This window comes from Silene latifolia, chromosome X, assembly GCF_048544455.1.
Source record: "Silene latifolia isolate original U9 population chromosome X, ASM4854445v1, whole genome shotgun sequence".
NCBI lineage: Eukaryota > Viridiplantae > Streptophyta > Magnoliopsida > Caryophyllales > Caryophyllaceae > Silene > Silene latifolia.
In genome coordinates, this window is record NC_133537.1 from 188,058,705 (window position 1) to 188,130,793 (window position 72,089).

Sequence of the window (72,089 nt, forward strand, 5' to 3'; positions counted from 1 at the left end):
ATAACTACGAACATCTCTTAAAGTTAAGCGTAAGTACATCATGACTTCCCAAAATAGGGTCTAAGCAAGTTTGTAACATAAAGGACCCATGCGAGATAGGTTAAAGCCAGAAAACCGACCAATTCCGTCTAGACTCTTAGCATAGGTAGTTATTGACCAAAAATAAAGAAATCAAAGATAGTCGATACAAAACAAATAATGTAAGGTAGTATTTTTACAAATAGCCCTAAATATAAGGTAGTTTCAAACAAAAAATCCAAAAAAATATATGAAATATTTGACGGGATAAAAATGTGTACTACAAAAATGACAAAACCCTCATTTTTAGGGGTGACTTATATTAGAGAGACAGTAAAGAGTAAAGACGACGTTTTTCCGTGGCGCCATTCCTTCACTTGGAGAATTAACAAAGCTGTAGATTGCCATCACCAACATTACTTCAATTCTCAGGTTTCCCCTCTTTCTCTCAACAATTTAACATTTTTCTGTCACTTTTCTTGTTTTTTTTTTTTTTTTTTTTTGTTAGTTTAGTTTTGTGAAACACAAGTTCCTTCCTTTACTTGGGTTTCTCTGTCACCATCATATACCTGTGTAATTTATTTGAATTTTAATTTCTGCTGCTTGTTTTTCCAGTATGGATATGGATAAAGAATTCCTCTCGGCACCTATAAAATCACCTGTTGACAAATACCAACTCATTCCCGAATTTTTGAAGGTAATTTTTTTTTTCGCTATTATACCATAATTCTAGTATTCTACCTTCCATGAATTCTCTCAAAATCCCAACACCACGACGACATTGCCCAATTCAGTGTCGGACCGACTCCTGAAATAGCATAGTTAAAGGTTACGATGTGTGTTTATCCGAAGACCCATGAGGAAAATTGCATCCAAAAGAAACGCACTTTTGTACTGACCCGTTTTACTGTATTTTATGATTTTTATGGTAATCTACTACTAAAGAGTTGTACAGTCTTCGGCTCCGTTAAATCGTACTAATATATTTGGAGTATTATTGTGGATTTTCCTTAAATTTTCATCTCTCTGTTTATTTTATTTTGGTGTTGCAGGGCTTGAACTAGTGATTTTAGCTGATTATTGAATTAAAATGTACTCAGTATAAGTTGTGGTTCTGTTATTAATTTTTGTATTTGTAGGTGGGAGGGTTAGTGAAAGAACACTTGGATTCTTACAATTATTTCGTAACTACCGGCATCAACAAGATTGTACAAGTTAACAATGAAATTCGATCATCTCAGTATCCTGATCTTTACCTCAAGTATTGTTTTTTCTCCTTCTACCGTTGTTGAAACCTACATTTTCCCTACATGTCACCACTTGGGTTTTAATGTTTCTGTCTTCTCATTTTCAAAACATGCTTGGAGAATTTTGAAAAATGGGAAGACAATAAAAAAATGGAGGGAGTATTAAATTCGTAGACGACATCGATTAGAAGTACTAGGCATGTTTGGCTGTTCCCCGCTTTATGTGTCGGAACTCAAAACACCCTACTTTATTCACTTTGATTTGGCAATTTTTGTTGTAGGTAGAAGCAATTGAGTAATAGAGACTTGGATACCTCTTATTTTCAGAATACATTTAAAATCGAGCAACAGTTCATGTACATGAATATATTATATTTTCCTTGAGATGATGATGCAAAAAATTCAGTGGCACTTAGGGGGTTTAGTGAGAAAAAAGTGCACGGGTACTACCATGTGAATACAAAAAAACAGGGAGGGGTTCCCATGTTGAACTTGCAAAAACTAAGGTGTTGTCGTTCGTATAATATTTGAACCATCTATTTTATATTGGAATTGGAAGCTGTATTTTGAATGCTTCATTTGCCCCTTGTGCGTGACTTAGATAATGCTCCTAGGTTTCTGGATTGATTTTTAACTTTTACAGGTTTAAAGATGTCAAGGTCGGTGCTCCATCAATTATGTCTGGTGGTACAGAGAAGTCCATTACCCCTCAGTTCTGCAGGCTCTCAGACTTTACGTTAGTTCTCTAAACACTTTCTTGTTAATCCTTGAGCTGTTATAATGTGTAATTGTTACCATTCTTGGTACATATAAGGCTAATGGCCTGGAACTCTGCTGATTATTATATTGGAATTCCTTGTGTAAGTTTTGTGTTTGCCTTCGTCACCTCGCAACATCTGCATGTTTATTCATATGCACACCCTACTTGCTAATTGTACAATGATTGGCAAGCTTGCAGATTTTTTTTTTGGACAATAACTAACAAGTTATAACCAGTGTCTTAATGGGGGTTTCCATAGTATAGATATATAGTTAGAGGGACTTTGAAGACTAGTCCTGTCAATTCATGTGTTAATTTTGTAAGTGTCTGATTCTTTTTTTTTTTTTTGGTCAAATATGGGGTTATAAGCTTAGCTAGGTTGAAACTTGATATTCGATGTGATTACGGTGGGTAGAAAAATGTTGCGAAGTGTCTTTGAAGCGTTTTTATATGTTTGCGTGTAAAGAGATATGCTGTGTCAGGTGTGCAATTCATGGGCGTCACATAGATATGGTAGTGGTAGGGGGATTTATTTTTGCAAATATTACTTCTTGATTGATTATAAAAGGTGCAAAATACAAAAAAAATGTAGTTATTGTGGACTGTAGGCCGGGTAGTAGTTGTCACGGGGATAAGTGCATAACTGGGTATTTTATTAAAAGATCTGAATGAAAGTGGTTTTATTTTCTGAAGGTTCTGCTATGTGTTCTGTTCTGAAAGTAAGGCTGATGTATGAGCTTGTTTATTTATTTATTTTATTTTACCTTTTTTTTTGTCCTTATGGATAAGTAGATATAAAGCTTATTATAGCCCACTTTCTAGTTTAGAGTTTGGGGATCCATTTTCCCGGAGTGTGCCTCCTTCCCTCCGTATATATTTCTATTGCCTTTGGAATATGATGGAAAGAAGCAAAATGGTTCACTAAATTGCTTGTGATTCTTGATTGTGTGAAGTAGCGCTCAGTCAATGTAATCTGCGATACAATTTTCATTATGGGCCATCCAAATACAACCTTATTTAGTGAATATACACAGGAAAGGCTGCGTAGTGCGTACCATTGATTCACCTTATCTCTCTATAAGAAGGAGCCTTTGAGGCAATGGAAAATGTCGTCATTGTATTTGTCGGTTTCTCCCTAGTGGCGCTTTTGCTTGGGTGGGCTTGGTGGGTCCGCTTCATATGCCACATAGGTGATGCTGTTATTGTCAAATACGACTTATAAAATACGCTCAAGCTGTTTAAGTTCAAAAGCAATTTAATATGATGAATGGAGACGAAATCTTGCTTCATTTGCTTAATAACCAAAGTACTATGTTCCTTGACCTATTCACTACTATAAACCCCGTTTTGTTGCCACCAGAGGGGAGGGGCATCATGTGTCTCATGATTGTTTACATCTGTACAAAGAGATTCTCTATCATGCAACTAATTTTTACAATATTTGTGCTGCTGTTGCTGCTCTTTTTTTAACTCTCCCCATTTCAGCAAGAGCTTGTGGCCATGATTGTGTTAATGTAGGAAAATCATTCTAGTTTAGTAGGAGTATTAGTTTATTACGTTCGTAGAAGCTTTTTTTTTTTTTTGTGAACCTTGTTGTTTCCATTTCACTCCGATTTTAAAAGAAATCCGGACTTCGATTTTAAAACCTTAAGTTTACCTTCTTTTGTATTATGTTTCACTCCCCTTTTGTTTTTCACTTTTTCTTTTCTATATTTTCGCATTTTGAGGTGTGCGTTCACCCATGCACGATTCTAAAGGATGATTCATGTCAGCCGACCCCAAATCATTTTGGGATTAAGGCTTTGATGTTGTTGTTGTTGTTGCTTGTTTTTTCCATTTCCAATGACGCAAAAGACTCGTTATTCGTTGGTTATGGATTCATGAAATAAAGCAAAATGGCTCACTATACTGGTTGCGTTTCTTTTTATAGTGAAGTAGCAGTCATTCAATGTACTTGTAGACAATTTTCATATTGGGTCATTTGGAAACAACCTCTTTATGTTTCTAACACAAGGGTAATGCTGCCTCCTTACCTCGCAATTCGCGGGAGCCATTGAGGCCATGGGGTAATGTTGTTGTATCAATAACCCTGTCCTTAGATTTTTCACACAACTAAAGTTGTCTGTAAACCATTTGTGAACATCAAAAAGAAGGATAGGGTGCTCCACCTTAATTTTCTTATCACTATATTCTATGAAAGCTTAAACTCCCATAGTCCCATTCACTTGAATCTATTGTAAACTTCTGGAGTCTTCCCATTTCTGTATTACACTTTGAAATAAGGTTTTGGACTTTTGGCCTTCTTTTGGTGTACAATATGGTGTTTTGTTTTCTCATGCACATGCAACAAGGTTTATATATCATTTTTGCCACAACACCACTATATAACAAATATGTAATAGACTTCTGTGATTATTAATCAAGAAGCTTGTGACAGTAACACTATTCCTGAAGTTAACTTTATTTGATTTTTTATGTGATAGGTGACTGTCATGCACGATCACAATGCTACTCCATTTTCACTTCCTGTCTTACATATGAGATCTTACGTTTCGCTTATATGATGGTTATATATGGTATCACGTTCCATTTATTAAGAAGGGATGTAGTTTTTTGGATGATCAATCAATTAACAATACTACGTTTTTTTTTTTTTTTTTTTTTTTTTTTTTTTTTTTTTGCGTTATCAGATATGCAGCACCCATAATAGCTCATATTGAGTATGCATGTCGAAGTCAGAAGCTAAATAAAATTTGTGAAGTAAGTGTGTATTATTATATTTATGTCGTGGGATACTAGTGACTACAACAATCATATGATTTACGGATTTACCATTGTCCATGTGTGGCAGAAACATGTAGTCATAGGAAGAATGCCTGTGATGCTGCGAAGCTGTTGCTGCATTCTTTACAGGAAGGATGAAACTGAGCTAACCAAACTTGGTTGAGATCTTTTCTTGATTTTGCATTATTTTTCACATGTCTAATAATTTTGTCGTGATTCTAATATAAAATTTATAATAATCTTATGAATATAGGCGAATGTCCACTTGATCCAGGAGGGTACTTTGTCGTAAAAGGGAAAGAAAAGGTATGCGTCCGTCATGTTGCTACTTAAAGTTCATTGTATATATGGAGCTAATTGTTCCTTTTTCTTTTACTGTAAAGTTTTGATGGAGGTGATTGGTAACTTTTTGCCTTGTACTTTTGTTTTAGTAAATATTTCACTCCTGGATAAAAAAGTGTGGAACATTGTGTATATTCTGCTCACTGACTACTACTATCTATGATGTACATATGTGTGTTACTGTGGATGAACCTTACATAGCCGGAACAACTTTAAAAACTAGTCAAATTCGTGGTTTCAGTTGCTTTTCTAAGTTTTTTATCAGAGAGTTGCCACTTTCCCTGTTGGGAAATAGGTGTACTTGTTTAGATACAACAACAACATCATCAGAGCCTTAATCCCAAAATGATTTGGGGTCGGCTGACATGAATCATCCTTTCGAACCGTCCATGGGTGAACGCACGCCTCAAAATGCGAATAAAAAAAGGGAAGATGAAAAACAAAAAGGAAGAACGAAAATGTAATTGAAAGTCAAGGTAAACTTAGGGGTTTTAAAATCGAATTCCGTCTTTCTTTTATAAAAACTTAAAATTTAAATCGAGAGAAAAGATTAAAACGATTTTTAAAAACCGAAATAGAGTTAAGGATCCGGAATGAACCAGGTAAAATCTATAAGAAAGTGGTTGGTAAAAAAATGTAATAAAGGAGAGAAGAATAAATAATTTAATTTCTTTAAATTAAATAAAAAAACACTAAATCTATCAAAAAACATCAAATACTAAAAATCCACATGTATCCTTTCCCTCCATTGCGCCCTCTCCGTCACCATACTCTCCTCAAGCCCCAGAACTCTCATATCGTGCTCTATCACTCTCAACCATGTCTGTCTCGGTCTTCCTCAGCCTCTAGGGACCTTTTCTATCCATAGGTCTCCTTCTCACATGGCCAAACCATCTTAGTCGGTTTTTCATCATCTTGTCCTCTATTGGCGCCACTTTTACCTTTTCCCTAATCACCTCATTCCTTAACCGATCTTTCCTTGTATGTCCGCACATCCACCTCAACATGCGCATCTCCGCCACACTCATCTTTTGAATGTGACAATGCTTCACAGCCCAACACTCGGAGCCGTAAAGTAGGGCAGGCCTAATTGTCGTGCGATAAAATTTTCCCTTTAATCTTTGGGGCATATCTTTATCGCATAGAAACCCTGAAGCACTCTTCCATTTCAACCATCCCGCTTTAATTCTGTGAGCCACATCTCCGTCTAACTACCCATCTTTTTGAATAAAAGATCTTAGATATCTGAAGAAATCCGAACCCTCAACAACATTCCCATCGAAAATAATACTCCCCGCCTCTGTCGATCTTAACCCCGCCACCTTAGTGAACTGACACCTCAAATACTCAGTCTTACTCCTGCTCAGCCTCAACCCACGAGTCTCTAAAGTCTGCCTCCACAATTCCAACTCTCTCCACCCCCTCTTTTGCCTCATCAATCAACACAATATCATCAGCAAACATCATCCACCAAGGGATGTCGTCCTGAATATCCCTTGTCAACTCATCCATAACTATAGCAAAGAGAAAAGGACTAAGTGCGGAACCTTGATGCACCCCGATGGTAATAGGAAATTCTTCCGTTCTCCCAACATTAGTGCGAACACTTGCACTAGCCCCCTCATACATGTCCTTTATGAGGTCAATATATTTTCGCGACACACCCTTTCTCGCCAAAGCCCACCAAAGTACTTCTCTTGGTACCCTATCATATGCCTTTTCCAAGTCAATAAAAACCATATGTAATTCCTTCTTCTTGTCCCGATGGTATTCCATCAACTGTCTCATGATAAAAATCGCATCTATAGTCGATCTCCCGGGCATAAATCCGAATTGGTTTTCCGAGATGTCTACACATCTCCTAAGCCTTTGCTCGATTACCCGCTCCCATAACTTCATCGTATGACTCATAAGTTTAATTCCCCGATAATTGGAACACTCTTGAACATCACCTTTGTTCTTGTACAAAGGGACAAGAGTGCTTCTCCTCTAAACCGATGGCATCTTGTTGCTCCTCCAAATCTTGTTGAAAAGCATGGTTACCCATTCGATCCCTTTCTCCCCGAAGCACCTCCAAACTTCTATGGGTATACCATCTGGTCCCTCTGCTTTCTTTGACCCCATCTTCCTTAACGCCTTTCTAACTTCACTCTTTTGTATTCTACGCACAAATTCCCGATTAACCATGCTTGGTGTTACATCTACATCCCCAAAACCTTGTTCCTGATGTCCATTGAATAAATTATCAAAGTAAGAACTCCATCTAGCCTTTATTTCGTTATCCTGAACCAGAACCTTGTCGTCCATATCTTTCACACACCTAACTCTCCCAATATCTCTCGTCTTTCGGTCTCTTATGCGAGTCAGTTTATAGATATCCTTCTCTCCTTCTCTCGTGTCCAACCTGGCATACACTTCTTGGTTAACTTTTGCCCTCGCATCCCGTATGGCCTTTTTAGCGGCTCGTCTAGCCTCCTTGTACTTTTGAAAGTTCTCATCACTCATGCATTTCCCCAGAACCTTATAGCATTCACGTTTAGTCTTTATCGATTGTTTCACCACATCGTTCCACCAAGATGTGTCCTTACTTGATGATCTATTCCCTTTAGATTCCCCTAACACCTCCCTCGCCAAATCCTTTACAACATGCTCCAATTTATCCCACGTTGCATCGATATCTTTCTCCTCGCAATCCGACCAAATATCGCTACTTCTAACCTTATCCAAAAACGCTTGTTGGTTTCCCCCTTGTAGCTTCCACCACTTGATCCGTGCCTCACCGATTATCTTTCTCTTCCTCAAGTCTCTCTTACCCCAAAAATCAAGAACCACTAGTCTATGTTGTGTTGCGGCACTTTCCCCGGGTATGACCTTACAATTGGTGTACTCTTTCCTCCACACATTCCTTACCAAAAGGAAGTCAATTTGACTAGCATTACCTCCACTTCTATAAGTCACCAAATGAGAATGTCTTTTCTCGAACCAAGTGTTCATTACACCCAGTCATATGCCAAAGCAAAATCTAATATGTTACTTCCTGCTTCATTTCTCTCCCCGAATCCAAAACCCCCATGAATGTTCTCAAAGCCAACTCGACTAGTACCCACATGCCCATTGAGGTCACCACCAATGATCAATTTCTCTCCAATAGGGACTCGTTCTACAACCTCTTCCAAATCTTCCCAGAAGGCTCGTCGAAAAGAAGCATCCAAACCTACTTGAGGTGCGTAAGCACTTATAACCGTCACCACCTCATCCCCGACTACAAGCTTAATGTTCATAATCCTATCACTCTTTCTCGATACTTCTACCACATCATCAATGTAATCTTTATCAATGACAATACCCACTTGTCCCACTCCATTACGACTTTTGTCTTTACCCGTGTACCAAAGCTTATAACCCCAAGGCGCTATCACCCTTGCTTTATCTCCGACCCACTTTGTCTCCTGTAGACACATTATATGCACTCTCCTCCTTTTCATAACCTCCCTTACCTCAGCTAATCTCCCTGTCAAAGAGCCAACATTCCAAGTACCAAAACGTATCCTACTACCCTTCCTAAAGTCATGTCCTGATTTCTTTACCCGCTCTTGACCATGCTTCCTAGATCCAAACCTACTTGTTTAGATATTGTTTGTTTTACTATATGCTGAATGATGGTTACAAATTACAAAAGTACAACCTAGACGTGTCTTTTCTTGTAAGCATTCACACATATTGAAGAATATATTTAGAAGCTCATGTTTCTGTCGTCGTACATTTGTTCAGCTTAATTTCAAACTGTTATTATATGTTTAGTGATAATGAAATTAAACTCTTGCTTATTGTCCATGTGTGCATCTCCTTTATTTCTGGGTTGTCTGTTCCTCTTTCTATTTTTTATTTTTTTTAAAGTTCTATTACTTTTGTTAGGCCCATTTAGAAGAGTCTTTGCAAGTTTATACTTTTAAGAAATGATCAAGTTAGGATGCCTTTTGACAGCTACTACTAAAAGATACTCCCTCCTTTCCAAAGTGTTCTTCCCACATTGATTTGGAACACTTTTCAGAAAAGCCGTGTAATGTTCAAGAAAAAGCACAATGGGTTGAGGAGGGGAGAAGCTAAAAAACAAAAGCAGTTTACTTAACTACTAACCCCACGTTAAAACTCAGCCCTCCATGAGCCAACACCTCCAGAACCACCACTGCCACAACGTTACTAATACTATAATCGCTGGTAGCATTACAGATTAACAAAAAGTCCACCTGACTAGAAATTTGACCAGAACTACATTAATGAGGTATATTTTTACTTCTTTGTAGTGCTGGAAGTTTTCAAAATATGGTTGGTTAATCAGCCTGACTAGAAATTTGACAAGAACTACATCAATTAGGTTTATATCATCACCTTTTCTACTGTAACAGGAAAATACGAACAACAATGATGCACTAGTCTGAGATGCACCTTGTACATAAGGCACAACTAGCAAGACATGCAATTTCCTGAACATTCTTTGATATATATAGATAGATCCATCATCCTTCACTTTTACTTCTTTACATGACACCCCTCTTTAAAATAAAAATGAATGCCGTTGCTCAAAAGATATATTTTGAAATATACCAGCTTATTGCAAAATCAGTGTGCCTCATGTATATGAGACGCACACCGTTGCCTCCCACCTTAAACCTCATCGCAATAGGCCTTGTTGCCTCATGCTTTTTAAAAATAAAAAGTTAACTGTACGCACTTGTATTCGTTTATGCAACTAGCACATCTTTTGCTCCATGATTCACAGCTTTTTCCATGAGGTCACGGTTCAAATATTGTCTGGGAGTGAAGACTGGATCTGATGTTTTCTTTAATGAAATTTTTTGTTTGCAAACTTGATCATATGTTAATAAGAAATGTTTATTTTTCATAAAGGTATTTTTAGTAGGTGAATCTTTGTGGATTATTGGGCATCCAAATGTACAAGTTTTGACTTGTGATATGTTTCAAGCAGAGGTGATGTAAAAGGGTTTGGAGTCTGGTTATTCTTGTTAATTGAGTTCTTAGCGGCTTTTGTTTGAACATGTTTTGATCAAAATAATTTTCTGTAGTAACTTATGTTAGCTGTTGCAGTAGCTTCTTTTGATTGGAAGGGCGTAGCTATCTTCTATTAAAAAATCTTGATCTAGTGGTTTCCTTTGCATCATTCCGGTGTTTGTAAGTGGTTATGTTATTAGTTGTTAGATCACGTGTGTTGCAGTGTGCTTTATATATCTCATCCCAATTTTATTTTGCAGGTAATTTTGATTCAGGAGCAACTTTCAAATAACAGAATAATCATTGATATTAATAAAAAAGGAAAGTAAGTGTTATATTTTACGTTGTTGGTTTTCATACGTAGTTGGACTTTTAACCTCTAGGTTCAGCTTCATGCTTATGCATTCCAGCTCTCAAAATGTTCGACATGCAATTCTGGTTTTTTTTAGATGGAAAAAAAATGAAATAAGTGAATTGATATAACAGCTAGATTGAGGAGGCCCGAGGCGCACCAAGGCAAGGACGCCAAGTGCAGTTTTTTTGTTTAGGTTTTAATATTAGTTCAACCTCTATGTTATAGTGTTATACTTGCAAAACGTAAACGCACATTATAAATATTAAATGGAAGAAAATATCAATTTTCAAAGCGAAGATGCCACAATGCATTCTTTTGTATAAGTTTAATGCTAATGCGACCTCTATGTTGTACTTAAACAGCATAAACTCACATCATAAATATTAAATGGAAGTAAATATGAATGTTCATAAAGTATATTGTCCACAAAACCCACCATTGAATATGATAGGATAAAAAATTACGAAGAAAAAAAGGGAGAAGAAAGAGGAAAATAAAAAGGGCAGAAATGAGAAGTCTTCTAAGAAAAGAAGATAATATAGAAATTTAATAACAAAAATGAGAAGAAGACTAATGAGGAAAGACGAGCAAAGGAAAGGAGAGGAAATAAACTTTCTAGTTGAAAACAATAGAGGCAGGTGGAAGGAGAGGAGAAGCTGTAGAGTAACAAGGTACTAGAAGGCGCGATAGTGGCAAATAGGTGAGTTGTGTTTTTCCCCCCTCTTAAATCATGTTTAAGTAGTGGTGGATAGAGTCTTGTGTGTTGAACATAAGTTAATTACTTGGGTAATGAGTTCCTTGAAGATAGGTTTGGCATATAGGAGATGTTTTACTCCCTTAATCATTACCCATGGGGGAGGGTGGTTAATGTATTACCCCTTCATGAGGGTAATAGATTCGGGAGGTGAATAATTACTCTCATACCAAACATGGAAAACGCACCTTACATATCACTCCTGGAGCGTATACGTAGCGGAAGACTTTATTGTGGATTCAAGTGAGGCGAAAGATCCGAATGCACTAGGTGCAACCCGACCAGTTCGTGTCACTTGGTGTGATATGGGCGAAGCGGAAGTCTTTTTGTTTTGTTTTGTGTTTTTGTTGTGCAGGAATAAAAGGATATTTGCTTCGATTTCTTGTGAAGAGATCGAACCAATGGGATATTTGCTATCACTAGACCTATAGCGATAACAATGGGGAATTACTCGAAAACGCGTCAAGTAATAAAACTTAAACCGCGGAGCGCGTCCTTAGTTCAAGCAAGGTGCGAAATACTCGTTTCGACCTCTTAAGCCAAACTACTCGTGTAACAACACAAGAAGACAAGACAAGTTTTAGAGAATACTCTCAAGTTTTTACTTCCAAATTGGGTCATTACAAATGAGGGAGGCTAGGTCCTTATATAGGACAAAAAGCCTTGGCCTCCAAGTAAACATTAAATGCTAGTTTGCAAGTTCTAGGATGATTAGGTGCATAGAACTTACAACTTAGACTCTTTTGTCAACTATTTATTCAACCTAGTTTGAAAATACTAAAAACTAAGTAGGAATTCCTCCCCCTTTCTTGATGCCGCCATTCTCCCCATTCCCACACGGTTCTCACGGTTCCCACGGGTCTCGGGTTTCGATTCTTGCAGATTTCCATTTCTTTACTTGAGCCCATCCAATTTTCGTGCATAAATAATGTATTACTTGGGCTTGGTCTTGCTTGGTCTTCTAAGTTGAGCACAACCTCTTCTATTGGGTCTATATCCGCATCATCTTTGGGGCTTATTTGGACTGAATTTATTCGGGATTCCCGCTGAAATTTATTATAATTTTTACCCCCCCTCTATACGCATCAACTCTCCCTTTCTTCAAAAAGAATCGCCCTGATTCTTGTACCTTTAAGTGTCGAGGAGAGATGCTGCCTTGTGTTCATCCTTTGCTACCCAATGCCTGGTTTGAACACCTTCGATGATTGTTGAGAATCGAAATCAACACTCCCCATCTTCCAGAAGAATCGATCCGATTCTTGGAAATACTTGATGCCACCGGGGTCAAAAACAAATCTTGAAGTTAGATTCAACTTGATTATGAACATGGAGCTATTTGCACACACCGTTGATCTCTTCTTCAACTCATCATCTTCAATATAGTCTTCATGTTGATCTATCTCCAGTGAATTGAATTTGTAATGCATATTGTAAATTAAAACCATTTTGTGCCATCTTTGCTTGTGATTTCCTCCCCTCCATCCTCCGTGCACAATTCTACTAAAATCCAAATAATCGTTGCTCGAAACAACAAGATCATCATGAGCTTCCATAAAAATTGACTGCAATAAGAAGTTAGAGTTCCCACCATATAGCTTCTCATCAATGTATTTATCAATTGGTGATTGATACGGTTCTTTAGCTTGAGAATCTGATTTAATGTGATTGCCCAGAAACTCCTCATCCAAGATTGGCATAAGATTAAGTTTATTTTGATTTGCATCGTCATAACTTGTATGATCACTTTCTTCCACGTGAGCTTCATCATAAACTCCTTCAAATTCTTCATCAAAAACAATTGGTAGATTGGGATCAAATAAAGAAGTACCTTTTGTATGAGATTCATCCTCAAAAGAAAATATGTCATCTTCAATCACATCTTTAATTTGATCATCATCACTTAAGGGTTCTGTTCTGATAATCTCATCCTCTTCTTTTCGTTCATCATCCTGAAACTGACAATCGCCTATCTGACAGTCTACTGCATCGTTTGTTTCAACTAGATCAGGCATTCCCACAATCGACGATCGATCTGTTCGTGGCGTCTCTCCATGCTTTTCTTGAATTCGTAATCGTTTCAAGCATCGATATTGTTCAAAGGATATGTACTCCTCATTAGGGCAAGAAATATATGAATATCCAAATCCATGACACATAGTACAACGTGCCAAATCTTCTCTTCCAATCCTTAGACACTCAATTTCTCGTGACCGTCTCAAGATGAACAAAATTTCATCTTTGTATTGTTCCATCTTTTGCCCCCTTTTTTTTTTCGTTTTTTTTTTCTTTTTTTTTTCGCGGATGAACAAGATCGTGAACAGTGATCGCGTGCGTGATTTTTTTTTTGATTTTTTTTTTTTTTTGTTCAATCCGTGCCTTTAAGATCCAATCGATTAAACCTCAACTACCTCGTTGAGTCTAACCTTTGAATACCAATCGCGTTGGATATTCAACCACTAACTGATTGGGACCTCCTTAGGACCGTCTTGATTTTTTTGGGGTGATCAAGAGCCGAAGCTCTGATACCATTTGGAGCGTATACGTAGCGGAAGACTTTATTGTGGATTCAAGTGAGGCGAAAGATCCGAATGCACTAGGTGCAACCCGACCAGTTCGTGTCACTTGGTGTGATATGGGCGAAGCGGAAGTCTTTTTGTTTTGTTTTGTGTTTTTGTTGTGCAGGAATAAAAGGATATTTGCTTCGATTTCTTGTGAAGAGATCGAACCAATGGGATATTTGCTATCACTAGACCTATTGCGATAACAATGGGGAATTACTCGAAAACGCGTCAAGTAATTCAACTTAAACCGCGGAGCGCGTCCTTAGTTCAAGCAAGGTGCGAAATACTCGTTTCGACCTCTTAAGCCAAACTACTCGTGTAACAACACAAGAAGACAAGACAAGTTTTAGAGAATACTCTCAAGTTTTTACTTCCAAATTGGGTCATTACAAATGAGGGAGGCTAGGTCCTTATATAGGACAAAAAGCCTTGGCCTCCAAGTAAACATTAAATGCTAGTTTGCAAGTTCTAGGATGATTAGGTGCATAGAACTTACAAGGACTCTTTTGTCAACTATTTATTCAACCTAGTTTGAAAATACTAAAAACTAAGTAGGAATTCCTCCCCCTTTCTTGATGCCGCCATTCTCCCCATTCCTACACGGTTCTCACGGTTCCCACGGGTCTCGGGTTTCGATTGCGCAGATTTCCATTTCTTTACTTGAGCCCATCCAATTTTCGTGCATAAATAATGTATTACTTGGGCTTGGTCTTGCTTGGTCTTCTAAGTTGAGCACAACCTCTTCTATTCGGTCTATATCCGCATCATCTTTGGGGCTTATTTGGACTGAATTTATTCGGGATTCCCGCTGAAATTTATTATAATTTTTACCCCCCCTCTATACGCATCAACCCCCCCCCAATCCAAGCAAGCCCTTAGTAGTAATGGCAATTTATATAGTAGTCGGTGGTTGTGTAGAGTAGGATTTGATGTGGTTCTCACTTCTCAGTGGTTCCAAGATGTGGTCAGTGAGTTTGGCTGGGGGTGGCGGTGAGGCTGAGGGGGCGAGAAGGTTAGGTAGGGCAATGGGGGTTGTTGGGTAAGGGGTTTAATTTTACTAATTGATTATTCACGTATACTTAGAAACCAGTGTAAGGCACAAAAAGTAATGCACAACAATCCAGTGGAATGGAGGGAGTAGTTCTTATTTATGTCTTTATTTCTTCCCCTGCTTCTCTTACATGTAACATAGTAGTTAGATTGACTCAGCACCTTTAACTTTTTACCGGCATTTTCTGATGTAATACCCAATTACCCAGTTATATGATTCTTTGAGATTGTCTCACTTGAGATTTCTTTGTCAGCTTCATTGCATCTGTTACAAGCAGTACAACGACTTTTAGGAGCAAAACTTCGATAGTAATGGAAAAGGAGAAACTATATTTGGACCTCAATCAATTTCAGACAAAGGTATTGTCTTCATGTTATGTGAACTTAAGTCTCAAGTGGTACCTTGCTTTGTTTGATATTGCTGGTCTGCACATAACGATTTTTGGTATTAGGTTCCTATACTAGTAGTGATGAAGGCTATGGGAATGGAGTCCGTTCAAGAAGTTGTGCAAATGATTGGAAGAGATCCACGTTATACCTCTCTACTTTTGCCTTCTATAGAGGTAACACAAACATGTTAAGAACATCAAGTTTTCTAATGTCATTAACCAAGCAAAGTGAAGCATTATGTCTTCCATGCCTCCATAAATATACAAAAATACAAAAAATTCTCCTGTTCTTTTTATTTGAGGCGTTGCGTCTTTATGACCATCGTCATATCTCAATTCTGCATTCGAGCAAAAGGTTGCTGTAATATGTTGGGAATAGTGATATTAAATTAGGTAGTGCAAATTTCCAAAACAAGACGGCAATCATGGTAAAATATTTAAACTTTATATCCTTTACTTCCTTTTATCTAATTTTTGTAAATGTGGCTCAGGAGTGTGCAACTTGTGGTGTAGCCACAAGACAACAGGCTCTAGAGTTCCTTGAGAATAAGGTATGAAACACTTCTTTATACTTTAGAAGAATCTGAATATCTTCTGATCAATCTTCAGAAAACAACTTTGTGATATTAAAACAGGAGTTTAAAACCTCGTTTTGAACCTTACTACCAAGCTTAATGTAACTGGTTTAGGTGTTGATGTTACTTAAATTGTCTTTAATTTTTCATGTAATTTTCCGGGGCCATGTATGTATGAGCAATCTTCTCAGTTGCTAACTATAGTTGCTTTTTTCTTTTTAAGGTGAAAAAGCCACAATATTCTGGACCTTTGCCGGAAAAGGTGCTGTTCGGTAACTTTGAACCATTTAAATGTTTCTTGCTTTACTGTTCCGTGACAAGTACTTAGGGGGCGTTTTGTATGGGTTTGTTAGGAAAGGGAAAGGGAATCAAAGACCCCCATTCCATTTATTTCTGTATGTTGGATCATTTAATCATTCCCTTACCCCTATCCTTTCCCCCAAATCCCTCTACATCCCCCCCCCCCCCCCCCACACACACACACACACACAAAGGGTTTCCCATTCCCTTTCCCCTTCATCCTATCACCCCCAATCTCCTCACCATTACCACCCACACCCTACCTTGTTGAACCACCTAGTGCCCACACCGCCGGCGTCGTGGCCGCCGATCCCCCAGAACAACCTCACAGTCCGGTCGCCACCATTCCCCACCCCAGAACCACCCGGTCCTCCCCTAGTAAGCTGCCAGCGCCGGCGAATCACCCCTGATTGCCGGCATCACCTACAGCACCCGTCAAACCACCCTACACCATCTTTGAAACTTAACCCAACACCATAACCATCACTCTTCATAAAAAATTCTCTCCTACCCTCGAAATCCCCTTCCCTGCCCCCAAAAACACCTGTGGTGGGGCGACGACGTCAGCTGAGGTGGCAGTGGCAGGTGGGGCGACCGGTAGGGTAACAACGGTGGGGTTGGGAGACGGTGGCTACAACCATATTGGAGTAGATAAGTGGTTGTTTGTGGTGGTGGGTGTTAGTGGTAGGAGTGTGAGTGGGTGGACCACTATTCCCTTTCATTGATGTAACCAAATAACTAGTTAAAATTTCAGGTAATCCCTTTCCTTCCCCCCTCGGCCTCTTACCCTTTCCGATTTCATTTCCCTTTCCCTTTCGCTAACTAAGCGCCCCCTTATTACATTTCCAGGAAAACAGAGTATTGATGATCCTCCGTGACTTATTCATTGCCCATGTGCCGGTTAGTTGCTTTTTTTTTTAGTTTCTTTTTTCTATTCAAAACTTAAAAGCAGAAGAGATTGCCTTTATTCATTTCCCTTCATGGCTCTTGCTCTTACAGGTTCACAAAAATTCATTTCGCACCAAATGTATATATGCTGCTGTAATGTTGAGGCGCTTGTTAGAGGCTTATCTGAATAAAGATGCGGTAGACGACAAGGTGAATTCATATTTCATTAGGCCCTTTAGATAATTGTTGGAGGCTTGGAGCAATAGTCATGGAAGTTGTTTGACAACTCATGTCTAAACTTGTCGAATCTGTTGAAAATCTGTTCACGTGAGTCTCTGACATACATGATTATGTGGTAGGATTATGTTGGAAACAAGCGGTATGAGCTATCTGGCCAGTTGTTGTCACTCCTTTTTGAGGTAGCATGTGAACCATTTTGAGTACGTTTATATGGAACATGCTTTAGCTTCAATCTTCTTACAACTTTCGGTCGTGTTTCCCTTTTAGGACTTATTCAAGACAATGATCACAGAAGTTAGAAAAAAAGTGGATGTAAAATTAACCAGACAATATCATTCTAGCAAATTTGATTTCTCTCAGGTAATCTCAGTAGTATACTAGTATCCATTTGCGACATTTAACTTCTGTTTGTAGGAAGAACTCAGTATCTATTATCTACTTGTGTACATATAGTATTTGAAGGGATCAAATTCAGTAATGTCGATTTCCTTCTCTTGCCTTGTGTACTACAAAGCTTCTTCTCAGCTCTACGTTTGTTTATTTTACAACAATAGAGCCTTAATCCAAATTATTTGAGGATAACTAATTTATATCTATTCCAATGGTAATATACCTAGTATCTAGTCCAATTGAAATATGCCTAATAGCTATTTCAATTGTAATATAGCTACATATCTATCTCTCTATCTAATATGATAAATTGATATATAATTTATTCACTTCTAAAAAACATATCAACTTTAATTGTCTTGTTGCTCATTGTTGGTCTATGTTCCTTTTTCCTCTTTAAACTTTTTTTTTTTCTATCATTAGAGTTAGATTTTCCCAATTATCTTTTTTTTTTTTTTTTTTTTTTTTTTTTGTTGTTGTTGTTAAGTACTCCCTCCATACCACACCAATGGTAACATGGACCCACTTTTCTTCTCACAAAAAGTGGGTCTATGTTACCATTGGTGTGGTATGGAGGGAGTAAGAGATAGTATTCATTAAGGACTTCTTTGGGAGGGAAAGGGAGGGAGAATACAAAATCCCTTGTTTGGATAACACATGGGGTAGGAGGGAAATGGCTTGGGAGAGATTTGCAGGGTATCATCCAAGTCTAATCACATCCCTCCAATAAAGGAGAGATTTGGAGGTAGAACTCCCTTCCTCCCTTCCCCCTCCCGATCCCTTCCCTCTCGTCCACTTTTACTATATAAACACAGTAACACACCCTAAAGAACACCAAAGGGGTGACACCCATAAGGCCATAAATAAAAAGACACCATGGGGGTGATATTTATGACAAGAAGAAAAGCCAAGTGTTTCGAAGTGGAGAACTTGATTCAACTATTGGACTTGAAAAAGTGAAGATTCATCCTTTCCCAATCTATCTTTTACTTTCCGTTTACGTGATTTCACATTTTATATTCTTGATAACGATTCCATACGAGGGTTCTTGTAACTTGTAAGCAGGCCCATTTGTTGCCTTATATATAGAGTCAATGTTTATCTGAAACTTGCATTAAAGAAATATGGGCAGAGGGAGTACCTATTACATTTTTGTGACGCAAAGTATGCCAATATATAATCAACTTAATACATTTACTATTTTTTGGCATCAATTTTTTAAGAGTCGTCATCGTATGTATTCTTCCTCATTAGGGAAAAACACTAGCCTGAAGTATATCTCATGTTAATCAAAAACACTATTGACGTCCTAGTTTATCAAGAATTTATTGTACATGTACTGATGTACAGGTTAAATGAATACATTGTACAAGCTAGGATAATTTTTATTTAGGCACTAAGATAATTTGCAGTCCTTGACGCTCCTTTGAAAATTCTGTAATTTTGTTCCTGTCATTCATAGTAGATAACAGTTAGTAAGGCAACTTCGCAGAGGCAAAATAAGGGTTACTTGCACTGCCAATTGCATGTAGCCATCTCACCTCACTTCTAACAGACCATGAATGCCTGTAAAAGCCTAGCCATCTCAGAACATCTTCCCAAAGTCCTTTCATGTAATGACATTGAAGAACAAATGGTCAAGGCTCTCAGCATCTTTGTTGTGACAGAGATAACACTTGTTGACCATGGAGAAGTCTTTTTGGTGCAGCTTATCTGTAGTAGCTAATCTGTTTTGGTATGCATACCAAACTATGATGTTATGCCTAGGCATAACCATGTTCTACGAAATGACCTCGTAAACTTTGATCCTGGGCTGTGTTGGCCTGAAAAATTCATAAGCTTTAGCTATGCTGAATTTGTCATTTAGAGTTCCAGCTAATTTTTTTCTTCCTGTGTGCCTTCTGACTTTGCTTAAAAATTTACCGAAGATTTAGGAGGTATCTTCATAGTGAAAGGTCTGATTGCTTGGCGTGCACCTCCCATATGTTGCAATGCTTAAACCTGTAACTCTCAGCCCACCGGGTCAAATTGGACGTTTCCCCACTGTTACCTTCCGAATCCACTTAGCACATGCTTCTTTTTTCCAGTATAGTACTTCTCCCGCCCCCTCGCTTTAGTAAGAACTTTTCCCACTTCATCCAATGCAACTCCCCCCCCCCACCCACCCACCCACCCACCCACCCACCCACCCACACACACAAAAAAAAAAAAAAACTCTGCACAATTTATTAAGGGTCGTGCTTTTTCACATACTGATTTTACAATGTTACCCTTATCATTTTTTCATCCCTCCCCCAATTGATTTTTTCTCCCTTCACCCTCAGTCTCTCTCTCCCCCCTGCCCCGCATTCCCCCCCCCCCTTCTCCTCCACCTGCTCCGACAACCACAAACCACCGACGACCCGCTCCAACCACCACAAAGTCGTACCACCCTCCGCACCAGCCACCACGAGTCATAAAGAACACAAAAAAATTATTCATATTCTGAACAGTAGAAAGTTAAGGAGTATATGACGGACTGAATTCCACTTGAGCATGAAAGATACACATGGATACATCAATGCTTTAAGATTGTACGCAGTGCAAAGTTAATCCCAATTTTCCAAATTGTTTGTCATGACTCACGAGATACCCCAACTTCAGACAAGCCAAAAACCTCATTGAAATTCCTAACCAGAACAATTGATGGAACTAAGATTAGACTTGAAACAGGTATAGGCTTCTTGGAAAATCTTATGTCCAATGATTACAAAATTCAAAAGATTTCTTAGGTTTTAGACTTTAGGTAAAAAGGGTATTAGATGGAAAGTTAATGAAAAAATGTATGTGAAAGAGTAAAGTTCGTATGTGAAAGAGTAATTCCGTTTATTAATATCCTGAATCACCATATTTGGCAAAAGGAAAACTGATCCAGATAACTTAAGTGCCAAAAGTCCCGGAGTCAAGCAGCAGTAGTTTCCCTACATAGGAAAGGAATTGAAAACTTTGCCCATTTCTTGTTAGTAAGAGGCTTATACACCTCAGCCGTCATCCTGGCATGAGTTAGAGGTAATCCATATTCCTAAAGGGGAACTCCCCTTCAGCAAAACCCGTGAGCTCATTGATTTTTTGTTTTTCTCTTACCGCCACCCCTCCAAATAGATGTTCTGTTTTTTTTGGGATTTGGTCTGACCCCAGAAAAGTCAGGAAGCAGAGGGGCAGAGCAATAACACACAACACTTCTTGGACTGAAGATATGTCCCCACTAGAAAATACTTAAGACCATCTGCAAAAGCAAGACGAGTGAGATTGAGTTTTGGGCATTTGAGATGATGCTTGAGACTATGTAACGAGGGTGGAGTTGTTTGCTTAAACATTTTCTTATGATAGAAATCTCTAATTGCTCCCCTCACAATGCTTCTTATTATACGGCTATTCGCCAAGCAGCCGATTGGCTTTGAAAAAAAAAAAAAAAAGCAGATGTATAGCCATCAATCCCAGGTGCTTTGTCATCAGGTTTACTATTTAATGCTACAAGAATCTTTTCATCTGTAAATTCTTTCATGAGTTGTTCACGGTCCTCTGCCATCAACAGTTTACTATAAGAGATAGCACCATCCATGGAAGCAACCTGATCTTCAGTTCCAAGGAGATTTTGGTAGTATTGAATAAAGGCTTGTTCCACTGCCTCATCCCTTTACAAAGTATTGCCATAAAAGGTCTTTGAGACTGTGAATTTTATTTTGAGCTCGTCAATACTTCATCGTACCATAAAAATAAGATGATTACTCATCATTGAGCTTGATGTCTACAATTTTAGCTATTTGAGGTTAGAAGCTTAATTCTGCCTGCTGCAAATTCAAGTACTGCTGTACGTAGTCCCTTTACTGCCTGATCAAGTTTGCATCCCAAGGGGAAGCCGTTAATTGATGCTGAATAGATTAATATTAGTCCTGCTTTTCATTAACCCCTTGTGACATATGAGAGTAGTTTCCCTTGTGCAAGAGCTTAAGTTTTGATTTTAAAACCTTGAGCCATTGAAAGAGCTGGTACATGTTTGTGCCTTGAACAGGTGTTGCTCATGTATCCTCCACAAGAGCCAAAATTCTGTGTTGCAAATTCCTGACTTTCAGCGTTTCCCTTTTATAATTCCGTGTTAGTTGTCTAGCATATGTTCTGTCGGTTATTCTTTTTGTTTACTTGTCCAGAATATAACCACGGATATAATAAGTGCTGGCTTAGAACGAGCAATTTCAACTGGCAACTGGCATGCCAAAAGGTTTGGGGTTGATAGGAAAGGTGTGACACAGGTAGGTTTACTTCTTTCATACTTTACTTCTTTCATATGTTAATATGGCACTTATTGTTCTACACTGTAATCTGTCAGGTGCTTGGGAGGCTTTCTTACATACAAGCCTTAGGCTTCCTCACAAATATTAAATCACAGTATGAGAAGTCGAGAAAAGTTGGTGGACCGAGAGCTTTGCAACCCAGTCAGGTAGCAGTTCTGCCTACTTTGGGTTATCATCAGCTTGAGTGCATAAATATCCCCAATTTATTCACTTAAATTTTATCGACCTATTCTTACAGTGGGGAATGATCTGCCCATGTGATACACCTGAAGGCGAATCGTGTGGTTTAATAAAAAATTTGGCATTGATGACTCATGTTACTACTGATGATCAGGAAAACCCATTAATATCTCTGGTATACTTTCTTTTGTTATCTCATTTTCTATTATCTATGTTGTCATCAATTATTTTAGAAAGCTGTGAAAGTTGTTTACAACATTACCTTGTCTTTTTACAAATTTTCTAAAAAGGAAAGGAGGAAGCAGTAGTGAATCATACTCATAAGGGAAGGAGGGAAAAAAATCCAATTCTAGGGAGATAAGGATATCAATAATATGAGAAAAATTTGTTTTATTTCATGCTTGCATTTTTCTTCCATAGTATTTATGTTGGTTTAGTAAAAAGCTTGTGAATAAGGAAAAGGCAAAAATACTTGCTTATTCTTGAAAAATATTTACCCAATATCTCGTCATCCTCACTTCGTTTTAGATTGGTCCTGCATATGCGACACACAAGAACTACGTAAAGAGTTTTCTATGCTCACTTCCTCAGTTGATACTAGACTTATTGGATCTTGCGGGCCTTCAGAATAATGGCTTTACATGGGTTATTTTCACAGAATAATTTATTGCTTCAATCATATTTTAAAAAATATGATCACTTCTATATGTAGCTCATTTTTATTGAAATAAGGAGAAATGTTGAAGTTCTAATTAGATCCCTTAGAAAAAGAGATCCTAAGAGATCTCCCTTTTAGATGCTCATTTTCACCAAAATAAAAGGTATGAATCATTTCATTAAGAATGAGGTATAATCATGTTCCAGACCGCAGTACTTCACTTAACATCTCAATCTGATGTGCAATATAAGTATATGTAATATAACTATATAAAAATTCATACTCTATCTATATACCTGCAATTAGTTTCTATCAAGGGTAAGGTGCAAATACCTTTAACATCCTTCTAATATTACCTTCTCTGATTGAAGGTAATATGGAATTTTACCTATTTTATTTACCATCAATCATTTTTGGAAAAATCCAAAAAAAAGTGTTGTGAAGTTTGCTTAAAAAGTATCACAATTATTTGTGAAGTAGTATACCACTATACCCCGTCTTTGATAATTATACTTACAAATAACTTCCTTGCAGTGTTATTGCTTGGGCGTGGAGAAACTCGAGTTAATCTCTCCTGAACAACTGCACTCTTCGAATTCGTACCTTGTAATATTTAATGGGATTATTCTTGGCAAACATAGAAGGCCACAGGTGAGACCAATTACTCATGTGATACCATTCAGTTGAATCTGATTTCTTGTTCCCTCTACCCATAGTTTCAAGTCTCGGCTCCTGCTATGGTTACGATATCAGCCATCACGGGTGAATCTTGCTAAATGTGGCCTATGTCTCCTCAAAATGCAGCAAAATGTGGTGACCCTGATTTTCAAAACCTTTATGAGATGGTCATGTTTCTATGTCTGTAGCTTTCACATAACAGGTGTACGTGTGTAACTGAGTTTTCTTATGCATACTAAACTAGAAAATTTGACTGTAGAAAAAAATGCTCGTAGTTTGTTGTTGCTATGCATGCTTGGCCTGGATTCATTAAGGTAGAACTTGATTTTGCTCTCCTTTCTTGGTTAGAAATTTTTCATTGACTTGAGGCAATTACGGCGAGCTGGAAAGATTGGCGAGTTTGTCAGTGTCTTTGTGAATGAAAAACAGGTAGAGTTGTGCACTTACATAGCTGCTGATATTTATCATAGCTGCTGATATTTATGATTTCTCCAATTCTCTTAAATGTGCACCAAAGAATTTCTCTCTTTTTCACAGCGATGTGTGTATATTGCATCTGATGGGGGTCGTGTCTGCCGCCCGCTTGTAATTGCTGATAAAGGAGTATCGAGGATTAAAGAACATCATATGCAGGAGTTGGCTGTGAGTTACATTTGATGTTTGATAAAACATAACTGAGGTTTTCAGGTATTTGCTAACTTAATCATATTCTTGTAGGATGGAGTTCGCACCTTTGACGATTTCTTGCGGGATGGTTTAATTGAGTTTCTCGATGTTAATGAAGAAAACAATGCCTTGGTTTGCCATACTCATAGATTTTGGAAGATAATTATTATTTGATATTATGTGATGCATTGTGACATTAAGTCATTAACTTGTGCTTATGATTGTTTGCTAGATCGCTTTGTATGAGGAAGATGCAACAGCAGAAGCAACTCATTTTGAAATTGAACCCTTTACAATATTAGGTGTTTGTGCTGGCTTAATTCCTTTCTCACACCATAATCAGTCACCTAGAAATACATATCAGGCATGCATTTTGGTCATTAATTTACTGCACAGCTCAATGTTATTGTATATGGTGGAAAATACTATATGAATTGTTTCTTACTTTATTTGATTTTTTTCTGCCCTGTAGTGTGCTATGGGTAAACAAGCTATGGGAAATATTGCATTTAATCAGGTTTGTGGGCTTGTTAACATTGTTTTTGCAAATTTCAATTGTGCTCTTCTTGTTGCACAGAGTTTCAATTCTAGTGTCACTAGTACCAATTTCTCATGGTACTCTTCCTTGGTTAGTGGAACCAATAATGTTTGTTTTAGAGGCTGATGTCACACATGGCGTCATTGTTGTTGCTACGATAAATGATGTTACGGGGACATGTTTTGTTGATTGTGGTCAATCGTGTTCATGTTTTGTCAGGTATGGTCGTTGTGTAGTAGAGGTTGTTTGTCACTATGCATTTCAGTCTAGCGAGGAGTGTAATTTTTCTCTGTTGCTTTTAGTCTCTTTTTTATTGCGTAATGGAACAACTTGTCAGAGCATATTGCGGTCTTAATGTTTGCACTGCCACTGTAAATTTTCTTTCCTCAGTTTTTGTACTATTTGGATATGCATTTTGACATAGATGAACAGTAACCTTTTAGATGACTCCCAAATTTGGCGTTCGTCTTGTGATGGATAGTCATGCGCCCTTTCTTTCATTGAAAAACTTTGCATTGAAAACTTCATGTGCATGAAAATTCATTTTATATTATTTCTTACTGATTATGGGCTGTTCACCTGACCTGGATAACAGTGTCGGTTAGACTTGTGAGCTTTAAAATCTCAGGGTGGATTTTTAGGGTTTGACTGCAACATAGTCCCCTGATTATTTGCCTGGGCATCTTTTAAGGTTGCACAATTTTTAAAGTCACTTCGTTGACTATTTATCATTTGGCACTCTCCAGTCTTCAGTTTCCGAGTTTTGTTCTATAATCCTCGCTGCTTGTAAAATTGATCATTCTTTGTGATGTTGTAGCTTTTCCGGATGGACACAATACTCTATCTCTTAGTGTATCCTCAACGACCTTTGCTCACTACGAAAACTATCGAACTGGTTTGTTCACTGCTCTTAATCCCTGCTCCTCTCCCCGTCATATTTATTTTACTTAAAATTATGTGAAACCAACTTTGCAAGTGATATGTAACGATGTTACAAGGTGAATACTAGTTGGAAAACTGTAAACATCGATTTCTTGATGGCTGATCCAAGTGTCTATTCTTTTAGGTAAAATACGATAAGCTTGGTGCCGGTCAGAATGCAACTGTTGCTGTCATGAGCTACAGTGGATACGATATAGATGATGCTATAGTTATGAACAAGTCATCATTGGATCGAGGTTTTGGACGTTGTATAGTAATGAAAAAGTATTATTTTGCTCTCACCAATTGACAATCTATCTTGTTTATTTTTATGTGAAAGCTAACATCTACTTTTGTTACATGTTTTTGTGATTTGACAGGAAGAGTACAATTTTGCAGAGGTATGATAATGGTGCTTGTGAAAGAATTGTTAGACCTACAAGAGAGGGCTATTTTGCAGAAAGAATGCAGGTGCAGGATTTAGTTTTTGTTGTGTCCTTGCAAGTGATCCAGTTTCAGCAAAAGTCTTTTACATACAGTGCAGAAATAAGGAACGTTGCTTATCTTTTGAGATTTTAACTCGTTTCTTTCCAGCTATCATACTGAAGCAATTATGGAATGTTAGAAAGTTTCTGATATTGCAGTAACCTAGGGTGCTTTAAAAGTTTTAAGGATTTTCCAATAATGTTTATTCGACAGAACTAGACTATTTTCTAGTTCTTTGATCCTAAGCATCCCTTGTTTTTTTATCACTTCTTCATTGCTTTAGTAACATTATTCCTCTATGAAGGAAAGATTATGATATTACCCCATGGAAGTTTATATTGGTTGAGGATGTTTATAAGTTATGTCATAATAGTGGCAGAGGATGTGCTAGGATGATATGGTCCTTTTATCTAGCTCTGTTTATTTGCCAATCTATTTTTTTGTGGCCATTGTGTGGTTATATTACTAACCTAGATAATGTTTCCTTAATGTAGGCATTGGATGATGATGGTATTGCTTCTCCAGGACAGATCATTCGGCAAAATGACTTCTTGGTCAACAAACACACACCATTGGTTACAAGGGGACCTCTTCCCCCAGGAAGAGTACCGGATAGGTTACTATAGAAGATTATGAACAATTATTTATTACTTTGATTCTTGACAAGGACAGATATAAAAAGAAAAAAAAAAAAGCCCTTGGGGAAAGAGCATGTCAAAATTGACACAAGTTGACTATCAGAGTCAAATGGGGAAGATAAATTTAGCAGAGGTTGTATTAGATCGGCATCACTCTTAAGTAACTTGAATGCATTTCCTGTCAATATAGGCCATCTGCTGTTAGACATGGGGGTTTTGATGGAGATACTGCAGTTGTAGATCGAGCAGCACTTTTCTCTGACAGAAACGGCAATATGTGGATTAACCTGGTTCTGCGTCAAACTCGTCGACCGGAGGTAGTTGCATTAATCTTCTTTATTCAATTTGTCATTGTAGGCAGATTTCCTGAACATGTAAATATGTAATGCAGGTTGGGGACAAGTTCAGCAGCAGGCATGGGCAGAAAGGTGTATGTGGTGCCATTGTCCAGCAGGAGGATTTTGTTTTTTCAGAACGTGGTATTTGCCCTGATTTGATTATGAACCCTCACGGATTTCCGAGGTATCGTTATTCAGTTGAATTTTCCATTATTGCTAGTCAAAGCAGGAATGTTATGGGGTCATTTGTTTTTGCAAATCATATATGACAAATTTTCCATTGTATCGCCACATAATATTTTTTCAGCTACTAAACATCTAACATGCAGCTTGAGGAGCATACAGATACAGACCAATGATTTTGCTGAGGTCTTTCAGTGACTTTATTTCTTCGCAAACTGTGTTGGTTCGATAGATTGAGGCTCAAATAAACTTGATTGTAAAATACTCGCGCATATGATTCTCTAATGCAGCTAGTTAGACAGGCTCCCGTTAAATTACAATCACAACACTGATCATACCACTTTAGGTTTTGTGGGAATTTTTAGGCTAATAAGAAAATAGCTGCAGCAGTTAGGAGGCTGGAGACTTGGAGAACAGAAAAGGTCCCTAGAGGTAGAGGGAGACCGAGACAGACATGGTTGAGAGTGATAGAGCACGATACGAGATTTTGGGGCTTGAGGAGAGTATGGTGACGGAGAGGGCACAATGGAGGGAAATGATACATGTGGATTTTTAGTATTTGATGTTTTTTGACGTATTTAGTGTTTTTATTTAATTTTTAAAAAATTTATTTGTTCTTCTCTCCTTTATTACACCTTTTTTACCAACCACTTTCTTATATATATTACTTGGTTTACTTTTAAGGCATTCCGGATCCTTAATTCTATTTCGGTTTTCAAAATCGTTTTTAATCTTTTCTCTCGATTTAAATTTTAAGTTTTTATAAAAGAAATCCGGAATTCGATTTTAAAACCTGTAAGTTTACCTTTACTTTGTATTACATTTTCGCTCTCCCTTTTGTTTTTCATTTTTCCTTTTACTATTCGCATTTTGAGGTGTGCAATCACCCAGGGACGGTCTAAAGGATGATTCATGTCAGCCGACCCCAAATCATTTTGGGATTAAGGCTCTGATGTTGTTGTTGTTGTTGTTATTGTTGTTGTTGTTGTTGTTGTTGTTGTTGTAAGAAAATAGCTGCAGCAGATTCAACATTACTCAAGTGCTTTATTGGAAGTACATATTTATTGATGAAAAGTCCTATGCTCCACTCTGCATGCATAGTCTGAGATGTGTAATAACTGTTACACGCATAGTCTGAGATGTCTGTTTTCTTCAGTCGGATGACCGTAGGTAAGATGATAGAGCTTCTCGGGGGTAAAGCTGGAGTTTCATGTGGCCGATTTCATTATGGAAGTGCTTTTGGGGAGCCAACTGGTCATGCTGACAGAGTTGAAGTCATAAGGTCTTTAATTCTTCTGTGTTGCAAGATCAACTACGCTTTCTGTTGTGTTAGTAATACGATTTGTAATCTTGTCACAGTGAGACCTTAGTGAAGCATGGATTCAGCTACAATGGAAAAGATCTCCTTTATTCAGGTCTTCAATCTAATCCGAACCTTTACCATTTTCACTACGGCATTATATAAACTAGTACAGCACTAATTAAATTTCAGACGTCAAAATTTTAATGGAAATCTGTTTGTCAAAACAATGTTCTTGATGAGCTGAGATATCGCTAAGTAATACCAAATTAGTCATACTAAAGGAGATGAGTTATGCAGACACTGCTTATTGTTAACCTTATGGTCTTTCATGAGAAGAGAGTTCAGGACTTCACTTATATAGAAGGAAAAGACCATTAAATTTTTGCCTAAGGAGTTGCTAAAGTATTTCATTTCTAAAACATTCTTAAAGTTGTCATGATCATATGGGAGATGCGTGTCATGTTTAGATTAGTTTAGTTTAGTACTTTAGTTTGTCTTCTTTGTTTCTAACCATTGGTGACCAATTAGAATTGGGTACATGTGAGAACCACTAACTTGATGAGAACCTTGAGAACTCCACCTTACGAAATTTTATTTGTGAAAATAACGACATATTTGGATTCAGCGTAGAATTTAATGCCTAGATAACATAATGCTTAGTCGAAAAATTATAAGTTATTGAAGGAAATCGAAGCGAAAAACATTTTTATTCCCTCCAAGTCTCTCATTTGTTCCCTCTTCTTTTGTGCACAAGAATCAAGGAAATGAATTTGGACCACACGAAACACAAGACCCTACATGCAATTTAATTTGGACCACACAACGCACCATAAAAGGAAAGAGGGAGCAAAAAGTGACTTGAATGAAAAAGGAAAGAGGGAACAAATGAGAGACTTGGAGGGAGTATTAATTTTCATGCACCTGGTAATCATTTTCATCTATCTAACAATTTTCATGCATCTAGTACTCATTTTCGTGCACCTAGAGCCCGTTGCTTATTGTGCGTGGTTTGCGTACTGGTACCCGCTGCAAGCATATATATTCGTGTGTGTGTGTGTGTGTGTGTGTGATCTAATTCATCTGCTTTTGTTTCAGGCATAACTGGTACCCCGCTGCAAGCATATATATTCATGGGCCCAATTTACTACCAGAAATTAAAACATATGGTGAGACGTCCTACTATTTATGGATACCATATGAGACCTTATTTTCTTTACGAATGGATTACATCATGCACATAACTTTTGTTCCTTTTTGTACTGAGTTCAAGACATTTAAGAGATATTTCGGGCTTGTCATTTAATTACCGCTACTATTTCCTTCTATCAACTTGCAATTTAAGGCCATGAGTGTACTTACGTGTATAAATAAGAGTTTCTTATTCAGTAGGTTCTAGTCTTCTATGAATATAAATATATAATACAAGTGTCTTATACAACATAAATTGCATGTCGTATTTTAGGCAATCAAGTCTCTTGATAGTTCACTGCAGAAATGTGTTTGAGCTGTAACAGAGCTATTGAAGCTTTAGTTGGCTTAAGAATGTTAAAACTATAAGTCGCCAGGTTCATGGGTATTAAGGCTTCAGAAGTGAAATGGATGTTTCATATCCTGCAAGCGTCTTATCCTTTCAATTCTATTTTGTTCCAATATTATGTAAATCTTATGAAGGTACAAAGCAGTAAACAGTTAACACCTATGCATTTTACTGTCCCCATCCCAAATTTACTTACTTTGATGGTCATGTGACCATGGATTTTGTAGAATTACAATGAAAAAATAGTCATGCTTGATTAACAAAACCACTTATTTTTATATCATCATTTTGACTATGTTGTAACTAGCTATTGTATATTGTGAGAGAATATTTTTCAAAGTTGATATGATTGATGGTTTAACCACCAAAGTCAAAGATGGATAATAAGAATGATAGTAATGATTTTTGCGGTGACTTCACATATCATATGTTTTTCGGATTAAGGAGGCCTCCGATTTCAGACTTCTCCTCCAATGTGATTCGTCAACCTTTACTAAAAATAGAAAGCTTTGTTTCTTACGTCATCACTTATCAGTTGGTTTTTCTTTTGTGACATGTTTTTGTATTATTATGTGATTATGAATACATATTTATAGTTTATATCTCTCAAGAAATTCATTTCTATGTTGCGTGTAGGTTCTAGATAAAATGCACGCAAGAGGTTTTGGTCCTCGTGCCCTCCTAACCAGGCAACCTTTGGAAGGAAAAGCTAAAAATGGAGGTTTTAATCTAAATCCTTTCTTTGTGAACTGTTTGAATTAATAGTTCCTTTGACACTCTCTAATACGATCAGGATTAAGAATTGGTGAAATGGAACGGGATTGTTTGATTGCTTACGGTGCTAGTAATTTGGTGCATGAACGCTTGATGATGTCAAGTGATCCTTTTACAGCTCAGGTATTATCTTACTCTATAATTTACCTTACTCTCTGCTTTGGATCTTTTCCCACATGGATTTTTTCCAAGGAACATTATGTCATAATCAGTGATGAGGAATTAAGTGGGATAAGAATTATATGAAAAGGGATCGATTGATGTTGCAAACACTCTTGAGGTCGTTTGATCATTCGTGTATTTCCCTTAGATAGGATCTTATATTTTATTATAGGTTAGTGAACTCCCTAGGAGTATTATATGTGAATGTGAATGATTATAATACTCCAAAGATATATATTGTGATGACATAAAAATTATGCGAACGAGTTAGCCACACTTAACTCTAGTCTATAGAGAGTGAAATGTTTGAGCTATTAGAATTTTTAAACCTTAATAATTGACTTTGCAATTTGCATCCTAAAAAGCTAGAAAAGTAAGGATAGTTAGTTCTATTAAATTAGGCCTCAAGTTTTTGGTTACGGCCCTCTAAAATCTTAGACACGGCCAACCTACAGTTTTCATTGTTATATGAGTGCTGAGCAAATAATTCAGTGAAAAACATTAAACTAGTAGCCGAAGTGCCTAACATCAGTTCAAAAGCTCATTCGAATAGATTGAAGCTTCACGAATTTAAACGTCATTTTTAGCTTATCACAGAAGCCCCGTGTAATCATAGTTATTTTACTTATTTATGGTTAGAGGCATGGAAAAGGCAGAGCTACGAATGGTAAGTGGTAGCATTCCACAAATGCTACCCAAGTTCCAAAATATTGAGAGAGAAGAAATAATATTTGTATAGCTAGTGTAGAGTTGATTACTACTCCCTGTGTGCCTATCAATAGTTATCTATGTTTAAATTTCCACTCACAGAACAAGACAATAGATAATTATTGACTTGGACAGAGGGAATATTGAATATGATTGAGGTGTTAAGCAAGTTAGGCCTCAAATTCAAATCGTCTTACTCCCTTTATCATACTATTGTTTGCGCCTCTAGTTAGGCGGAAAAAAGACTAAGAAATTATATAACTCCGAAGGCATTCACGAATTTTTTACCAACTCCCATCATCTTTTAAGAACCTATAATCATCAGTGAAAAATCCTCGTACTATTTTTTAAATTGATTCACTGTAAATTGCTGAACCAAAGAAAGCAACTCCCTCAAATGTCAGAATGGACCTCCGAAACTTATTTAAGAACCCATATATGTCTAAATCCCAACTCTGATAGGTGGTTTCCAGTTTCTGGTGTTCTAAATATAATGTGAGTACTATAAGGTACATCATGTGTGAAAATGGCATTACGTTCTTGAATCAGTTGAATGTGTCTTGTGAACAAAGTTTGTATAGGGAGTAATATATTATTGAATTTGATTGAATTGTGTGTACAGGTTTGTAGAAAATGTGGACTGTTGGGATACTACAACCACAACTTGAAGGCTGGTATATGTAGTGCCTGTAAGAATGGTGAACACATATCGACCATGAAATTGCCATATGCATGCAAGCTTCTTTTTCAGGTAAACATATTTTATTTTGGAGGCATTGGGGGAAATTTTGATATGGAATCTAATAGCAATTTTCCATTCTCATATAATGCAGGAACTTCAGTCGATGAACATTGTTCCTCGTCTAAAGCTGGCTGATGCTTAAGCAATTTTGCTACGATTCATGTCTTGTGGGCAGTTGTAAATAAAAAGCATGTTGCTAGGTGGCTAAATGGCTTACGGCCACATTGCTAACTACTTCCTCCATTCAACTCCACTCTATCACTTTACTTTTTCACGTTTGTCAATGCGTGTTTTACGCAGTAAATATCGTTAGTTACGTATTTACAAAAATTATTAAAGTTGGATATTTTTAATGTACTCGTAAAGACGAATCAAACAAGATCTCACATGAATATATTTTCACTTATATTTTGAGAGAAAATTGAAATTGTTTGTTAAGTTGTGAATTGTGGTAGAGTGGAGTTGAATGGAGGAAGTATATGATTTCCCAAATCTATGTTATGACTGCTTTTATTTTCTTAATAACCTTTGTTGGTTTTCCTACGGATTTTGAAGCTATTTTCAATTATACTAGTCTTAAACCCGTGCAATTTTTAACCTTGTTGTATTAAAAGTATTAAAAAAAAATTAAAATTTATATCGTCAAATTTAAGATCTGAAATTTGAATTATAAATTCCATTAGCAATTAAGACATTCAACATACGGTTCTAATGAGGATTTTATGATTTTAACAATACGGTTTTTTTTTTTTTTATCAAAAATTATATCCTAGCAGAAGTAGCATATGAAAGGGCATCAAATCATATTCAAGATTTTATATGACTTAAAATCCAGTAGCATTATAAGAATGGTTTTTTAAGATTTGAAATTATAATTCTAACCTTGTCCTATTACTCGTATGAATTGACCCGCCCACCCGTTTGACTGGTCTTCTTGCGGACGATTCCGCCCCTTTTGTGTTTTCCGTAAACCTCTAGCTAGCACCAACACGGACACGGATACGTGACACGGCATCCCATGAAATATAGGACACGGGACACGTTATTTAAATTAAATAAAATATATATTTTGTAGTTATATAGGTGTGATTTTATTTTTGAAAAAGTATTTGATATTAAATTTAAATAAATGAAGGTAAAATTTGATGTTAAATTTAACTTATTCTCATTTCTAAAACCAAAAACTAACTTATAATCAATCTATTTCGACATTTCATTACTTGTCTAAAGAACATCATTTGCCCACCAAATTCAACCATATAACAATTCACGCCACTTACCTTAAATTCAACTTTCCGTTTGAAGGTGTGTCCAAATAACATGGACACGGCTCAAAATACCATGGACACGCGTCGGACACGTGCCCAAATAAAAGATGAAAGTTAGACACGGTTTTAGAGGTGTCCGACACATTTTGACGTGTGTCCGACGAGTGTCGTGTCCGACAAGGGTGTCAGACACGGAAACACGGATTATAAGGAGTGTCCGTGCAACCTAGGTAAACCTTTCATCATAGCCGATCTAACACAAAATGATTTCTTTGATTTGGTACAATTTACATGAGTTGACTTTATTTTTAGGTATAATAATAAAAGAAGTTTTTAAAAAAAAGTGTATATTTGTTATATAATAACTAGTTTAGATCCCGTGCATTGTATGCATGATATATATAGAGTTTTACCATTTTAGTGTATTATTTATGAAGGGTGGTGATTTTCGTAGTACACATTTTATTCATTACAGTACAATTTTTCCCGTATTACCCTTCTCATTTCCCCACCCTCATCTCCTCTCAACTTCCCATCTCTCATCTCCTCTCCATCCCACCACGATCTACTTCCATCTACCACCGCTTGCCACCAACCACCGTCACCACCAATCACCAACCCGTACTGCGGGATTGTTTTACAAAAAATAAACGGTATTGCTCTTTCACATACGCATTTTACTCTTTCACATACACAAGTTACCTTTTTACCCCTTACATTTTCCAACTTTCACTCATCACGCATCTCTCATACTACATGTTACGGAGTAATACGGAGTAATAATAAAGCAACCACCCCATTACCACCACCTCTATTTCCGTACCTGACCACCATTAACAACCCACCGGCAAGTTGGCGACCACAGTCGCTTTCCCCAATCGACGACTGGCCAGAGACACCGGTCGTTTACCCAACTTCTCCACTCGCGTCGCACATCGCCCATCTTTTCCTACTCTCCCATGTATGTTAGAATTCACTAATTGGAAAAAAAATTAGAAGACAATCAAGTATTAAAGGAATCATAATTTGATTGAGATATCAATATATCAAATTGATAACAATGTTATTTCCTATGCAATGAATTGCAAGATGAAAAAATTGTGTACAATAAAACAAAACAATCAAGTACTATGAGCAATTATTTGTCGCACGAAGCTTGTGGGAGAAAGTTTTGTTTTTGATTTAATAAATTAATACACAAGACAATCAAGCTGCACAATGTAATTTTGTGTAAAATAAAGCAAATTATTGTAATTTGTACTTATTTGGTATGAGAATTAAGATCCATAATTGAAGTATTTCAGTGAAATGTAATTAGGTTTTAGGAAGGAGAGTAAGTATAAAATTAAGGTTTTTTAGTAGAAGGAAGGATAGTGTTTGGAAACATTATGATAAAATGTATGTGAAGAAGTAAAAGTCGTATGTGAAAGAGCAACACCCAAAATAAATTGAGTTATGCATAATACAAAACAATATATGAAACTATGTATTTTATATAAAACGTAAAAATCAAATGAAAATTTAATCAATCTACTAGTCCGTAGTCTGTACGATTTGCGATACTACACATAGGAAAAAGAAAGACATTAACGTGCAGTAATAGCCGAACCACCGCACTCAACATCCCCTAACATAATCCAGAAACTATAAAAGAAAATGCTAATTTGTTTAATACGGAGTAGTTTGTGATTACTGAATCAAATGCATGGTTCACATTCTAGTTATATCATTCATAGTTGGAAGATTATAATTAATTTGAGATGTTATATGATTTTGAATTTAGAGAATTAGGTTTAGAGTTTGTTTTGTTAGGTATACAAATGGAAAGAGTTGTACAAAGAGTACTGAAAATAAATTACGTTTATGAAATTTAAATTAACTAATCTTTTTTATTTTTACGTTTCTCATCGTTATATTTTGATTTGAAAATTCAAAATCAAAATTTTATCAAGCATGAAATGAGTATTTCAATGAAAGTTTTTCTTCTATCGAGAGATTAATAGTGTAATTTTATAAAATTTTACTGACAATATATTTTTAACCGCAACTTTTTATCATAAGAAATCAATGAATTTTATCGTATGATTCATTAAACAAAAAAAATGAATTCCTTTTTATATCATAGAAAGACTGCAGACAAATTTGTTTAAAATGAAAAATACTAAATGACATAAATATGGAGTATAAATCTAAAAGATTATGTGTATTATAACTCACCATACTTATAGAATATGCTAAAAAAACTAAATCTTATTTTAGGAAATATTTTTAGGCGGGAAAATTTTAAGTTTCACCTATTCATTTAATAAATAGGGAAAGATATAGTAAAGATGTAACACGTGTATAAAGCCGTTGAAAATTTAGCACATGTAAATCCGTTGGAAATTAAATGACTCGCGCCCTAAAAGGACCCGCTAACTTGGGGTCAACTTGCCTCCGATGCATACCTAGACTCGTAAATTAGATAATTTATCGAAATATTTGTAATTATTAATTAATACATATGAACATAATAACCTGTTACTACTATTAATGTTTAACTAATTACTACATTAATATTTTTTTTTTGTTGTTTACAATTTTACAAAACTTAATAAAATAGTCCTAATTTTAAACTCTTGATATTTTTTACAAAGTGGTTCGGATTACCGGATAGTTTAGACCAAAAACTAATCCTCTTCGTTTTATCATTGTCCTTGTGTCAACCGTTAGTTATTTTCAATTTTTATCTAATTTATTGTTGAGTTACTTTGGTTTTGTGACTTCAAAAGTTCAATTTGGTCATTGTTGACTTCTTGTTATTTTCATTTTTATGTTATATCGGTGTATACATATTTTTTTTTGTTTGATTTATGTTATTTTTTTGTTTATATTTAGTTTTCCTCTTCAATGATAAATGGGTTATTGTTTGTTTATATTCGCTTTTTTTGTGTTATTTCGTTTTATCTTATGGTATTTCGTTATGATTTTTGGTATTTCAAATATTAAATATATAGCTTTTCAGGTATTTGTTTTTTGGTATTTCATCCTAGAATAGATTTCTTTGTCATCTATACACAATTTTTGGAGTTTTGTAGAAGACATTCATATTACAACTGTCGAACCTTGCTATTTGACAGGATTAATCCAAACTATACCCCCCCTTCCCATATTAATCTATAATAAGGTTTAACTGAGAAAAATCTGAATTATTACCTCATTTATCTTTTACTGAACTTGTGAAAGGAAGACATGTACAACCGGTTATCTTGAGATATGAATCTGAAATCTCTCCCTATCTCCTCACTCTAGCAAAAAAACAAAACCCCTCATCTCCTTTAATCAAATAAAAATAGAACTCAGAAAATGTTGGATTCATCTTTCAAACTTGAAAACATTACCAAGTTTATTTTTGAAGACATTGCTTAAGTGGATTTTGTTCAACATTGGACTGGCTTATAAATTAAGACATGAAGCTAAGTTGTGTGATCCTTGCTTATGTCAAAATGATAAACGTTGAAACTCAAGATAGAAGGGTTGGCTTAAGAGCCGTCAATTGAATTGATGAACAGAAGGAGTTACAGAGCAAGCTATATATACAATAACATTGGTCAACTAAATCTAGGGTAAATCCTAAGAAATAGGAAAGGATCAATACAAAAGAGCAACAAACTAATTACAATATATATGTAACAATAATATATTTCCATACTCCCCCTTAAGTTGGAGCAGTAGGAGCTCGAATGCCCAACTTACGACTCAAATACGCGAATGCTTCTCCTCCAAGGACCTTTGTGAAAAGGTCCGCTATTTGCTCTTTGCTTTGGACATGGCTTGCTTCAATGTTTTTGCTTACCAAATGTTGTCGAATGAAATGACAGTCGACTTCGATGTGCTTCGTACGATCGTGAAAGACTGGGATTTTTGCAATGTGTAATGCCGACTTGTTATCACATAAAACACGCATGGGATGCACATGATTAATACCAAGTGAGGAAAGAAAAGATTTTAGCCAAATTAACTCACTTGTGACCGCCGCCATAGCTCGATATTCTGCTTCCGCAGTGGACTTAGCAACCGTCGGTTGTTTTCGAACTTTCCAAGAAATAGGAGTCGAACCAAGGGCCACGAAATAGCTAGTGAGTGACCTCCGGGTCAAGGGACATCGCGCATAATCCGAGTCAGAGTACCCATTGAGCTGCAATGTCGTGTCCTTACTCATCACTATCCCTTTCCCTAGATCTCCTTTAAGATAGCGGACTACTCGAAGGGCCGCATCTAGGTGATCTCTCCTTGGTGCTTGCACAAATTGCGATAAAGTGTGGACGGCATACAACAAGTCTGGCCTCGTGATGGTAAGATAAACAAGTCTCCCCACCAATCGCCTATACATGAGAGGGTCCTTTAACAAAGGACTGGTGGACAGTGCGAGCTCATGATTTTGCACGATAGGGGTTTGCACGGGTTTTGCACCTTCCAATTTTGCTTCTTTGATAATCTCCATTGCATATTTTCGTTGGCAAAGAAATAAACCCGATTCTCCATGAGCCACTTCTATCCCCAAGAAAAACTTCAATCGACCTAGGTCCTTTATGCCGAATTGTGCATCGAGAAAAAGTTTCAAATCATTACTCGCTTTGGTGTTGTTGCTTACAATAATTATGTCATCTACGTAAACCAACAAACGAATAAAAATACCCGCTTTGTCCATTGTAAACATCGAGTAATCCGCGAGAGACTAAGTGAACCCATACCCTTTCAATGCATCCGTCAACTTTGCAAACCAATTTCTCGAAGCTTGTTTCAAGCCATATAAGGATTTTAAAAGTCGACATACCTTACCTTTCTTGGTGACTTCGAAACCTTGTGGTAATCTCATGTAAACCTCTTCATCTAAATCGCCATGGAGAAAAGCATTATTGATGTCTAATTGAGCTATGTTCCACTTCTTGGCCACTGCAACTGCTAATAATAGGCGAACACTGGTCATCTTAGCCACTGGTGCAAACGTCTCATGATAATCTACACCTTCTATTTGGGTAAATCCTTGAGCGACTAACCGAGCTTTGTTCCTTTCGATCGTTCCATTTGCTTTGAGTTTGATTTTGTATACCCATTTGCAACCGATCGGCTTCTTTCCATCAGGGAGATCGACAATTTTCCAGGTGCCATTTTTTTCGAGTGCTTCAATTTCTTTTCCCATAGCTTCTCTCCATTCGGGTTGTTTTACCGCCTCAAAATAATTTTTTGGTTCCCGAATGGTGTTCACAGCTCCAAGAAAATTCCTGTGACACAAGGAAAAACAACTACTAGTGGAATAATCAATTATTGGATAACGAGTACCTTTCACAGATGGCGGAATTTTGAACGAGTGAGCTGTCTTCGGTGAGATGACACGAGTGGATTGACAAACATAGTCCTTTTTCCATGCGGGTTCAAATCTTTGTCGTTCACCACGCCCCAATCGTTCTTCTCCCTCGTCTCCTGTATGCTCACTCTCAACATCGATATGCACACTTTCTGAGTGCTCCCCCTCAACCCCAACATTCTCGGTTTCCCCATGGTTACTCACGGGTCCCGAGATACCACCAACGTCGGTAGCAACTTCCCTGTCAGCAGCATGGCCCCTGTTTGGTGCAGAGGCTTGATCGATGGGGTTGTCGAGAAAGGTAGGATTATCGGGTACGTCATCAACGAATGGAAGGGCGTCAATGGTGTCGTGTATGGGGGGTTTATCGCTGCTTGTTTCAAGCTCATAGGGAAAAACATTTTCATAAAATTGTACATCACGGGAAACAAAATGTCGTTTTGTTTTTAAGTCATAAACGCACCATCCCTTTTGAGTCTTTGGATATCCAAGGAACACACAACGGATTCCTCGCTCCTTAAATTTGTCTTTTGGTCGTTGCTTATTGTAGGCGTAAGCAAGGCAACCTAGAACTCTCAAATTGTCAAGATTGGGGGCATGACCATGTAATAACTCATAGGGTGTTCGTCCGTCTAAAATTTTTGTGGGGGTTCTATTAATAAGGTAGACAGCTGTTAAAATACATTCTCCCCAGAACTCGATAGGTAGGTTGGCTTGGAATCGAAGGGCCCTCGCTTTTTCTAAGATGTGTCTATGCTTTCTTTCGACACGGCCGTTTTGTTGAGGGGTATCCACTACACTCGTTTGAAAGAGCATCCCATTTTCTTTATAAAAATGTTTTTAACGGTCCCGAAAGAAATTCAGTGCCGTTATCACTTTGGACAATTTTGATTTGCTTTCCAAACTGTGTATGTACCATTTTGCAAAAATATTTCATCAATTCACAAACCTCCCCCTTGTCATTCATAAGGTGAACCCAAACACTCCGGCTATGGTCATCAACAATGGTTAAGAAATAATGTGCCCCGGACAAGCTACTCTCACGATATGGCCCCCATATATCACAATGAATTAAATGAAATAAAGTGTCATGCCTTTTATTATTCAACTGAAAACGCAAACGGGTTTGCTTAGAACGACAACAAGGGTCACAAATAAAGTTCTGATCAATGGCCAATTGTTTCGAAATTAAATTGCTAAATGAAGAAAAAACATGACTTGAAGGATGACCAAGTCTTCGGTGCCATACCCGTGCTTCATGAACATCGGCCCGCGCAAGAACCTCTCCAACTCGTGTCATATAATAAACGCCATCTCTCAGCTCACCCCGTCCAATCTCCGTCTTTGTAGATTGGTCCTGTATTATACAATAATTAGAATTAAAAACCACTAAGCAATTATTTTCACGGATAAGTTGAGGGATAGAAATGAGATGACACGTAAGATGAGGAACATAGAGCACGTCCTTTAAATGAAACGTGCTAGTGAGCATGACTTTGTCGTGTTCGTTGGCGACAATGGACGAGCCATCTGGTAACCCAACATTGGAAGGTGCTCCTTGCCATGGTTCGCAAAGAAGATCTCGACAACCTGTCATGTGATGCGAACACCCACTATCGAGCATCCAATCATTTAATTTAATAGAACGATTACCTTGTAATTTCTCGCTAGTGTCACCTTTAGCACTGAGAAGAGTCCGTAATTGAGCAACCTCAGCCGCTGTCAAATCTGGTTTGGAGGAGTCTCCGTCTTCATCAGTAGTCGCGGCGTTTGCAGTCTGGTTGATGCTGCTGCTGCCTGACCCGCGGTTACCTCTACCACCACGACCTCCTCTTCTTCCCCTTCCACGACCTCTGCTAGTAATTCCCAATTTTTCCCAACAATTGGCTTCTGTGTGAAACCATTTTTTGCAGTGAGTGCATCGTGGGGGTTCGTAGTCTTTGGAATCTGTCGTCTGAGGGAAGCCACGGCTATTATCGGGTCGTGCACTCATGACAACCTCAGTGGCAGGGTCGTCACGGACACGGATGACAGCCTTATGTCTTTCTTCGCGCAAGACAATCCCATAGACACAATTAAGAGAGGTAAGGTCGTCCTCCATCAGTAAATTGGAACGGATATTGTCATATAGAGAATTGTTCAAGCCCATGATGAATTGATGAGTCTTCTCCTCCTCCCTTTCTTTGAGGAACTCGACAGCAGTACCACAAGTACAGGCGGGAACTCGACTATAAGTAGCAAGTTCGTCCCATAAAGATTTTAAATTTGTATAATAATCAACAACGGATCGATTACGTTGCCTGCACGCTGCGAGATCGCTCTTGAGTTGATGAATACGTGCTGCATTCCCGGCGGCATATCTCTCTTGGAGTTCTTTCCAAATTTCTACAACAGTCCCAGAAAAAGCTATGCTTGGATGTAATTTTTCATCTATCACACTTCGCAACCAAGCTTTTATAATGGCGTTGCATTGACGCCAAGCCACGACCTCACAATCTTCCTCCGTCCCTTCAGGTTTCGGTACAGTGCCATTAACAAGCCCTAACTTGTTCTTTGCCTCGAGCCCGTTCTTAACTGCATCAGCCCAGAGATCGTAGTTCTCACCATTGAAAATGATTGAGGTTAACTTGAGACTCGGACTCTCCGAAGGGTGTAAAAATAATGGGGAAGAAGAAGAAATCGTTTTGGGTGTGGAATTTTCAGTTTCGGATTTACCACCGACCTTCGTCATTGTGATTGAATTGTTTTGTGTATGATGAAAGAAAAAATATGACGGATGCTAGGAAATTAAACCTGCTCCGATGATACCATGATAAACGTTGAAACTCAAGATAGAAGGGTTGGCTTAAGAGCCGTCAATTGAATTGATGAACAGAAGGAGTTACAGAGCAAGCTATATATACAATAACATTGGTCAACTAAATCTAGGGTAAATCCTAAGAAATAGGAAAGGATCAATACAAAAGAGCAACAAACTAATTACAATATATATGTAACAATAATATATTTCCATACAAAACGAGGGTAGCTTTGTTGTGTACTTGTTTGTGAAGGGAGATTCTTCCAGGTATATTTAGTAACACAATAAACAGTCTGGGCAGGAGTAAAGTAGAAAACTTGGCACGATCCCCAACAATAATCCTTCCATTGGTCTAGGTGAGAAGCTTGAGCTTGAAGATGATGAAGAGGATAGTATTATTAGATCCTCTAACTTCACAATCACACTTTCTATTGTAAATCTATATCTTTCTGGGTTTAATTGTTTAATTAGTGGGGTTTTGCTAAAATTTGAGATTATGGTGTTTGATTGTGCAAAAATCCAAGAATTAATTACTTTTGGCCTAGCTTCTTCACCTGGTTTGGTAAAATACCGCAAAGCGGTGATATATCAATGACGAGGTGACGGTAATTGTTTTAACTGAAATGCAGGGACTGCCAATTTATGGCTGATTGGATGTTAAATTTCTGGGTTTGATTGATTTTATGTTGTGTAATTAGGTTAGTTGAGTAGTTGGTTTTTCTGGGTTTTTTTTAGTAAAATTGTTGGATTTTGTTTTTAATTGGGGAAGTTATAGTGTTAAGAAGAAGAAGACCAAAAAATAGGGCCCACAACTCTTATGACCTGAAGGCTTACTTGTTATAACAGGTAAAAATTACGATGAGTTCAGTAAAAGATAAATGAGGCGATAATTCAGATTTTTCTCAGTTAAACGTTAGTATGGATTAATATGGGAAGGAGAGGCATAGTTTGGATTATTCCTGTCAAATAACCCTTTTTTTTTATGTTTAGTTTGCTATTAGAAATCCCAAATCCCGTTTAACTGATAAATAAAAAAACATAAATTATGCAGTTTGTAATGTTGCAATTAATTAATTCCTACCTCTAAGGTGGTCCCTTAAATTTCCTCCTTTCAAGAAGAGCTTGCTACGTAGGCTATGTGGTTGTTCTTTTAATAGATAAGATTATTTGTTTTGAGTATGAGAAGAATGAGTCTTTGGAAAGAGATAGAGAGAAAAGTGGTAAGTAGGTTAGGTGAGAGTTTTAATAGTTGATCAACATAAAATGAACGGGGTATGACTTTACATATGAGGGATCAACCACTACTAAATTGTAAAGAGATTGAAATTAGAACAATTAGGTTCAGGTAAGGTGAAAAAGGATTAGGATGAAAGTGACTAATGAATGTTTTACAAAGCTAGTGTAAGGGGTAATTGGTAATTTTGTAATAAAAGTGAAAAGATTGATTTTTTTCATAACAACCTTGGAAAATTTAAAGACGTAGTAATTTGTAATGAAAAAGGTACATATTGGGTTGTAATTAGTAAATTTTAAATGTTTTCTTGTAAAAAAAAGATACATAAAAGGTAGTAAGTATCAATATAGCTTTACAAATACTCAAAATTCGGTTAGTGATACCTTTACTGTGATTACCGCCACCGTCTCAGTTATGTACATATTCTTGTTTACAACTATTACAGGAGACTTAATTCACTATTATGTGTATCATAATCAACACATGCGTACACTTGAGAGCACTTCTCCGATGATAGACATTTTGGTCTGATAAGGAGATTGAGAAAGGTAGATGAAGATGATGATAGTAACGAAATTAGAGAGAATAAAGAATAACGATATTTGATTGTATATTAGAATCTTAAATAACAAAAACTGGTAATGATTACACGGTATTTGTTTGGTATTTATATAAGAGTATCGATCTAACAATCTCAACCTGTGATACACCCACATACCAAGGTGTCTTACCAGAACCACCCTAGCATGAGAGACCGTCACCATCTCGGTTTCTCGAGGCTAGTATATCAAAGTTACCATTCCAAAACAACATTTATTAAAGTATAATGAATTAACTATTACATGTTACAAAACCAAATCCAAAAACAATGTTCACCAGTACTCAAACGATTGAAACTAGAAAGGTAAATCTCATGACAGCGGAAGCTAGACTCGAGTGATGACTCCTCATCTCGTCCCCGGAGCTAATAACCATCATCACGTGTCACAATCTGCTCACCATCCCCGAATGGATCACCACAGATTTACAAAACAACAACGGGATCAGTTTACTGCATAATCAACATAAGACAAGTACGATAAGATAAATAATTGTTCACAATCTACTCCAACTCCCAATCACATCATGTAACTGACTACACACTAAAGTGTGTAGCCCTGCCAGTGGGGGACCGCAGCCTTGCCCACCAAATCCCCGCTCATCAACGAGCGATAACCCTGTTCATTAATGTACACATCCCCTCCTGTGGCGGGTTCTACAGAGGGCGAAACTAGGACGTGAAGCCACTCCCGCAAGTGACTCCACTCAGCCGAGGGCGCGCCTCGCGAACATCACCAACAACCATTATAACACCAACACCAAACTCCAATCCAACAACAGCAGATAATCTCACTATCAATCGTACAAATAATTACCACATAATCTTAAATCCATTAAACAGTAAACCGAGTAGGGACACCCTACCTTTTCGCATTCCAAGCACACACAAGCAATCAATAGCAATTCTCCATGACACCGTCACCTACACACGAATAATCACATACCATCACTATAAACCATTCCCCCAAATTAACCCAAATCAATAATTAGGGCAAAACCATAAAAGACAACTCATTAACCGATTACAAAGCACTAGAGACTTACCAAAGAAATCGACGCAAGAGAGAAATGAACAAGGACTCACGAACAATCAACAATCTTGGGAGAGATTAGAGAGGAATAGAGTTACGTAGAATGTTTTAGGTTTTGTAAAACATAAAAAGTGAAACAGTAAATCTTAATTTATAACTCTAATCATCTCTCATCAAACCGCGGAAATAATCTCCGACATACCGGATACTCGGTCGAGTATAGAGTATACTCGGCCGAGTATCCCCTACTCGGTCGAGTATTACCATACTCGGCCGAGTATTCCTGGACATTAGCCTGACCAGAAACACACGACGCATTACTCGGCCGAGTAAGCCATATTCGGCCGAGTAACAGACTTAGAAAATTGTAGTATTACAGTCTTCCCTCCTTAAAAAGAACTTAGTCCCCGAAGTTCCAACCCAACCTATAAAACATGAACACCTAACACTACCTCCACCAACCATGCTTACTTCCACAACACGGCTCACGATATCGTCTCAACTACAGCATAGCCTCTCGATACTAACTCCATAATACTATCAAATACCCACAACATAAGTGTTGCCAACTCTGTTTTACTTCCATAACGCTTACTAGCAATTCAATACCAAGACAATCTACCAAACAAGATCAACACCAAAACGGAATGTTACATTCTACCACCCTTAAAACGAACTCCGTTCTCGAAGTTTACTCATCCACATAAGGATCATCACCCAATCCATCAACACTATCGAAGTTTACTGACCCTCATAAACATCATACCACTACAAGCACTGCCATTACCAGTAATAAAATTAACCACAACACAAATCCATCTTTTATTCTACACCAACACTCAACTTCCAATTAAAATACAACATGTACAACCATCAAACTCTCTTTGTCGCATCCTACTCCTCTTAAAATAAATGTTACGTCCTCATAACTCACTAATACTAGATACTTAGGTATATCCTCTCATTTTCTTCATCACCACCGCATGTCAACGATAACCGCCTATAGCCTCAACACCTACCTACATCCATTCCTATATCCAAGGTTCTCTTACTCGTCGTTCTCATATCACAATTCATTCGGCACACCACCTAGCCTATACCACAAAGTCCTTAGCATAACCATTACCGCAAACGACATACTTCTTTATACTTGCACTTATCCCCACAATCATAACTCGTGATCCACAATTGTTACACACACTCACACTAGATCCTCAAGTGCTCCTGTTTATTGTCGTAAAACTCATCCATAACTTAACATAATACTAATTCCCAATAAAGATTACGATCCACTTGACGCTTCCAGCTCAGCGCACACACATTCCATGAAGCTCTTGCCACAACTATGTCAACCAATGCCTCATCTAAAACAAGATCGAAAGTACCCTAACAACTTCTCACCACTGTGCCCCATAAACAGAATATCAATATACCATGATAACAACGGAAACATACGCAACTTTCTTCCATATCCTACTTTACCCTCACTCCCAAGCCGAAACTGGTAAGAAATATTAATAAACAAAACAACACTCTATATGCCCAGATCGACACTGACAGGAAACAGCAGTAAATAAACAACAAGCTATATAACTGATATATACTTTTGAAAGCTCGTCCCATCAGTATCCCGCCTACTCCACCACAACCCATAGACACTGACTCAGTACAACTTCTCTGACCAGAAGACTTCCTTAAAACCGCTTTACTAGATCACAACGCAACATATTACATAGAATAACAGATAATAACCTTATGAATATCATCCATGCTATTACTCATGAGGCCGAAACCTCACACTATCACTTAAAGATATCATACATACACATACAAGTATAACATATGACGCGGAACACTCATATAACGACTCATAGCTATCACACCATAGCAGTATTCATGAGGCCAGAACCTCACACAAAGATTTACACACATTATGGACCCATAATCGAATCTAACTAGCTAATCATGATCACGTAAGTTACCACTTGATAATGAATATCTCTTATTCGAACGTAACTTAGATGGGCTTCATAACATATCCTCCCATCCACATAATTATCACCACCCGACGAACGTTATGGACATGGCCCACCTACGACGCCCAGCCGATCTGTGGACATAACAACGGTTTTTTGAAAGCCACGCTCGGCGGCGTAAAAATGCTTTCGACCGGATCGTTTTAGATCAGTCGGTTTCGTCTCGGCAAGGGTCTCGAAATGATGCAAGAGATGTTCGGAGTCGCCACCAAGCATTTGTGGGATGCTTGGAACCCGTTCGAATCCACTTTATACCTAGGTCAACCAAGGCAAAAAGCGGTGTTTGACATAGGTACTAAAGATAAGGAGTCGTCCCTCTTTAGCATCCTATCTCTAGAATGACTCTCGTACGCCCTGGATAAAGTCGTCCACTATCCAAAGTTTCTGAGTAAGAGGTGAAGGTACGTATTGGGAAGCCCTTTAATCGGACACCCAATTCCGCCCGCGGTAGTGGCCTCTACTGATCGATCTTGGTTGTTTAAATGCAAAAGTTGATAAAATAGGTAAATGCATGAATGCGCATCCACAAGTTTGAACCTAACATGTGAGCTTTCTATGTCGGTTGTTTTATCCAAGTATCAGGTATTTGATGTCAAGTTGGATTTAGTGTTGATTTGCATGCAAGACGGAAATTAAACATCCATTTACCGAGTTAGGTTTATGGTGCATAACGTGATCCATTTGTCTTAGTAAGGCGTTTTGCAAATACAATGTAAAAGAGCAGATTTGTCATCTGATCCGTCCTATATTCGGGTTAACCGAAGTCAGGATCGCCCTAGACAAGTGCTGGAAGGAAATAGGTTCTACATCAGGCAGCCTATTGAGGCGCGAGCCGTCAGACGATGCAAACAGGACTGTCCTGGTTTGAAAATTGGAAAATGGCTGGCCTGTTTAGGCGCGAGTCATCAGACTGTCCAAGGGCGTCTTCTGACTATTAAAATGTTTGTGAAATGGTTTAAAAAGAGGGTGTTTGAACCCGTCTTGGTTTGAAAAGATCGCTTGGACCACTTTTGTGTTGATGTGAAGAACGAGACTTGAATAATCACCATTGTATTGATGATATTCAATGTCGGGTTCGGTTTTGCAAGCTTGATATGAATACTTTTGAAAATAATTATGAACTAATTGTTTTAAGTTCATTTGTTTGTAATTAGTCTATGTTTATCATTGTACTCGGGTTGAAAACCGACATGGTATGTGGAACCAAGGATGATTTTGTATTTATGACTAATGTGTTTGTTTTGAAATGTAAATAAATGAAATAAATGGTTTTAAAATACCTTTTAAAATGTGATTAACCAAATATTATCACCGAAACACGGATTAAACCGTCATGGTATTAGGAACCAAGGGTGAAAATGTTTTATGGTTAAAAGTTTATCATGAAAATGGTTTGAAATATTTGAAATGGTAAAAACCGATTACAAATAAGAAATGAAATAAAAGAGGGAAGATGAGACCAAACACGACTGGATTAAGGCCTTAGAGGGGGATGAGGCGCGAGCCCTCCTGCTATACAAGCAGCCCATGTGTCACGTCTTGATTTATTTGAACACGGAAAGACGTGTGCCACTCGGCCAAAGTCTTCGTTATGGGCGAGTCAGGCAACCTCACACAAACAAGTATCACTACGGAAATAATATTGAAAGAACGATATAATACGAAACTAGTAAAGTGCGGAATAATCGTAGAATATCGATGAACAAAGTATATTATTATTATTGAGAATGGGAATATATATATATAATTACAAGTGTTTCTATACATAGATTTTGTAGAAGGAAAATAATTGTAGAGAAAGGAGAATGTGTAAAAATGAAGGTCAAATGCCTTCTTATATAGGAAAGGGAAATGGCGGTTGGGTGAAGGGGTGCAAAAGACACCCCTTGGTGTATTTGGCGGGAGGAATGAAGGGGAGAGCCCCTTGGCACCCCTTGGTCTTGGCGGGAACAAATGGAGGGAGGAACCATTGGTTCCTCTTCATGTATGGCGCCAAAAGGGAAGAGGGGAAAGGGGGGTGTATGTGGGCTTGTGATAGGAAAGGATAAGGATGAATGTGGGTGTAACACATCACCACCCATGTGCCTCTCATGTGCCTCCTCCTCTAGCTAGGGTGGGCTAGCGGTGGACTAGGTAGTGAGCTACCCTAGTGACCCCCGAGTACTTGTGAGCTGAGTTCCACTTCCCGTGAGCTGAGTGAACTTGAGTGAGCTAGTCGTGAGCTGAGTGAGCTAGCGTTGAGCTGCGTATAGTTGCCTTGAGCTTGCTTTGAGCTTGTATTTGTGTTTGTGTGCGGATGTTGAGCTGCCCGGGCGTTGCTAGGCCATGATGCTCGCTCATATAACCTCAATATGGCTTCAAAAAAAAGTGGCGGGTGACATTCTCCCCCACTTGAATGGTTGATGCCCTCATCAACGTCACGACTCAAAATAAAAATTACATGTAAAGATATCCTACTACATAATATCTATTTTATTTTTGGAACATGACCGAACATACTAACAAGCCTAAATGTTCGGTGTTTGATAATATAAGCGAACACTCTAACATGCCTAAGTGTTCGGGAAACATAACATAAATAATCGAACATGCTAATAAGCCTAAATGTTCGATCTTTTATTATACTATTTACATAAGATCTATATACATAAAAGATATGATGATAGTTCTTCCTCAAGTGATGATGTATCGTCTGTTTCCATCACCCTTGGTCTTGATTTGTCGAAGTTGCTTCATTCTTGTGAGTTCGGACCATCAGCGAGGTCCTCCATAAAGTCGGGATGTAAACTTGGTCCCTCGAAAGGATCCCAAGTCGCATACCATGAAGATAAGCGAAAGTTAACCTCTGGATAGTACGACCCATGTTCATAACCGGCCTCCCCAACTGCGCACGTCCTAGCCACCCTTACATAAGGAAACCCGTCCCCGGGTGGTGCATTCGATGGAGTGTAATGGCGAAAAGGCGGGGTATCCCTCCATGGTGCTCCCCCATTAGTACTACTTCCGTCTTCTAAATTGTTAAAATGATGTGGGTAGTAACCATTGTCCATGAAACTTGATTGAGCGGTGTCCATCAAGTCATTGTTTGGAGAATCGTTACTACTTATTGATGAAGCATCATTCCCCTCAATAAAAAGATCGCGATTAATAGAGTTACCTCGATTTGCGTAGGGATTGAGACCTACCCAATCGGTTTGGGCATTGATTTCCTCTAATAATTCGCCAATTGTTCTTGATTCATTGTTGTTGAGCCCAATTGGAGGAATGAATGAATTGTTTGGACAATTTTGGGCCGAATGGTGGCCGAGACACACGGGGCAGCCCTCGTCGATTAGTGCTTGAATAATATCGTCGCAAGGATCTTCTTGTTTGACCCTCTTGAGAATGAAACGAGTACTACACCCGGGTGCATTGTTGTGCGGCTTCACTATGCACCATCCGCCCTTCTTCTCTTTCTCTGGTTCACGGCATTCCCATTCAACATCACTACCCGAATTTTCCATTTCCGTAAACAATGTGATACTTTGAGCGAAACCTGGCTCTGATACCACTTGTCACGTCTTGATTTATTTGAACACGGAAAGACGTGTGCCACTCGGCCAAAGTCTTCGTTATGGGCGAGTCAGGCAACCTCACACAAACAAGTATCACTACGGAAATAATATTGAAAGAACGATATAATACGAAACTAGTAAAGTGCGGAATAATCGTAGAATATCGATGAACAAAGTATATTATTATTATTGAGAATGGGAAAATATATATATAATTACAAGTGTTTCTATACATAGATTTTGTAGAAGGAAAATAATTGTAGAGAAAGGAGAATGTGTAAAAATGAAGGCCAAATGCCTTCTTATATAGGAAAGGGAAATGGCGGTTGGGTGAAGTGGTGCAAAAGACACCCCTTGGTGTATTTGGCGGGATGAATGAAGGGGAGAGCCCCTTGGCACCCCTTGGGCTTGGCGGGAAAAAATGGAGGGAGGAACCATTGGTTCCTCTTCATGTATGGCGCCAAAAGGGTAGAGGGGAAAGGGGGGTGTATGTGGGCTTGTGAGAGGAAAGGATAAGGATGAATGTGGGTGTAAGACATCACCACCCATGTGCCTCTCATGTGCCTCCTCCTCTAGCTAGGGTGGGCTAGGGGTGGACTAGGTAGTGAGCTACCCTAGTGACCCCCGAGTACTTGTGAGCTGAGTTCCACTTCCCGTGAGTAGAGTGAACTTGAGTGAGCTAGTCGTGAGCTGAGTGAGCTAGCGTTGAGCTGTGTATAGTTGCCTTGAGCTTGTATTTGTGTTTGTGTGCGGATGTTGAGCTGCCCGGGCGTTGCTAGGCCATGATGCTCGCTCATATAACCTCAATATGGCTTCAAAAAAAAGTGGCGGGTGACACCCTGTCTCCGGCTAAAATTCGGTTTTGGCTCATCTAACCTATGTTTGAATCATGTTATGCATGTTTTAGCATGTTATAGTCATAAAACAGATGAAAAACATGAAAGAAGAGGATTTTTACACCCTCATACTTACATGCTAGGCTTGAGACGAGAAATCGACGAAAGTATATCAACTTGTTTGGTCGGAAAACTCGGTTTGAAAACCGTTTTAGCAATGTAAAAGAGTGTTTTATTTAGTGATGGTGTAGTTGGTCGAGACAGTCGGTCAAGTGATTTAATGCGCGATGACGATACCAAACAATGTGTAAGGTTTGTAATTTCGATCGGTAGGTCGAAAATACGTGTCGGTTTATGACTTGAGAAGTCGAATCTAGAATTTTAAGGGAGAGATGAGGGGGCGGACATTCGCGTAAGGTGTTATGGTGTGTGAAGGTGGGTGTTTATAGAGAACTGGGTGGTTGTGTGCGTTTTGAGCGACGTGGCCGCATGGGCTACTCGAAGAGGTGCGAGCCATTTCGCGGGTCTTCGAGGTGTCTTGTCACTATCACGCAATTGAAATCATGATTTGTTCTATCCTATGTTTTGGATGACATGATTTGTGCTTGACCATTCAAGTATTCCGGGAATACTTAATATGGAAGTTTTGAAAAGTTTTGTTTTTTGTAGTTGACTCGTTGTTGGAGTCGGGATTTGAATTTTTGAGTCGGTTTTTGGTCCAGTGTCGGTTTTGACTCTAGTTAGTGTCATTACGACCCCGTCATCATCCATTAAACACTCCAGGTACTTTTGAAAAGTTTTGTATTCGAAATCGTTTTAGGTTTTCCGACGTATAGTTATACAAAACTGTCGATTAAAGGCTGCGATTCCTAAGCACGTTGTAGTCCGATAATCATCGGGTGTTTATCAGAGACTCGATAGATACTGGGTATCTACAGAGCCCCCACTTTGACTGAGGCTTGGACAGGGCGAAAGTCAAAGTATAGCCTCCGGGTCAATCAAAGATTACAACCTGGAGACCGAAGCGACGTCGAGGCGGTTCGAAAAAATTCGGGCCAAAGACCTGATGTCCGGAAGGGCGACGCCAAGGCGACTCGGGGATACGAGTCACGGACCCGTCGTTGGGAACAGTTTAGAGTCTGTCGACTGTCCGTGTGGGTCGTTTAAAGTCCGTTAGACTACGTACGAAGGCTCGCCAACCATAAGAAGGAGTCATACCTGAGGCTTCTTCGGGATATGTCCTTAAGTTGTTTCTTGTTTACGGGCAAAGGCACGCCAGCCGTGTTGCGGATATGATGGGGCTCGCCAGCCACGTTGAGGTTGCGTTGTGAGGCTCGTAAGCCATGTTGGATGTGCGTTGTGAGGCTCGCCAGCCATACTGAATGTGCGTTGTGAGGTTCGCCAGCCATGTTGGATGTGGTGCATTTTGAGGCTCGCCAGCCATGTTGAATGTGCGTTGTGAGGCTCGCCAGCCATGTCGAAAGTGCGTTATGAGGCTCGCCAGCCATGTTGAATGTGGTGCGTTTTGAGGCTCGCCAGCCATATTGAATGTGATGCGTTTCTAGGCTCGCCAGCCATATTGAGCGTGATTGATTGTGGGAAATAGCCATGTTGGACGGGCCTATTTCGAGAAGTTGTTGAGTTAGCGGGCTTCGTGAGGAGGCCTCCGATATCCTGCTGAGGGATTTCGGTGTTTATATTGGATGTTTGTTGAGCCGGAAAGAGATGGGCTTGTGAGCCTGGCTCCCGTGGTCTGCGGTGATTTTGAATTTTGAAGAGAGGTAACGGTTTTTATTGCCGTTTGTTGGAATCTGTCGAAATAGAAGATGTGAATTCCGCCCTCCAATGTTTGTTTGGGGAGATAACGGTTTTAGTTTCGTCTTCTCGTGATTTGAAATTTGTGAGGGGTAGTGAATTTCACTATCCCTGTTTGAAGGTGTGACGGTTTTTAATGCCGTTTGTTTTGAGATTTGAAAATAGCGAATTTGAATTTCACGATTTTGTTTTTGTGATTTGAAAATGTTGTTTGAAATTTTGTGAAAATAGCTAATTTGAATTTCACTATTTATTTTTGTTTAAAAATGACGGTTTTTAATGCCATCGTTGAAAAATGTGATAAAAATAACGAATTTGTATTTCACTATTTTGTATTTGTTTTAGAGATGACGATTTTTAATTCCGTCGTTAAAAAAATATTGAAGTTTGTGTGGGAATCGGGCCAAAGCCCAAAATTCCGCTGAACAAATGCAGGGAACGCCTGATTGAGGAGCGAGCTCTTTTGCGAGGGAATGAGGCTTCCCTGTTTTCTGTAAAAAGACGCGAGAGCAGGCTGCTTCTCATTTCGCCGTCTTTCTCGACACAACATCACAAAACGCGAGAAAAAATCGTCATTTTCGACTTTGTTGCTTGCTTGATTTTGTGCCATTGCCTTTATGTCATCTCAAGGTATGTAAATCCTCTTGAGTCCATTTGAATTTGTTTGTCTTTTTGTTAATCGAATTAGGGCGAAACCTTAACCCTTCGAAAATCGATTTGGGCATTTTTGTTTAGCCTATTTTCGACTGAAATTGATGATTGCATTAGGTTAGGAACATGTTTAGGAGTATAGGGGTGCTTTTAGTTTGCATTTTGGTCCCCGTTCCCGCTCCCTAGGCTCGAAAAACGTGAGAGAGACGGAAAACCGTCTTATTTCACAATGCCATGTTTGTTTGCTTGAGTTGTGTGCCCCACTAGGTTGCATCGTAGTTGGGTGTTGTGGGCAAAATTTGAATTTTTGCCTTTTTGAGACGGTCTTATGTCTGACGAAGTAAGCGTCTGTCTGAGCTCAAATTGAGCCAGTTTGTCTTGAAATGGACCTTAACGGTAGTTTTAGGTCGCTTTTGAGACGTGATTAAATCACGTTGTTTTGTTGTGGTCGCATTTTGAATTTTTTTGACCTGTTTGTGCCCGAATTGGCGTAAAATTGCCTTTTGAGCTGTGAAAAATACCCAGTTGTGTCGGGAATTTTCGTTATTTATTTTGCGGGCCTTGTGTGGGCCTTGAGGTGTTGGGTGGTTTTTGAAATTTTTGTTGTTGTTTTGACTCGTCTTTTGCTTGAAAAGAAGGGGGAGTCGTTTTCTTGTGCGATTTTTTGTGAAGTGTTTTTGTTGGATGGGTTTGGGCGGGTTTGCCCTTGTTTTATTTTGCATTTGCAGGTGGTTTGTTTTTTTTAGATTTGTCTGTTTTATGCCGTCATAATGCCGAAATTTCGGCTGACGTTTTTTGTTTTGTGCTGATTCCAGGGGAGTGTTCTGGGTCCATTGGGTCCGTTGCTGAGGCCTTAGAGCAGGAGGATGATCCTGGAGGAGGAGAGATGACTGTTGTCTTGTCCTTGTCGAGTTGTGTTTCTTCCTGGCGACCTTTGTCCAGCCTTTGATCAAGTGTTGATCACTGGCTATTGTCTGCAGAGATTCGGACGTCTGATGATTGGGGGTCAAGACAGGTGCATCGTTCTACATTACCGTCTTCGATCGTTGTTGAATTCTGATGATTGGGGTTCAACATCGGGGTGGCGCCCTATGTCATGGCTCTTCTCATCGTCGAATTCCGACGATTGGGGGTTAACGTCGGGGTGATGCACTGAGTCACAATTCCTGATTGTCATGTCGTCCGAAGTCTGCCAGGCATTTTTTTTCCTTTTTTGTTACGGAGTAAGAATGAGGTATTACCGACATGGTAACCACCTCTGCTTCCGCTTTTGCTCCTTTGTTTTCCATGTTGTTTCCTTTGTTTTCTGGTTAGAAGGGTATGGAGTGCTTAGTTCGGTAGGTGGCGGGTAGCCCCCAGTTCATTGTTTTAGGCCAAGGTCTGCATGATAAATACTTGTACCGGATCCTGTTTGTATGGTCATTCGTTTGTATCAAACGTGTGTTAATGTATTTTGCGTGAGGCGGTTTGTATATATGTGTTTTTAGTTTGTAGTTTATTTTGTTTTGGCTTTTTTGTGTTGTGTTTCAGAGAAGCACGGTCAGCGGCTGATTCCCTTTTACTTTGCATTTGTTCCTGCATCGTTAGTGTAGAAAACAGGCAATAGGTAGCACGTATGCACACACGTAATCACGCAAAAGCATTTGACAAAAATAACCACGATGACTCAAAGTTAAAATTTGAAATTTGAAAAGAAATTTTGAAAATTTCGCGACAGGTCGTCACGTTTAGATTTTCCAAAAGAAACTGATTTGAAATTTTGAGCAATTAACTCGTGTTTGAATTAAATTGCATCGAATTTTGCCGAAAATTGATTTGTAACTCGAAAAACTAAAACTCAAACCGTCACGGGTGAATTTTAAAAGGGATTTTTGCGAGTGTATTTGATTTGATATTTGTGAAATCAAGACTCGGATTTGCAAGAGCTTGAATTTTTGAAGAAAATTGACGTTGTGTTATCAATTCTCGAGTTTTGTGGAAAATGCGAAAAAGCGAAAAAAATTTCGGAAAAATTTTGACTGACATGGAAACGATCTATCGCGGATCGGGGCGACTAGCCATGCCCCCTTAAAAAAAAGAGAGAAAAACCCGTATGTTTAAAGCTGCGTCATGGAAACCGTGTCAAATTTCGTAAAACGCGAAAACAAGGAAATGTGAGTGTGAGAAAGCACAAAAATTCCCGGATAGGCCCGAAGAGGCGCGAGCTTTAAGGTGAGAGAATCTAGGTGTCAGGAAGAAACACAACTTGATAGGGACAAATCAAGGTGCGGATCCTGAGGACCAGCCCAAAGAGGCGCGAAGCCAAGGGCGATGGAAGTGAGCTTCCCCTTTTTCGGAAAAAAACGCTGATTGTTTTGTATAAATAAGGATGTTTGTGCTTCATTGTTTCATCATCCGAAACACGAAAAACATCTCTACAAAAACCTTTCTTCTTCTTTCACAAAATTATTCGTGGATGCTTTCGAAAATAGGTTGCGACATTGGTGTCGGGATTTGTCACCTCCCGAGAAGTATCAACTCGTTGTAATGGGAGTTGGTCAATTGTTGGTGCTTCGTCAAGTCAAGGTGCAATCCTCGTTCCTTGAAGCATGTTCTCGGTTTTGGGATTCGAAACATCGTGTTTTCGCTTTTCCGAAAGGTGAAATTTGTCCTCTTGCCGAAGAAGTGGGCGCCATTGGTGGATGGCCGGCTTGTACTCCGGTGCTTCCTCCGACTCGATTGTGTTACAAAGAGAAGTTTCGTTCAATGTTGGGCTTGTCAACAAGTCAAGTGAACTTTCTTCTTGCTCCCCATGGTGTGGATATGTTGGCTCTTATCAACATTTTCTCAAGCCGGTTAGATGTTAATGTCTTGGAGGTGGCTATGAGAAGGGCTCTTGCTTTTTACCTAGTGCATGCATACCTCTTTGTCGATGCCTTGAAGAAGGAGGGGTCAAAGTGTTCTGGTAGTATGACCCTTGTGCATATAGTTGAGCAAATGGAACATGGTAGGGATCCATCATGGTTGGTGCTTCGCGAGATTATCCAAGCTTTGGACAAGAAGGGCTTTTGTGGAGAAGCTCCTTCGTTTGGATCTCCAAGGATCCTCCAAGTGTGGCTCTTGGAAAGGCTAAGGTATGTAGAGCCTCCGATTGATTCTTCTTCTTACTCCTTCCGTCACCTTACTATAAGGAAGAAGTTGTACTCGGATATTTTTTCATCAACCGAGGCCTATTGGACCTCGAGATTGGTGGAGGAGGGTGGTCCTCATATCCGTTAGGTGGTGCCATGGTGGCACTTGAAGTCCTTCACGGGGTTGCCCGTTTCGGCCGCTAGTTCTTGCTCTTTGATGGTGGTGGGCTTGAAGGTTTTCCTTCATTTATCCCGAAAGGCTCATGAGGCAAATGGGGCGACAACAAAAGGTGCCCGCTCAAGATACTCTCGTCCAAGAGAGTGTTTTCCGGAACTCCGAGCTTGTGGAGGTCTTCGAAAGATGGTGGGCCACTCAGCCGATTTGGGAGGTACCAAACCCCGTTGCCAAGACATGGGTGACTCCCGCTTATGTAAAGTGTTCAAGAGCTCAAACCTTGGAGGAAAGGTCCAAATCTCGTAAGGATGAGGTCGTCAACCTGAAGTATAGAGAGGTTGGCAAGGCCAACCGTGCCTTCTTTGATGATTTTGTCGATGGAGCTAGCCCGGATGTAATGAGGCCACCCAAGAGGAGAAGCTCGGGTCCTAAAGAGGTAATGATCTGTGTGTGGGGTCGGTTTGGGCCGAGTATAGGGTCATGCAAGAGACCGAGGCCATCGCCGTTGTAGATCCGTTGAGGATCCATTCCGAAGAGGAAGTTCATGCTAGGCGGGCCAACAAGAAGAACAAGGGGAAGATGTACCCCGAGGTAAAAGTCAAGGGTAGGATGGAAGAATGAAGACCTCCATTACCCCTTTTTTATTATGTTATATTAGTGTTGTGAGTTTTTATTATGTTGTACTAGCTATGTATTGTGTATTTTATGCTAGTTTTTACTATGTGAGATGTCTTAGTCGACATTCTAGCTTTGACAAGTTGTAGACTTGCTCAGCTTTATTTGTTGTCAAATTTGTAATCCTTCTCATTATTAATTAAATAAGAGGATTGCTTGTGTCAAAAGAAATTGTGAACGCTTGTTTCTTCCATCCATTTTGTAAAGGCAATTCAGTTTGAATTATCCTAAACATTGCACTTGTGAAAGGGGATTTTGTGGGAAGGGAGAAAGACTTATTTTTTGTTTTTGTGAAAAAGGGAATGTTTTTCCTTTTTTTTTTTGAAGTTGATACGGACGATGTTTTTTTTGTATGTGGGGATGGTTGTATCCTTCTTGTGTATGAAAGGACTGCCTACGTATCCACCTAAAAGGGGTGAAATCAAATCATGATCGTAGTTCTAAAATTTTTGTCAATTTTATTTGGGTTTTGTGGTTGTATCCTTCTTGCGTAAGAAAGGACTGCCTACGTATCCACCTGAAAAGGTGAAATAAAACCATGCTCGTAGTTCAGGTGTTTGGTTTAAGTGCAAATGGATGTCGTCTTTGACAAATCAAAGGTCGTTTGAAACGTGGCAAGGTGCCGCAACTTAGACTCGGTAAAACATGCAATTTCAAATCAGAACGCGTTGAGGAACTTGACTTGAAAGGGATATTGTGTTTGCTAGTTGTAAAACTAGGGCAAGGTCACTCAGTCTCACTACGTCCCCCGAAAGTATTTTATTGACCAGGTATGGTCCGGCCCAATTGGGTTTGAATTTCCCTCTCGGATCGACGGATAGTGGTGCTCGAACCGATTTGAGGACCAAGTCACCTTCTTTGATGTTTCTGGGTTTGACCTTTTTGTTGAATGCCCGTTGTATACGTCGTTGGTATAGCTGGACGTTTTGCAAGGCGTTGAGTCGCCGTTCGTCTAGAAGCGTGAGTTGTTCGAACCTTCGACGGGTCCATTCCGCCTCAGAAACTTGACTCTCTAGTAGGATGCGTAGAGATGGGACTTCCAACTCTACTGGTTGAACCGCCTCCATACCGTATGCTAGGTAGAATGGTGTGGCTCCGGTGGGTGTTCGAATGGAGGTTCGGTATCCCAGAGTGCGAATAGGAGTTTGCTCAGCCAATCGCGGTAATTATCTTGAATCTTCTTGATGATGGTGACAAGAGTTATGTTTGCTGCCTCTACTGCTCCGTTGGTTTGGGGACGATAGGGGGATGATCGATGCCGCTTGATTTTGTATTTGTCCAGCAAGGCTTGTGTTTCCACCCGGAAGTGGGAGCCTTGGTCGCTGATGACTTCATGGGGTACCCCATATCTACCGATGTTTTTGTCCTAGATAAACTTGGCCACTTGTTTGGCGGTCAAGACTGCATAGGACTGTTCTTCCACCCATTTGGTGAGGTAGTCGATTGCGACGAGGACGAAGCACTGCCCTTTGGTGCCTACCGGGTTAACTTTCCCGATGATGTCAATGCCCCAGGTCGAGAAAGGCCAGGGTGATGTCATGGTGTATAAGAGGGATGGTGGTATGTGTTGTATGTTGGCGAATATTTGGCAATTATGGCAATGTTTGACGTAGTTTCTGCAATCGACTTCCATGGTGGTCCAGTAGTAGCCTAACCGCATGATTTTTCGGGTTAGCATCATTGCGCTTATGTGAGGGCCGCATTCTCTATCGTGGACCTCTCCCATGACTTTTTTGGCTTTGTGGTGATCAATGCAAAGGAAAAAGATCCCTTGGGGTGTTCTTTTTTGTAGTTGTTTTTGGTTTATCATGAATTGTGATGCAAGTAAAACGATGGCACTTTTCCCTCTTGTATCAGAGTTGGGAGGGAATTCGTTTTTGGTTTTTTAGCTGAGGATGGCTTAGTACCAAGGTTCGACATGGTTCTCCTCGTCATTGTTGATGGCGCAGATGTGAGATGGCTCGCTCCTTCTCTCGACACATAGGGGCATCGATGTTATGTCGTCAGGTATGTTGACAAGCGCGCCAAGTTTTGCCAGGGCATCAGCAAATTGATTTTCCTCTCGTGGCAAGTGGAAGTAGTCGACTTGGTCGAAGAACTCGGCCTCCTGATTAATTTTTGCTCGGTAAGGTGCTAAGTTGTCGCTTCGGATTTTCCATGATCCGGACACCTGATTGATGATGAGTGAGGAATCGCCGTGGACCCTTAACTTCTTGATGCCAAGTGTTATGGCTGCTTTTAGGCCGATGAGGCATGCTTCGTATTCGGCGGCATTGTTGGCGACGGCGAAGTCTAGTTTGACTGAGATGGGAACATGTTCTCCCTCTGGTGATATTAGAAGAATTCCTACCCCGAAGCCTCTCAGGTTTGATGCACCGTCGAAGTATAAGTCCCATGCGCCGGTGTTGGCACAAAGGATTTCTTCGTCAGGAAGTGACCATGTGTCGGTCGTTGGATCCTCGTTGACGGGATTGTCTGTTAGGAAATCGGCGACTGCCCTTCCCTTGATAACCTTGAGGGGTACTCAGATAACACGAGTGTACCTCTAGACAGCCTTCCGTTTAGTACGAGTTTTTCGAAGATGTATTTGACCGGGTCCATTTTTGAGTAGATGTGAACCGTGTAGCTGAGCATGTAGTGCCGCAGCTTCTTTGTTGACCAGACCAGGGCAAGGCATGTCTTTTCCAGTTGGGTGTACCTTGTCTCATACTCGATGAACTTTTTGCTGATGTAGCAGATGGCTCGTTCTTCGCCGTTTACTGTTTGTGCTAGCATTGCTCCCATGGCTGTGTCGGTGACAGTCAGGTATAGGGATAATGGGATTCCTTGTTGAGACGGCATGAGGAAATGAGGTTTGGATAAGATTTCCTTTATCCTGTCCAAGGCCTTTTGACAGTCGTCGTCCCGATCGGCGTGATCGGAGGCGCGAAGCTTCTTGAAGATTGGCTTACAAATTATAGTGAGCTTGACTATGAAGCGGCTGATGTATTGGACTTGACCGAGAAACCCTCGAATCTCCTTCTCGTTTTTAGGCCGAGGCATTTGTTGAAGAGACTTGATTTTGATAGGATCAATCTCGATGCCTCTTTTGCTGACGACGTGTCCCAGGAGTTTTCCGGAATTGACCCCGAATGCACACTTCTGAGGATTTAGTCTCATGTTGTATTTCCGAAGGTGAGCGAAGAATTTCCGAAGGGCGCAGATGTGGCCGTCCCGGTCTTTTGATTTGACGATCATGTCATCGACATATACCTCCACCTCCTTGTGTATCATGTCATGTAGGAGAGTGGTAGTGGTTCTTTGATAGGTTGCTCTGGTATTGCTTAGGCCGAAGGGCATGTCCGTGTAGCAATATGTACCCCACTGTGTAGTGAATGCAGTCTTGTGCATGTCTTCCTCAGCCATTTTGATCTGGTTGTACCCAACATACCCATCCATGAATGATAATAGGGCGTGCTTGTGGGAAATAATCTGTATACTTCCCTTAAACTAGAAGGATTATAACGAATTTAACAATGATGATTAAAGGTCATAAACGAAATACATAAACAAAGTATAAGGATTCAGAATTAACCTTCGGTCCTAGCAAATATGGCCTAAGAACAATATCAAAATTGATATTCGCCTATTAGTTGCACCCAAGACGATCTGAGATATGCCCTATTGATTGTGCTAGATTCGATCTAAAATTTTCTGTAAAATTTAGTTGTTTTGTGTTTTTTTCTGATGAGAGAGAGAGGCTAGGTCAAGAAAAGAATTAGGGTAGAAATAATTCTCTACCTTTCTTTTTATACAGACCGAAATTTGGAGTTAATTAGGAAAGAATAAATCTCTCCTAATTTTCGGCCTAACTGACCGAAATAAGGAGATTATTCTCCTTATTTTTGGTCTTTCCAAAAATATATAAAATATGTTGAATTGTCATCTAGTGAGGATCGAACCCATGACCTCTTGGTTTGTGTTCCCTCACTATTACCACTATGACACATTCATCTTGTTGATATTAAACATAACTGATTATATTTAATTACGAATTAACAGATTAATTCGTCCAAGCTAACATTAAATATATTTAACTAAATATAACTTATTATATTTAATTTACGAATTGACAGTTAATTCGTCTCAACTTAATATTATTTAATTTTATTAAATAATTATCTCTCAACACATTGACTAACTTTTTAGTCATTTTGGGCATCAATGTGATTATATTTCTATAACCACATTTCTCAAACACATCCTATAGGTGTGACCTTTAGGGACCAGTTGATATCCGCCATCTGTATGATAATAACGTCAAACTTTCTAGCAAGCCAACCGTTGTTAGGTAAACGTTAATCAACTGATTAAATATACGAAGTATACCCTTGTGAACCTGTAAGAGATTTACAAATGTTATCACACTAATTTGTGGAGGACACAAGCTCCAACAAACTCCCACTTGTCCTCACAAGTGTATGTGCGATAACCGATTCTCATATCCTAAAATTTCTCCCACTCAATGTAAAACAATTTGCATATCCGAATTCAGAAAGGTCGTATTTTACAAGCGATCAATATCAAGAGTGGTTTCCCCGACTAGAGAGTAACTTAACTGATAAACGAATCATTATTCGAGCATGGCCATGCATTTCAGTTATAACTCCTCGAGTGGCCCTGAGAAATAACTATACCTGATAAAGGTTGGATATTTTCCTCAACTCAAATCTTGCAGATTTAAGCACAGTAAGAAATGACCCAGAAAAAATCTACTTAGCCTCCGATTCACGGCAGCATCGTGAGAAAGAAACCAAAGTCACCCAAAAAGCGCCTTAATCTCAAGAGACAGTCGATAGTCAAAAGAATCGACTCTAGGAAAACAATGGATGTCCTAACCACGACCTGGCACCTAATGTTAATAAACATTTAGGACTCCATTACGTTGTCACAAAAAGTTGTCCTACGAGGTATCGTGATAATCTCGCATCTGTGATCGATCAGTCAACCGTTTGACTTATGGCTCATTGAACCCACCATCAATCGACTGCACAATATAATAGCCGGAGTTATCAGCTCACATTGGCAATTACGGACCAAACAAATATAATGTAATTCAGTTCACTTTGTGGCGTTCAATGTTGTCAGTACAATCCACATGAAAAACAAAATATTATATATAAAACGATGAAGTTATAAATAATATATGAAAAAGATAATGTATCAAATCCATAATCAAGTACTACAACTCAGGAACATGTTTAATTCCCATGGAATTAACATGCCCTACATGCTTATCATAATTCAACGGTTTGGTGAGAGGATCCGCGATGTTATCATCCGTCGCAATCTTGTCAATCACTATCTCTTCTTGCTCCACGTAATCACGGATCAGGTGAGCTTTCCGAAGTACATGTCTAGATTTGTTGCTAGACTTTGGCTCCTTAGCCTGGAATATGGCACCTCTATTGTCACAATAGATGGTGATCGGGTCATTCGAACTAGGAACTACCGAAAGCCCTTGTAAGAATTGACGCATCCATATCGCTTCCTTTGCTGCCTCCGAAGCGGCATAGTACTCGGATTCAGTAGTAGAATCTGCTACAACACTCTGTTTGGAACTCTTCCAGCTGACCGCAACACCATTAAGAGTGAAGACGAACCCGGACTGAGATTTTAAGTCATATCGATCCGTTTGGAAGCTAGCATCTGCGTAACCGGTTGCGCATAGCTTAGTATCGCCTCCATAAGTCAATACCCAATCCTTAGTCCTCCGTAGGTACTTGAGGATATTTTTGACTGCTATCCAGTGTGTTTCACCTGGAGTCTTTTGGTACCGACTCGTCATACTCAATGCATATGCCACGTCTGGACGTGTGCATACTATGGCATACATGATCGATCCTATTGCAGATGCATAAGGAACACGACTCATGCGCTCAATCCCTTCAGGCGTCGTGGGTGACTGAGACTTGCTCAACTGCATCCCAGTCGTTATAGGAAGGTTCCCCTTCTTTGAGTTGGTCATGCTGAACCTCTCAAGAACCTTATCCAAATAAGCCTCCTGACTAAGTGATAACGTCCGTCATGATCTATCTCGGTAGATACGGATTCCCAAAATGCGCTGTGCCTCACCCAGATCTTTCATCTGGAAATGGTTCTTCAACCATTCTTTTACCGAAGAAAGGAGAGGAATGTCATTCCCAATCAAGAGTATGTCATCGACATACAATATTAAGAGTACAATCTTGCTCCCACTCGACTTGATATATAAGCATGGTTCCTCGACCGATCGAGTGAAACCATACTCTTTTATCACTTGGTCGAAACGATGATTCCAACTCCGAGAAGCTTGCTTAAGTCCATAAATGGAACGCTTAAGCTTGCATACTTTCTTAGGATGCTCAGGATCTATGAAACCTTCGGGTTGCACCATGTACAACTCTTCCTCCAAATAACCGTTTAAGAAGGCGATTTTCACATCCATTTGCCAAATTTCATAATCATGAAATGCGGCAATCGCTAAGATTATCCGAATGGAACGTAGCATGACTACAGGTGCAAAAATCTCATCATAATGCAATCCTTGCACTTGAGTGAAACCTTTTGCCACAAGTCGTGCCTTATAGATATCTAGTTGCGCGTCTACAGAACGCTTTATTTTGTAAAGCCATTTGCCTTTGTAGAGGTTTTACCTTATTAGGTAAATCAACTAGATCCCATACGTTATTCTCATACATGGAGTCCATCTCGGATTGCATGGCTTCGAGCCATAGCTTTGAGTCGGAACAGGCCATAGCACCTTTATAGGTAGCGGGTTCATTACTTTCTAGAAGTAAAACGTCATTCTCCTCGACCATACCAATGTATCTGTCCGGAGGATGAGAGTCTCTACCCGACCTCCTAGGTTCCTCGGGAATATTAACCGTATCATCGGTTGGAGGTACGACTTCCTCCATCATTTCTCGGTCGTTGGTTCCGGGAATCTCCGATGACTCGAAGGTTCTATTACTCATCTTGTTCTCGAGAAATTCTTTCTCTAAGAACGTCGCACTAGCCGCAACAAAAACTCGATGTTCGGTAGGCGAATAGAAGTAATGACCAAATGTTCCTTTTGGATAACCTATAAAGTATGTCTTGACCGATCGCGGGCCGAGCTTATCCTCGTGTCTCCACTTGACATAAGCCTCGCAGCCCCAAACCCGAATAAAGGACAAGTTGGGGACCGTTCCCTTCCACATTTCATATGGAGTCTTGTCGACAACTTTAGACGGACTTGATTAAGTATAAGAGCGGTGACAAAAGAGCATAACCCCATAATGATTCGGGCACTCTTTGTGTGACTCATCATGGATTGAACCATATCAAGTAAGGTTCGATTTTTCCGTTCGGACACACCATTTAATTGAGGTGTTCCAGGTGGAGTTAACTGTAGAGCGATTCCACGATCTTTCGGTGTTGATCAAACTCATTTGAAAGATATTCGCCACCCCGATCTGAACGGAGTGCTTTAATCTTTCTACCCAGTTGGTTATGTACCCTATTCTGGTATTCCTTGAATTTCTCAAAGGACTCACTTTTATGCTTCATTAAGTAGACATATCCGTATCTACTCAAATCGTCCGTGAAAGTGATAAAATATCTATAGCCATCTCTAGCGGTAATTGACATAGGTCCACATACGTCCGTATGTATGAGTCCTAATAGGTCACTAGCGCGCATTCCAACACCTTTGAAGGAAATTCGAGTCATCTTGCCAATGAGACATGATTCACACGTGCCATATGTAGAAAATCCGAATGCGGGAATAGTCCCATTATCGACGAGTTTCTTCATGCGTTTCTCACTTATGTGTCCCATTCGACAATGCCATAGATAGGTTTGATCTTTGTCACCTACCTTTAATTTCTTATTATTCATGTGTAATACTTCCGTGGTTTGATCTAAGATATAAATTCCATTCATGGAAACTGCTTTGCCATAAATCATTTCATTAAAAGAGAAAATACAACTATTATCCTTTATTGAAAATGTAAAACCGTCTTTAGCAAGTGCGGAAACAGAAATAATATTCTTAGATAAACTGGGTACATAGTAACAGTTATTTAAAGATAACTCAAAACCACTAGGAGTTGGATTACATATGTTCCCTTCAAGCAAGAACAACTCGTGCTCCATTCCCGACTCGCAGTCCACATCACCTTTTTCGAGAGGTATGATGTTCTTTAGGCCTGCAAATGATTACACAGATGAGAACCACAACCAGTATCTAGTACCCAAGTTCCGAAACTTGCATGGTTAATCTCAATCATATGAATATAAGATGACATACCAACAGGAACGACGCGGCCTGCCTTGATGTCCTCACGGTAGACGGGACAGTTGCTCCTCCAATGTCCAGTCTTGTGACAATGGTGGCACTCTATGTCACCGCCCTTGCTCTTTGTCTTGCCCTGTGAGCCACTAGTCTCACCAGGCGCACTCTTACCGTTTCCTGGCTTCTTAAACTTTGGCTTACCTACAGCTAGGTCGCCATGAGTCTTGCCCTTACCTTTACCTTTGTTGTAAATCGTGAGAACATCCTGCTTCACGCTCCCACTCAATTTCATATCCTTCTCGATGCATGCGACGAGAAGGGAGTGTAGCTCATGAGGACTCTTTTTCAAGTCGTTCATATAGTAGTTTGCCCTGAAAAGGGCAAAACCATCATGAAGAGAATGAAGCATTCGGTCAATGACAATGCTCTCACCGATCTTACAATTCAGTGCCTCCAACTTCTCGACATTCTCAATCATGTGAAGAATGTGTGGGCTAACTGGTTGGCCCTTCTGGAGTTTCGCATCAAAGAAGCGACAGGTATGCTCATATGTAACGATTCTCGGTGCCTTTGAGAACTCGTTAGTGAGTGTGGTGAAAATCTTGTTTGCAACTTGGGCAATGAAGCGTCTCTGCAAATTGGTTTCCATTGCAAAGATGAGTACGTTCTTTATCGCACCCGCTTCCATAACGAAATCACTATAAGCGAGTGACTCGTTGGCTCCTGCATTTGGGCCTGGGTTGACCGGTATTGGCTCAGTTAAATACATGAGCTTACCGTCAGCAATGGCAGCATTCCGTAGTGCCGCCTCCCAGTCTGCAAAATTTGACCCATCATTCTTCAGTCGAGTGGACTGATTCATTTGGTCCATAAACATTTTTAGCCAGGACGAACGATCTAGTGTGGCACTAGGCATTGGGATTGCGTTATTTCCAGCCATTTGTTGTAACAGTATTATTGATAATAAACGTGTTCTACACTGCGAAAGAAGAATAAAATAATAAGCATGTGCATCGTTTTTATTTTAAGTCTAATGAACTAATGTCATAACGCGAAGACTCAAAACATTTATACAATTGACCTCCCTCAAGAATTATATAAATGACCCCAAGACTCAATTCTCTGTAAATTGATAAGCTAACCTTTTAGCTAATTCTACCGTTAGAATTCTTGGTCGATAAATTTCTGTAAATACTATCTTTAGTCCATCATAATCACGAGAAACTCTTCGGACTATGATGTTGAGGTAAACTAAGTCAACACAACTACTTACCCAACGTAGAAGGGGTCATATTAGGCCTACCGACGAAGAAGGGATTCATAGATGTTTGTCCTTATAAAGACTAATCTCAATTTCCGTTTTGGAGGAAGATCCCATCAACTTTATTTTAATTCATTTTAAGTGAACTATAATCTAGCATGCGAGAATGAATAAACTAAGGTGATGGCTTAAAGACCGTGACATCTGCATGTCCATGAAAACTAACATACAACCTATATGAGTCAATTTTCATGCATTTTAGAAGTAGGTGGTTTGGTTTTAGGCGGAATATGATGCAATTACTAACATGTGAATGAAAAGCAATAAAATGAAAAACGTAAAAAACAGTAAAAGTCCTAGTGTGGCCTATCCTATCAAAATGAACAATAAATACAAGTTTGGAATCCATCCTTGGACCCGAGAAGCTTGTCTTGATGTTCCATCTTGATCCATGTAGCGGGAGTGAGCTTGAATCTTCATCTTTAGTCTTCTTTGAAATTATAATAAATAAAATTACATAATTGACCTATTTATTACATCTATAAAATATAATTAAAAGGCTACCCTAAAATGACAAATAAACGCCACCTAGACAAAACCACGTAGGATCCAAAAAGCCACCTAGATTAAAATTTAATGTGACGTGGCATATTTAAATGTGATGCTACATATTTTTAATGTGACATGGCGAATTAATGTGACATGGATTATCAATTTATTATTACATGAAATCTATAAAATATAATTAAAAGGCTACCCTAAAATGACAAATAAACGCCACCTAGACAAAACCACGTAGGATCCAAAAAGCCACCTAGATTAAAATTTAATGTGACGTGGCATATTTAAATGTGATGCTACATATTTTTAATGTGACATGGCGAATTAATGTGACATGGATTATCAATTTATTATTACATGAAATTAATTTAAATCATTTATCTATAAATTAATTTAATTCACTTATATCTATAATATTAAAGGATATTATCATTATTCTTAAATTAATTTTGTATATTAAATATATTGTCTTCCAAAATTTATATAACCCTTACAAATTTACATTAAATTTCATAATTTACAATTAATATTGACATTTCAATTGAAATTTTTGTAATAAAACATGTTAATAAATTTCATAATTTATAATTAAAATTGAAATTTTTGTAACAAAACAGGTTAAAGAATTAATTAAACCTCTTTATATTACTAAACACTCACCATTATTAACATTTTCCTATTTAATTCGTTGTTTTTAAAAATTTTGTCATAAAACATGTTAATAAATTAATTAAACCTCTTCATATTACTGAACACCCACCATTATTAACATTTTCCTATTTAATTTTTTTTTAATTAAACATGGTAATAAATTGATTAAAACTCTTCATAGTACTTAACACCCACCATTGTTGTTGTTGTTGTTGTTGTTGTTGTTGTTGTTGTTGTTGTTGTTGTTGTTGTTGTTGTTGTTGTTGTTGTTGTTGTTGTTGTTGTTGTTGTTGTTGTTGTTGTTGTTGTTGTTGTTGTTGTTGTTGTTGTTGTTGTTGTTGTTGTTGTTGTTGTTGTTGTTGTTGTTGTTGTTGTTGTTGTTGTTGTTGTTGTTGTTGTTGTTGTTGTTGTTGTTGTTGTTGTTGTTGTTGTTGTTGTTGTTGTTGTTGTTGTTGTTGTTGTTGTTGTTGTTGTTGTTGTTGTTGTTGTTGTTGTTGTTGTTGTTGTTGTTGTTGTTGTTGTTGTTGTTGTTGTTGTTGTTGTTGTTGTTGTTGTTGTTGTTGTTGTTGTTGTTGTTGTTGTTGTTGTTGTTGTTGTTGTTGTTGTTGTTGTTGTTGTTGTTGTTGTTGTTGTTGTTGTTGTTGTTGTTGTTGTTGTTGTTGTTGTTGTTGTTGTTGTTGTTGTTGTTGTTGTTGTTGTTGTTGTTGTTGTTGTTGTTGTTGTTGTTGTTGTTGTTGTTGTTGTTGTTGTTGTTGTTGTTGTTGTTGTTGTTGTTGTTGTTGTTGTTGTTGTTGTTGTTGTTGTTGTTGTTGTTGTTGTTGTTGTTGTTGTTGTTGTTGTATCCAATAAAGTATATTTTAATTTGTTATGTTGTTGGTTTTATGAATCGTTTGCTTTATATTTGAATTCATGTTTTCAGTTGGTTTAATTTAAGTGACTTACATGTGACAATGTTTTGATTCGTTTGTCAAGTTTTTGCCAGATTGATGTTTTATCTTTTGGTCAATGTATTTTTTATATAACTATAAAGCACCATGAAACTTATGTGAATGCAGATAAGACAAACCATCATGTGGGTAATCTGAAGATGGAAGAAACACAAAAGGCACGAAATTGAGGTAAAATTAAAGGTAAAAAAAAGTAAGGTAGAAACTGATAAGTAATAGATGATTGTTGATCTCAAAATAGAAGTTTTACAATATTTCTTTTAATTTGTTATTAAACGTATATTGTGGTGTAATTTTACTATTATACTTTCCCGATCAACCTATTTGAATTTGTATTCACGAGTATAATCATCTATAACATATATTTTTCTTTTTCATTTTATATGAACTATTATCAAGGCGTGTAATAAAAGGAAGCGAAAGTGAACCTTCGGGTAAATATTAAATTGTCTGATTTCTAAATTCTACTTCTTATGTTCTTAAGTTTATGTGTTTTTTTTTGTCAAAACAGGAATAATACATAAAACTTACTCTCATAATTTCCTAAAAAAAAATTTACTCTCATAATTAATGATAAATAAATAAGTACTAATAATTGAATGAAAAATCTTTAAAATTTCACAATTTACTTTTAGAACCATCATGACAATAATTAATCATTTTAATTATGTCATTTCCTCTTCCAATTTAACTTTTCTCCAACTCACACCTATTGATTGTTTATCTATAAAATTTACTTTACTTTTTTAAGTGGTTTATGCTTTTTTAACCATTATAAGATGATCGTTGATCTCAAAATGGAGATCTTATAATATTTCTTTAAATTTGTTATTAAGCATATATTGGTGTGTAATTTTACTATTATGCTTTTCCGATCAACCTATTTGAATTTGTATTTTTGTATTCATGAGTATAATTATCTCTAACATATATTTTTCTTTTTTCATTTTATAGGAACTATTATCAAGGCATGTACTAAAAGAAAGCGTACTAAAAGGAAGCGAAAGTAAACCTTCAGATAAATATTAAATAGTATGCATGGTTTCTAAATTGTTTTTTTTTTTCAAAACCGGAATAGATTATTTTATAGTCTTTAATCCTATTTTTATTTTTATATAGGATCGTGGACATAAGTATAACAAGAGATGGATCAAATTCTTGAAATAGTAATAAGGAACTTAAAAAATTTTATGAACCTTTTGGAATTGGGATTTAGGGAATATAGTTTTTAGATTATTGAGCAATTGAAATGAAAATTTAATTTGTAATACATACATGGAGCGGATACCGACCATACCGTTGAATCGTATCTAATATTTTTCTATCGATATAATAAATATTTTTCAGATGTAAATAATATTTGAAGCATGCACGTGGTGATAAGATTTCAAAGATATTTCTATGGGAGGGTTGATGGAGAGGTCTGGAAATAATTTGGAGATGACTATACTGAGGTATTGAGTTTACAACCTTATAAGGCGTCATTGAAGATTTTTCATATGAAATTTATTATATACGGATGGTTTCAACTTTTAATATTTAAAAAACTCACTTTTTATTATATTGCAGAGTAAAACGCACGTATATATAATGAGTCGTCTTTGTCATTGCTCTGTTGTCAAGTTTCTCAAAATTAGTAGCTATCACATCCTCACTTGCAGGATTCGATTTAAAAAAATAAACCAAAGTTGTCAAAGAAATAAGGTATTAACTAACTAATTTCTATGTATTTCAAGACTGTATATTTTAGATGGATCAACAACTAATTGCTCGAACAAATATTAACAATACGATAAAAATATCAAAACTAAAACAGATAAACCCGTGAATTTCACGGGTCACAAACCTAGTTCTAATTTCAAAACCCAAAACTAAAATAAAGGAGATTTGAGATCTCATAATTACATAAAAATCATGTTTCCTTCATTACGAAAACATAATTTGACTAAGGCCACACTAAGTATTACAAATTACAACCGATTGCAAAAATAAATACGTAAATAAAATTCATTCATTCGATTCATTCAAAAAAATTAAAAGCATCAACTAAAATAAATTAAACATTCATAACATAATACCTTAATTATGTTGATTAATTTATCCAAACCACCTATTTAAATTAAATTAAGTGACAATTCCGCAATTTAATCACATTAATTTCATTCTTTATCCATATTAAACTTGTAATATGAATTCTATCCGTCAAAATTTTAAACTGCTTTAAAATAACTCGGTATCTTTAAATTGTGAACCGATTCACAATTACTAATTAGCCAAAACAAAACAAAACAAAAACTCTTTTTTTTTTTATTTGTACACGGCCGGAAAAATAAACAACAATTTTTTTTTTTTTTTTTTTTTTTTTTTTTTTTCTAAATTCCAGCTCAAACACGGCTGAAGAAAAAAAAAACAGCCCCTTGTGTTATTATTTTCGGCAATTAGGTAAAACAAAAGGAAAACAAAACTTTCCATATCTTTTTCTTTCGACAATAAGGCAAAAAAACTTTCCTTTTTTTTTCTCGGTTTACCAAAAAAAAAACAAAAACAAAAACAATTTTTTTTTTTTTACACGGCAAACCCTAAAAACGGCCTCCTTTTTTTTTTTTTTTTCTTTTGCGGCAATATGCCCTAAAACAAGATTTGATGACTAAATTGTTTACCTTTGCTATTAGAACATGATTTAGCATATGAAATAATAAACATGATTAATTTATATGCCAAAAACTATATAGCAA

At 38.2% G+C, this 72,089-nt stretch overlaps 2 protein-coding genes across 3 annotated transcripts; one reads left to right on the forward strand and one right to left on the reverse strand.

Annotated features, from left to right (window-relative positions):
- Window positions 1-332: 332 nt before the first annotated feature.
- On the forward strand, window positions 333-32,944 carry LOC141623754 (DNA-directed RNA polymerase III subunit 2-like). 2 transcript variants are annotated; one of them, XM_074439910.1, is made up of 38 exons: window positions 333-450; window positions 634-715; window positions 1,158-1,279; window positions 1,909-2,001; window positions 4,716-4,785; window positions 4,877-4,967; window positions 5,063-5,115; window positions 10,422-10,486; window positions 15,136-15,241; window positions 15,334-15,444; window positions 15,762-15,821; window positions 16,069-16,107; window positions 16,995-17,045; window positions 17,145-17,243; window positions 17,393-17,452; window positions 17,541-17,633; window positions 21,851-21,952; window positions 22,030-22,140; window positions 22,233-22,349; window positions 23,367-23,483; window positions 23,859-23,939; window positions 24,048-24,152; window positions 24,228-24,308; window positions 24,409-24,540; window positions 24,649-24,693; window positions 25,532-25,609; window positions 25,781-25,920; window positions 26,016-26,106; window positions 26,616-26,737; window positions 26,950-27,076; window positions 27,151-27,281; window positions 28,437-28,562; window positions 28,640-28,695; window positions 29,679-29,749; window positions 30,757-30,841; window positions 30,914-31,017; window positions 32,387-32,515; window positions 32,598-32,944. In XM_074439910.1, exons 2-38 carry the CDS (start codon window positions 635-637, stop codon window positions 32,646-32,648), a joined length of 3,396 nt encoding a protein of 1,131 aa, XP_074296011.1. In that variant the 5' UTR covers window positions 333-450; window position 634; the 3' UTR covers window positions 32,649-32,944. The 2 variants fall into 2 exon arrangements, with proteins under 2 accessions (XP_074296011.1, XP_074296012.1); XM_074439911.1 differs by lacking the exons at window positions 333-450; window positions 634-715 and having other exon boundaries at window positions 4,724-4,785.
- A 5,547-nt stretch (window positions 32,945-38,491) lies between these two features.
- LOC141618943 (uncharacterized) lies at window positions 38,492-41,852 on the reverse strand. Its single transcript, XM_074435996.1, has 3 exons — window positions 40,575-41,852; window positions 40,371-40,478; window positions 38,492-39,505 (listed from the first exon to the last, which is right to left on the reverse strand). The coding sequence occupies exons 1-3, from the start codon at window positions 41,850-41,852 to the stop codon at window positions 38,492-38,494; spliced, it is 2,400 nt and encodes a 799-aa protein (XP_074292097.1).
- Window positions 41,853-72,089: the final 30,237 nt, after the last annotated feature.

Coding starts and splice junctions, on each gene's coding strand:
- LOC141623754 (XM_074439910.1), top strand. CDS start 635: ATGGATATGGATAAAGAATTCCTCTCGGCACCTATAAAATCACCTGTT. Junction 15,242..15,333: donor TCAATCAATTTCAGACAAAG/GTATTGTCTTCA, acceptor TTTTGGTATTAG/GTTCCTATACTAGTAGTGAT. Junction 28,696..29,678: donor AAAAGATCTCCTTTATTCAG/GTCTTCAATCTA, acceptor CTTTTGTTTCAG/GCATAACTGGTACCCCGCTG.
- LOC141618943 (XM_074435996.1), bottom strand. CDS start 41,852: ATGACGAAGGTCGGTGGTAAATCCGAAACTGAAAATTCCACACCCAAA. Junction 40,479..40,574: donor ATTTAAAGGACGTGCTCTAT/GTTCCTCATCTT, acceptor TGTATAATACAG/GACCAATCTACAAAGACGGA. Junction 39,506..40,370: donor CCGATGTTCATGAAGCACGG/GTATGGCACCGA, acceptor TTTCCCTATGAG/CTTGAAACAAGCAGCGATAA.